The sequence below is a fragment of the Dama dama genome, chromosome 18 (genome assembly GCF_033118175.1).
Source record: "Dama dama isolate Ldn47 chromosome 18, ASM3311817v1, whole genome shotgun sequence".
NCBI lineage: Eukaryota > Metazoa > Chordata > Mammalia > Artiodactyla > Cervidae > Dama > Dama dama.
Genome location: NC_083698.1, coordinates 107,397,210 through 107,469,298, shown reverse-complemented (window position 1 = coordinate 107,469,298; position 72,089 = coordinate 107,397,210). Strand labels below are relative to the sequence as shown.

Genomic DNA, 72,089 nt, shown 5'->3' with positions numbered 1-72,089 from the left:
TACTCTCAGATGTACAGGGTATTTTAAATTGTGAAGTTATTTGTTCTAGTTCTCTGAAGAATACCGTTGGTAGCTTGATAGGGATTGCATTGAATCTATAGATTGCTTTGGGTAGTATACTCATTTTCACAATATTGATTCTTCCCATCCACAAACATGGTATATTTAGCCATCTATTTGTATCCTCTTTGATTTCTGTCATCAGTGTTTTATACTTTTGTATGTATACGTCTTTTGTATTTTTTTTAATTTTTATTTATTTATTTATTTACTTTTTCATTTATTTTTATTAGCTGGAGGCTAATTACTTCACAACATTGCAGTGGGTTTTGTCATACATTGACATGAATCAGCCATGGAGTTACATGTGTTCCCCATCACAATCCCCCCTCCCACCTCCCTCTCCACCCAATTCCTCTGGGTCTTCCCAGTGCACCAGGCCCGAGCACTTGTCTCATGCATCCCACCTGGGCTGGTGATCTGTTTCACTATAGATAATATACATGCTGTTCTCTCGAAACATCCCACCCTCGCCTTCTCCCACAGAGTCCAAAAGTCTGTTCTGTACATCTGTGTCTCTTTTTCTGTTTATCATTACCATCTTTCTAAATTCCATATATATGAGTTAGTATGCTGTAATGTTCTTTATCTTTCTGGCTTACTTCACTCTGTATAAGGGGCTCCAGTTTCATCTATCTCATTAGAACTGATTCAAATGAATTCTTTTTAACAGCTGAGTAATATTCCATGGTGTATATGTACAATTGTTTCCTTATCCATTCGTCTGCTGATGGGCCTCTAGGTTGCTTCCATGTCCTGGCTATTATAAACAGTGCTGTGATGAACATTGGGGTGCACGTGTCTCTTTCAGATCTGGTTTCCTCAGTGTGTATGCCCAGAAGTGGTATTGCTGGGTCATATGGGAGATCTATTTCCAGTTTTTTAAGAAATCTCCACACTGTTCTCCATAGTGGCTGTACTAGTTTGCATTCCCACCAACAGTGGAAGAGGGTTCCCTTTTCTCCACACCCTCTCCAGCATTTATTGCTTGTAGACTTTTGGATAGCAGCCATCCTGACTGGCGTGTAATGGTACCTCATTGTGGCTTTGATTTGCATTTCTCTGATAATGAGTGATGTTGAGCATCTTTTCATATGTTTGTTAGCCATCTGTATGTCTTCTTTGGAGAAATGTCTGTTTAGTTCTTTGGCCCATTTTTTGATTGGGTCATTTATTTTTCTGGAATTGAGCTTCAGGAGTTGCTTGTATATTTTTGAGATTAATCCTTTGTCTGTTTCTTCATTTGGTATTATTTTCTCCCAATCTGAGAGCTGTCTTTTCACCTTGCTAATAGTTTCCTTTGTAGTGCAAAAGCTTTTAAGTTTGATTAGGTCCCATTTGTTTATTTTTGCTTTTATTTCCAATATTCTTGGAGGTGGAAAACCCCCTTTCTTATAAGCACGGCCTACTGGCAGTGAGACACATTGACACAAGGGCAAGAACTTGAATTCCTACCTATAAAAACTGTATTGTGGTTAACAAAGGAGGCTGTATTAACTCCCAAAGCCCTTGTTCTGCTGTATTAAAATATATAGGGGCTTTCCCCCAGCCTTCCCCTGAAATCATCTCTGCCTCTTCCTATTAGTACATTAGATCTTCCCTCTTGAGTGTCCTTCAGTACTCTTTATGCCTGTGGGTGACTTTAAGACTTTTGCATCAGCTCAGAGTTGCTGGTTTGCTCATGTGAGTCCCCTCAGCACTGGACTTTCCCACTCCTGCCTCAGCACTTATGCCTCCTGTTAACACAAATAGAGTGAAAAGAACACGTGTTGAGATCAAAAGATGAAGGTTGTGGGCATCAGGCTGCCACTGTATTTTATGGGCAAGGCTCATAAAGTTTCTGAGCAGCATTTGTTTATGGTTAAAATGAGGATTGTGGCCAATGGTCTGAGGTCTCTTCCTATGGTGAAATTAAAGTTCCCCAATATTTCTTAGCATACCCAGTGAGCATAAGAGTCCAGCTCACCCAAGAGCATGAGCTCTTCCTCACAAACCCATAAATCCTCAGAAAGCTGGTCAGAATGCACTTTTCACTTTGCAGGGCTGGCTCAGAGGACCAGTGCTCCGTGATGGGAGATCATAGATGGTGACTAGTCCAGGGGAGGGACAGTGACAAATCTGAGAGACTTACAATAAAGAGTCCTACCAGCTCAATAGCAATAAAAGCCAGCCTTCTGGGTCCTGGGGTTTTGATTCCTAGACTTATCTGAGAAATGTTGAGTTGGAGACATTCAAGGGTAAATTAAGCCATTTATACCCACCTTTTGGTACAAGCTTCTGTGATAGATCAGATGGTAAAGAATCTGCCTGCGATGCAGGAGATCCCTGGGTTTGATCTCTGGGTCAGGAAGATCCCTGAGAGAAGGGAATGGCACCCCACTCCAGTATTCTTGCCTGGAGAATTCCATGGACAGAGGAGCCTGCTGGACCATAGTCCATGGGGTCGCAAGAGTTGGCTAAGATGAACAGCTAACAGTTTCACTTTTTCAAACAAGGAGGCAAGGGTGTACACGGCCCCTTCCAGGTAGTCCCAAGTTTCTCACCTCTGCACAAAGCACTCTATTCACTTTAATAGCCCCTGAATTCTTACCAATTCCTTAATGTCAGTGGTGGGAGCAGACTCCATCCAGAAGATCCTGGGCAGGCATGGAAGGATCAACAGTCTAGTGATGTGCCACCAGCAAGGTTCCACACTAGGTCTGGACAATGTCTTCTACTTTCTGCAGTTCTCCCCTCTGCAAATTACCATCTTTGCTTGATGCAGATTCTCTATCACTCACCAAAGTTTGTACCTCTTTACCGCTATGGATACTGTCAAAAGTTCAGAAACTACAGAACTAAAACCAATGATTCACTGAAACAGTCATTGTAAAGGATTATTTTGCCCATACCAAAAAGACAATTTGAAAGCTGGGAGCACTCAAAGCAGAACATGGAAGGGGCTCAGGGGTACATTGTTATGAGGCAGTTTAGGTTAGTGAGAAGGCAGTGACTATTTTTCAAAGTGATAATCCTAATAATATTAGGATTTACTTAAATGATGGGGAATTGGTGAGTGATTGCCTCATATCAGTTTTGGGACACACTTTAAGGTTTGCTTGTGAGTTCCAGAGACATAAGCAAGAAATGATCCAGTCCAAGTTAGTCTTTCAAGATAAGATAAATTAAACTTTGTATGACAACACTGGTTTTGTCTGCCAGGGAATTTCTGAGGCTGGTCTATATTTGTCTTTGACAGTATGACGAGGAGTTTTGTTTGTGCATCTCAGCATGTCCCCAGGAAGTCTGTGTGTATAAGTGAGGTTAGGCCATTTCCCAGAACTGTATCACATGCTAGGAAAGAGACTTGTCACTATCTGTGTGCAGCTACATTACCTCCTGTCTCTGCCACAGCTGTTTTCTACCTCAACTCCTCCACCATTTGCCTTCCCCATCACAAAATGTTATGGCCACTTCACAGGAGAGAGTTAAAATATAGGGCCATGTATCTTTTACTCTTTATGTGAGATGGTACTCAGAATGGGAGAGAGTGGGAAAGCCGAGGAGAGGAGAGATATTACCACGGAGAGGACAACTGATCTCACCATGGAGATCTCACTGAACTGTTTTTTTTCCCCCCAAATCAAGAATGACACCTAGGGAGAGTGATCAAGATGGTGGAGTAAGAGGACGTGGTGCTCACCCCCCTCCTGCAACAAACACGTTAAAAATACATCTACATGTGGAACAATTAGCTACCTTATGATCCTGCAACCTCATTTCTGGGCAGGTATGCAGAAAAGATGAAAACTAATTTGAAAAAAATACACATACCACAGTGTTCATAGCAGCACTATTTACAATAGTCAAGGCACTGAAACAATCTAAAAGCACATCAACAGACAATTGGTTTCAATAGAATATAAATATTCTAGTGGGGTATTTGTTGTTACTGTTCAGTTGCTAAGTCATGTCCAACTCTTTGTGACAGCATGAACTGCAACAGAGGCTTCTCTATCTGTCACTATCTCCCTGAGTTTGTTTAAACTCATGTCCATTGAGTCAGTGATGCCATCCAACTATCTCATCTTCTCTTCTGCCCTCTTCCCCCTTCTCTTCCTGCCCTCAATTTTCCCTAGCATCAGGGTCTTTTCCAATGAGTCAGCTCTTCTCATCAGGTGGCCAAAGTATTGGCACTTCAGCTTCAGCATCAGTCCTTCCAATGAATATTAGGGTTGATTTCCTTGAGGATTGACTGGTTTGATCTTCTTACTCTCCAAGGGATTGTCAAGAGTCTTCTCCAGCACCACAGTTTGAAAGTGTCAATTCTTTGGTGCTCAGTCTTATTTATGGTCCAACTTCTCACATCCATACATGACGACTGGAAAAACCATAGCTTTGACTATATGGGCCTTTGTGGGCAAAGTGATGTCTCTGCTTTTTAAAACACTGTCTAGGTTTGACATACCTATTCTTCCAAGGAGCAAATTTCTTTTAATTTTGTGGCTGCAGAAATATTACTCAGTCATAGAAATGAATGTAGTATTGCCATTTGCAGCAACATGGATAAAGCTAGAAATTATGATACTAAGTGAAGTAAGTCATACAGAGAAAGATAAATTATATCACTTAAATGTGAATCTCAAAAATAATACAAATGAATCTATACACAAAGCAGAAACAGACTCACAGACATAGAAAACACTTATGATTTCCACAGAGGAAATGGAGGGAAAGTGCTATATTAGGAGTATGGACGTAACAGATGCAAACCACTCTAGGTAAAATAGATAACAAGGGTTTATTGTATAGCACAGGAAACTATATTCAATATCTTGTAATAACCTATAATGAAAGAGAATCTGAAAAATTATCTATATATTTGAATCACTTTGCTGTACACATGAATCTAAAAATATTATAAATCAACTAGACTTCAAAACTATACTTTAAAAAAGAAGAATAAGTAAAGAAACAAGACAAAGAGAAACAAAAACAAAACAACAAAAGACTGACACCCAAGATCTCAAAGTGACCTAAGAATGTCAGTGATTAGGAGCAACATAGAGCTACTAATTAACTTCAATTCTCATTAATTTATATATTTAAAATTTAAGAGTAGATTTTAAAAGAATAAAAATATAATCTATAATTTACAGCATAAAGGAGAGTTAAATAAGTTAAGTAATTTGTAAAGCAGAAAGCAGAAAAAAAGAAAGAAACCAAAGTCCATATTTATAATTTAATGCTGAAGCACCTCAAGTTTTCCCTTTAAAGTTAGCAACAAGGCAAGGATGTCCTCTACCACTTGCTTTATCCAATATTACATTGGAAGTCTTAGCCAATGCAATAAGACAGGAAAAATTAGTCACAACAATTGGAAAAGAAAAAAGAAATCTGCTACTACTTGCAGGTGGCATAACTATCTGGAGACTCCCTCAGGTTGGTGGTGGCCCAATGGCGAAACAGGATTGTTTTCTTCTGAGTCTTCAAATACCACCAGGGCTTCATTCAGAGCAGGCATGGCAATGAGAATTTTAGACTCTTTTGTGGGCAAGCAGATGGCCACTTAGTTGGAATGAGTCTTCTGCCTTCATTCTGCCTATTAGCCTGAGCCAAAGTTGTCGCTAGAAGGACATGAGCTTAGCCTGTGGGCAAACATGTACACCAGGTGGGCACAGTTTAGTAAATGTATACCATCAACTGTTCATGTTAGGAGTTAGTGATGGAATCTGTCAGCCAAGTTTCTGGGTAATTATTACTTACTGGCAGTTTGGAATATAACTGTTCCCTTGGTATGTGTTTGTTTTTATTTTTCTTCTTGTTTAAACCATTTAAACATGTTAATTATCCTTTTCATTTCTCACTTGAGCCTCATGAAATAACACTGCAAAAATGGGCAAATGCTGAGAATATGGACAAACCTGGGCAAAAATCACTGGAAGAACAGAAAACAGGATCTCTAATAGTAAAGTGGGGCTATAGGGTTCAAGTTTCCACTGTATACTCCAAATTGTCGATACATTCCAAGATCTTGTCCCTGGAATTGGCTTTGTGTTTCTATGTGTTGCTTGGTCAACTCAGAGAGTTGGAAGTACTATGTCCTATTAGATTTGGACTACTGTTAATAAAGTCTGTGTTAGGGAGTAGACAGAAGTTCTTTCAGTGACTGTGACACCCATTTGAGGGGATAATTGGAGATGGTTGCAGCCCATTTGTCCCTCCCCAGTACCCCACCAGAAGAGGAATACAAGGAGGGTACAAGCTGTGCCAACTCCCCTGTCATAGCTGTGGAACCTGCACCAAGGAGAGAGGAGATATTGACACAAATTATTTAAAAGAAAAAGGGCAACACCTTCTCCATAGTTGACATTCCTGTGTTTGAAGTCAAGTCCTGAGCCTTTGGAGTGGGAGAACAAACATTCAAATTATAGGGGTCCCAGAAGAAGAGAAAAAGAAAGGGTATGAGAAGTTTTTGAAGAGATTATAGTTGAAAATTTCCCCAAGATGGAGAAGGAAATCATCAAGTTCAAGAGGTGCAAAGAGTCCCATACAGGATAGACTGAAGAAGAAGCATGCCAAAACACATACTAATCAAACTAACAAATACTAAGCACAAATAAAGAATATTAAAAGTAGCAAAGGAAAAACAGCAAGTAATATACAAGGGAAACTCCATATGTTTAACAGCTTATTTTTCAAGAGAAACTCTGCAGGCCAGAAGAGAATGGCAGGATATGTTTAAAGTATTGAAAGGGGAAAAAATCTACAACCAAGATTACTGTACCCAGCAAGGATCTCAAAATTGATGGAGAAATAAAAAACTTTTCAGACAAACAAAAGTTAAGAGAACTCTACCACCAAACCAGCTTGACAACAAATGTTAAAGGGACATATATAGTCAATAAATACAAGAGAAAAAAAAGATATACAAAATCAATCCCAAACAATTAAGAAAATGGCAATAGGGACATATATATCAGTAATTACTTTAAATGCAAACGGATTAAATGCTCCAACCAAAAGACACAGACTAGATGAATGGATACAAAAACAAGACTCATACATATGCTGTCTACAAGAAACCCACTTCAGACCTAAAGACACATATAGACTGAGAGGATGGAAAAATACATTCCATGCAAATGGGAAACAAAAGAAGTTGGAGTAGCAATCCTCATATCAGAGAAAATAGACCTTAAAATAAAGAATATTATAAGAGATAAGGAAGGACACTGCATAATGATCAAGGGATCAATCCAAGAGAAAGATATAACAATTGTAAATATCTATGCACCGAACATAGGAGGACCTCAATACATAAGGCAAACACTAACAGACATAAAAGGAGAAGTTGACAGTAACACAATAATAGTAGGAGACTTTAACACCCCACTCACACCAATGGACAGATCCTCAAAGCAGAAAATTAACAAGGAAACACAAGTCTTAAATTATACATTAGATAAGTAGGATCTCATTGATATCTTTAGGTCATTCCATCCCAATGCAGAAGAATACACCTTCTTCTCAAGTGCATGTGGAACATTCTCCAGGATGGGCCACATCTTGGGTCACAAATCAAACCTCAGTAAATTTAAGAAAATTGAAATCATATCAAACATCTTTTCCAATCACAATGCTATGATACTAGATATCAGTTACAAGAAAAAAACTGTAAAAAACACAAACACATGGAGATTAAACAGTACATTTCTATATAACAACAGGTTACTGAAGAAATCAAATGGGGAAATGAGAAAATTTCTAGAAACAAATGACAGTGAAAACATGACAACTCAAAACCAATGGGATGCAACAAAAGCAGTTCTAAGAGGGAAGTTTATAGCAGTACAATCCTACCTCAAGAAACAAGAAAAACATCAAATAGACAACCTAACTTTTCACCTAAAACAACTGGAAAAAGAAGAACAAAAACACTCCCGAAGTGAGTAGAAGGAAAGAAATCATAAAGATCCAAGCAGAAATAAATGAAAAAGAAATGAAAGAAACAATCAGTTCAGTTCAGTTCAGTCGCTCAGTCGTATCCGACTCTTTGCGACCCCATGAACCGCAGCAAGCCAGGCCTCCCTGTCCATCACCAACTCGCGGAGTTCACCCAAACCCATGTCCATTGTGTCAGTGATGCCATCCAACCATCTCATCCTCTGTCGTCCCCTTCTCCTCCTGCCCTCAATCTTTCCTAGCATCAGGGTCTTTTCAAATGAGTCAGCTCTCTGCATCAGGTGGCCAAAGTATTGGAGTTTCAGCTTCAACATCAGGCCCTCCAATGAACACCCAGGACTGATCTCCTTTAGAATGGACTGGTTGGATCTCCTTGCAGTCCAAGGGACTCTCAAGAATCTTCTCCAACACCAGAGTTCAAAAGCATCAGTTCTTCAGCGCTCAGCTTTATTTATAGTCCAAATCTCACATCCATACATGAATACTGGAAAAACCATAGCCTTGACTAGACAGACCTTTGTTGGCAAAGTGATATCTCTGCATTTTAATATACTGTCTAGGTTGGTCATAACGTTCCTTCCAAGGAGCAAGCGTCTTTTAATTTCATGGCTGCAATCACCATCGCAGTGATTTTGGAGCCCAGAAAAATAAAGTCAGCCACTGTTTCCACTGTTTCCCCATCTATTTGCCAGGAAGTGATGGGACCAGATGCCATAATCTTAGTTTTCTGAATGTTGAGCTTTAAGCCAACTTTTTCACTCTCCTCTTTCACTTTCATCAAGAGGATCTTTAGTTCTTCTTCACTTTCTGCCATAAGGGTGGTGTTATCTGCATATCTGAGGTTATTGATATTTCTCCTAGCAATCTTGATTCCAGCTTGTGCTTCATCCAGCCCAACGTTCCTCATGATGTACTCTGCAAATAAGTTAAATAAGCAGGGTGACAATATACAGCCTTGATGTACAATAGTAAAGATTAATAAAGCTAAAACCTGGTTCTTTGAGAAGATAAACAAAACTGACATAAAGAGAAAAGAGAAGAATGAAATCCACAAAATTAGAAATGAAAATGGAGGGGTTACAATAGACAATGCAGAAATACAAAGGATCATAAGAGACTATTATGAACAACTATATGGCAATAAAAAGGATAACCTGGAAGAAACGGACAGATTCTTAGAAAATTTCAATCTTCTAAGACTGAACCAGGAAGAAATAGAAATTATGAACAACCCAATTACTAGCACTGAAATTGAAGCTGTGATCAAACATCTCTCAAAAAACAAAAGCCCATGACCAGATGGTTTGACAGGAGAATTCTATCAAACATTTAGAAAAGAGTTATTGCCTATCCTTCTAAAACTGTTTCAAAAAATTGCAGAGGAAGGAACACTTCCCAACTCATTCTATGAGGCTACTAGCACCCTGATACCAAAACCAGACAAAGACAATACAAAAAAAGAAACCTACAGGCCAACATCACTGATGAATATAGATGCAAAAACCTCAACAAAATTTTAGCCATCAGAATTCAGCAACACATCAAAAAGCTCGTACACCATGATCAAGTTGGTTTTATTCCAGGGATGCAAGGATTCTTCAATATATTGAAATTGATCAATGTGATACACCATATTAACACATTGAAAGATAAAAGCCATATGATCATCTCAATAGATGCAGAAAAAGTCTTTGACAAAATACAGCACCCACTTATGATTTAAAACACTTTAAAAAATCAGCATAAAAAGGAACCTACCTCAACATAGTAAAGGCCATATATGATAAGCTTACAGCAAACATTATTCTCAATGGTGAAAAACTGAAAGCATTCCCTCTAAGATCAGGAACAAGACAAGGGTGTCCACTTTCACCACTATTACTCAACATAGTTCTGGAAGTCCTAGCTACAGCAATCAGAGAAGAAAAAGAAATAAAAGGAATCCAGATCAGAAAAGAAGAAGTAAATCTCTCACTGTTTGCAGATGACATGCTACTGTACATAGAAAACCCTAAAGATAGTATCAGAAAATTACTAGAGTGAATCAGTGAATTTAGCAAAGTTGTAGGATACAAAACCAATACACAGAAATCACTTGCATTTCTATATACTAACAATGAAAAATCAGAAAAAGAAATTAAGGAATCAATCCCATTCACCATTGCAACACAAAGAATTAAATATATAGGAATAAACTTACCTAAGGAGACAAAAGAACTGTACACAGAAAATTATGACACTAATGAAAGAAATCAAAGATGACATAAACAGATGGAGAGATATTCCATGTTCCTGGGTAGGAAGAATCAATATTGTGAAAATGACTATACTATCAAATGCCATCTACAGATTCAATGTGATCCCTATTAAATTACCAATGACATTTTTCACAGAACTAGAACAAAAAATTTCACCATTCACATGGAATTACAAAAGACCCTGAATAGCCAAAACAGCCTTGAGAAAAAATGCAGCTGGAGGAATCAAGCCTCCTGACTTCAGATTATACTACAAAGCTACAGTCATCAAGACAGTATGGTACTGGCACAAAAATAGAAATATAGACCAATGGAACAAAATAGAAAGTTCAGAAATAAACCCATACACCTATGGGTACCTTATTATTATTATTATTATTTTACAAAGGAGGCAAGAATATACAACGGGGCAAAGACAGCCTCTTTGATAAACGGTGCTGGGAAAACTGGACAGCTACATGTTAAAGAATGAAATTAGAACACGTCCTAACACCATACACAAAGATAAACTAAAATGGATTAAAGATCTAAATGTAAGATGAGAAACTATAAAATTCTTAAAGGAAAACATAGGCAGTACACTCAATAACAAATCAAAGCAAGATCCTCTATGACCCAGCTCCTAGAGTAACAGAAATAAAAACAGAAGTAAACAAGTGGGGCCTGATTAAACTTAAATGCTTTTTCAAAGCAAAGGAAACTATAAGCAAGGTGAAAACACAACTCTCAGAATGGGAGAAAATAATAGCAAATGAAACAACTGACAAAGGATTAATTTCCACAATGTACAAGTACCTCATACAACTCAATACCAGAAAAACAAACAACCCAATCAAAAAGTGGAAAAGAGACCTAAACAGACATTTCTCCAAAAAATACATGCAGATGGCTAACAAACCCAAGAAAAGATGCTCAACATCACTCATTATTACAGAAATGCAAATCAAAACTACAATGAGATATCATCTCACACCAGTCAGAATGGCCATCATCAAAAAGTCTGCAAACAATAAATGCTGGAGAGGGTGTGAAGAAAAGGGAATACTCTTGCACTGTTGGTGGGAATGTAAATTGATATAGTCACTATGGAAGACAGTATAGAGATTCCTTAAAAACTAGGAATAAGAAATTGTTAACAATGGGGGACCTCTTTGAAGGAGAATAAGGGCTGAGGGGGACAGGAAATTTATTTTTCATTCAATCTTCTTTTGTCTTGTTTGAATTATTTATCATGTGCATGTATTAACCATTAAAAATAAAATCAATTAAGATTTAAAAGACAAAAAATAAAAAAGCACATATGACCCAGCAATCTCACTCCTAGGCATATACCCCGAGGAAATCAAAATTGAAAAAGACACATGTATCCTATTGTTCATTGCTATTTACAATAGCTAGAACATGGAAGCAACCTACATGTTCATCGAGAGATGAATGGATGAGGAGGTTGTGGTACATATACATAATAGAATATTCAGTTCAGTTCAGTAGCTCAGTCATGTCCGACTCTTTGCGACCCCATGAATTGCAGCACGACAGGCCTCCCTGTCCATCACCAACTCCCGGAGTTTACTCAAACTCATGCCCATCGAGTCAGTGATGCCATACACCCATCTCATCCTCTGTCGTCCCCTTCTCCTCCTACCCCCAATCCCTCCAAGCATCAGGGTCTTTCCCAATGAGTCAACTCTTCGCATGAGGTGGCCAAAGTACCGGAGTTTCAGCTTCAGGATCAGTCCTTCCAGTGAACACCCAGGACTGATCTCCTTTAGGATGGACTGTTTGGATCTCCTTGCAGTCCAAGGGACTCGCAAGAGTCTTCTCCAACACCATAGTTCAAAAGCACCAATTTTTCGGAGCTCAGCTTTCTTCACAGTCCAACTCTCACATCCATACATGACCACTGGAAAAACCATAGCCTTGACCAGATGGGCCTTTGTTGGCAAAGTAATGTTTTTTAATATGCTATCGAGGTTGGTCATAACTTTCCTTTCAAGAAGTAAGCGTCTTTTAATTTCATCGCTGCAATCACCATCTGCAGTGATTTTGGAGCCCCCCAAAATAAAGTCTGACACTGTTTCCACTGGTTCCCCATCTATTTCCCATGAGGTGATGGGACCAGATGCCATGATCTTAGTTTTCTGAATGTTAAGCTTTAAGCCAACTTTTTCTCTCCTCTTTCACTTTCATCAAGAGGCTTTTTAGTTCCTCTTCACTTTCTGCCATAAGGGTGGTGTCATCTGCATATCTGAGATTATTGATATTTCTCCCGGCAATCTTGATTCCAGCTTTTTGCTTCTTCCAGTCCAGCATTTCTCATGATGTACTCCATATATAAGTTAAATAAGCAAGGTGACAATATACAGCCTTGACATGCTCATTTTCCTATTTGGAACCAGCCTGTTGTTCCATGTCCAGTTCTAACTGTTGCTTCCTGACCTGCATACAGGTTTCTCAAGAGGCAGGTCAGGTGGTCTGGTATTCCCATCTCTCCCAAAATTTTCCAGTTTATTGTGATCCACACAGTTGAAGGCTTTGGTGTAGTCAATAAAGCAGAAATAGATGTTTTTCTGGAACTCTCTTGCTTTTTTGATGATCCAGCAGATGTTGGCAATTTGATCTCTGGTTCCTCTGCCTTTTCTAAAACCAGCTTGAACATCTGGAAGTTAACGGTCCAGGTATTGCTGAAGCCTGACTTGGAGAATTTTGAGCATCACTTTACTAGCGTGTGAGATGAGTGCAATTGTGGGGTAGTTTGAGCATTCTTTGGGATTGCCTTTCTTAGGGATTGGAAAGAAAATGGACCTTTTCCAGTCCTGTGGCGACTGCTGAGTTTTCCAAATTTGCTGGCATATTGACTGCAGCACTTTCACAGCATCAGCTTTTAGGATTTGAAATAGCTCAACTGGAATTCCATCACATCCACTAGCTTTGTTCATGGTGATGCTTTCTAAGGCCGGCTTGACCTCACATTCCAGGATGTCTGGCTCTAGGTGAGTGATCACACCATCGTGGTTATCTGGGTCATGAAGATCTTTTTCATACAGTTCTTCTGTGTATTCTTGCCACCTCTTCTTAATATCTTCTGCTTCTGTTAGGTCCATACCATTTCTGTCCTTTATCAAACCCATCTTTGCATGAAATGTTCCCTTGATATCTCTAATTTTCTTGAAGAGATCTCTAGTCTTTCCCATTCTGTTGTTTTCCTCTATTTCTTTGCATTGATCACTGAAGAAGGCTTTCTTATCTCTCCTGGCTATTCTTTGGAACTCTGCATTCAAATGGGAATATCTTTCCTTTCCTCCTTTGCTTTTCGCTTCTCTTCTTTTCACAGCTATTTGTAAGGCCTCCTCAGACACCCATTTTGCCCTTTTGCATTTCTTTTCCATGGGGATGGTCTTGATCCCTGTCTCCTGTACAATGTCAGGCAACTCCGTCCATAGTTCATCTCTGTCTATCAGATCTAGCCCCTTAAATCTATTTCTCACTTCCACTGTATAGTCATAAGGGATTTAATTTAGGTCATACCTGAATGGTCTAGTGGTTTTCCCTACTTTCTTCAGTTTAAGTCTGAATTTGGCAATAAGGAGTTCATGATCTGAGCCACAGTCAGCTCCAGGTCTTGTTTTTGCTGACTGTATAGAGCTTCTCCATCTTTGGCTGCAAAGAATATAATCAATCTGATTTCGGTGTTGGCCATCTGGTGATGTCCATGTGTAGAATCTTCTCTTGCGTTGTTGGAAGAGGGTGTTTTTATGACCAATGTGTTCTCTTGGCAAAACTCCTGGTCGTGGGGTAGTTCCTCTCGGCTGCCGCCCCTGACCTCGGGAATGTGGTAGCTCTACTCGGCCGCTGCCCCTGACTTCGGGCATGGGGTAGCTCCTCTCGGCTGCCACCCCTGACCTCGGACATGGGGAAGCTCCTCATAGTGGAATATTACTCAGCCATAAAGAATGCATTTGAGTCAGTTCTAGTGAGGTGGATGAACCTTGAACCTGTTATACAGAGTGAATTAAGTCAGAAAGAGAAAGATAAATATTGTATTCGAACGCATATATACAGAATCTAGAAGGATGGTACTGAAGAATTTATTTACAGGACAGCAGTGGAGAAACAGACATAGAGAATAAACTGATGGACATGGGGAGAGCAGAGGAGAGGGTGAGATGTATGGAGAGAATAATGTGGAAACTTACATTACCATGTGTAAAATATGGTCAGCCAACAGGGATTTGCTGCATGTCTCAGGAAACTCAAACAGGGACTCTGTATCAAGCTAGAGGGGTGCGATGGGGAGGAAGATGGGAGGGAGGTTCAAAAGGAACAGGATATATGTATACTTATGACTGATTCGTGTTGATGTTTGACAAAAAGCAGCAAAATTCTGTAAAGCAATTATACTTCAATTAAAAAATAAATAAAAAATAAAGTCTGGGTTAAAGGGCTTATTCTTTTTTTAAGAATTTTTAAATTTTTTTTTTTTTAAGATTTTAAGTTATTTTTTGGCTGCCCTGGGTCTTTGTTGATTCGTACGGGCTTCTCTAGTTGTGGTGGGCAGGAGCTACTCTTCGTTGTGGTGTGTGGGCTTCTTATTGCCACGGCTTCTCCTGCAGCTGAGCGCAGGCTCCAGGCACACAGGTTTCAGTGGTTGTGGCATGTAGGCTCAGTAGTTGTGGTGAGCAGACTTAGTTGTTCTGTGGCACGTGGAATCTCCCTAGACCAGGGACCAAACTCATGTCCCCTGCATTGGCAGGTGGATGTCTATCCACTGCATCACCAGGGAGGTCCTGATGAAAGCTTTTTTTGCATCACTAGCCCATTTTCAGTGTTAGCTCACAGAAAATTTCTAGATTATTATATAGTGAAAATATCTTATTTGTAATACCTCCAGTCTGTTCTTTAAATTTATTTTTGAAGAGATATCATTTAAGAATTTTCAAAATAATTATTTAGCTGGTTTCAGTGCAGGGTTCTAAGTTGTCAATATCACTTTCATTCCAGGCCTAAGGATATCTTGTTGCAAATATTATTTAGAATAATAGTTGTTTTCTGGAGAATTAAAGAGAACAGAAAAAGAAATGCAAAAAGGCAAAATGGTTGTCTGAGGAGGCCTTACAAACAGCTGAGAAAAGAAGAGAAGCTAAAGGCAAAGAGGAAACGGAAAGATATACTCATCTAAATGCAGAGTTCCAAAGAATAGCAAGGGGAGATAAGAAAGCTTTCTTCAATGATCAATGCAAAGAAATAGAAGAAAACAACAGAATGGGAAAGACTAGAGATCTCTTCAAGAAAATCGGAGATACCAAGGGAACATTTCATGCAAAAATGGACACAATAAAGGACAGAAATGGTATGGACCTAACAGAAGCAGAAGATATTAAGAAGAGGTGGCAAGAATACAGAGAAGAACTATACAAGAAAACTCTTCGTGTATGGTGTTAGAAAGTGTTCTAGTTTCATTCTTTTACAAGTGGTTGACCAGTTTTCCCAGCACCACTTGTTAAAGAGGTTGTCTTTTTTCCATTGTATATCCTTGCCTCCTTTGTCAAAGATAAGGTGTCCATAGGTTCGTGGATTTATCTCTGGGCTTTCTATTCTGTTCCATTGATCTATATTTCTGTCTTTGTGCCAGTACCATACTGTCTTGATGACTGTGGCTTTGTAGTAGAGTCTGAAGTCAGGCAGGTTGATTCCTCCAGCTCCATTCTTCTTTCTCAAGATTACTTTGGCTATTCGAGGTTTTTTGTATTTCCATACAAATTGTGAAATTCTTTGGTCTAGTTCTGTGAAAAATACCGTTGGTAGCTTGATAGGGATTGCATTGAGCCTATAGACTGCTTTGGGTAGAATAGCCATTTTGACAATATTAATTCTTCCAATCCATGAACACGGTATGTTTCTCCATCTATTTGTGTACTCTTTGATTTCTTTCATCAGTGTTTTATAGTTTTCTATGACACAAAAATAAACTCAAAATGGATTAAAGATCTAAATGTAAGACCAGAAACTATAAAACTCCTAGAGGAGAACATAGGCAAAACACTCTCTGACATAAATCAAAGCAAGATCCTCTATGACCCACCTCCCAGAATATTGGAAATAAAAGCAAAACTAAACAAATGGGACCTAATGAAACTTAAAAGCTTTTGCACTACAAAGGAAACTATAAGTAAGGTGAAAAGACAGCCCTCAGATTGGGAGAAAATAATAGCAAATGAAGAAACAGACAAAGGATTAATCTCAAAAATATACAAGCAACTCCTGCAGCTCAATTCCAGAAAAATAAATGACCCAATCAAAAAATGGGCCAAAGAACTAAACAGACATTTCTCCAAAGAAGACATACAGATGGCTAACAAACACATGAAAAGATGCTCAACATCACTCATTATTAGAGAAATGCAAATCAAAACCACAATGAGGTAGCATTACACGCCAGTCAGGATGGCTGCTATCCAAAAGTCTACAAGCAATAAATGCTGGAGAGGGTGTGGAGAAAAGGGAACCCTCTTACACTGTTGGTGGGAATGCAAACTAGTACAGCCGCTATGGAAAGCAGTGTGGAGATTTCTTAAAAAACTGGAAATAGAACTGCCATATGACCCAGCAATCCCACTTCTGGGCATACACACTGAGGAAACCAGATCTGAAAGAGACACGTGCACCCCAATGTTCATCGCAGCACTGTTTATAATAGTCAGGACATGGAAGCAACCTAGATGCCCATCAGCAGATGAATGGATAAGGAAGCTGTGGTACATATACACCATGGAATATTACTCAGCCATTAAAAAGAATTCATTTGAGCCAGTCCTAATGAGATGGATGAAGCTGGAGCCCATTATACAGAGTGAAGTAAGCCAGAAAGATAAAGAACATTACAGCATACTGACACATGTATATGGAATTTAGAAAGGTGATAACGATAACCCTATATGCAGAACAGAAAAAGAGACACAGAAATACAGAACAGACTTTTGAACTTTGTGGGAGAATGTGAGGGTGGGATATTTCAAAAGAACAGCATGTATACTATCTATGGTGAAACAGATCACCAGCCCAGGTGGGATGCATGAGACAAGTGCTCCGGCCTGGTGCACTGGGAAGACCCAGAGGAATCGGGTGGAGAGGGAGGTGGGAGGGGGCATCGGGATTGGGAATACATGTAAATCCATGGCTGATTCTAATCAATGTATGACAAAACCCACTGGAAAAAAAAATAAATAAAAAAAAAACAAAAAAAAACAAAAAAACTCTTCATGACCAAAATAACCATGATGATGTGATCACTCACCTAGAGCCAGACATCCTGGAGTGCGAAGTTAAGTGGGCTTTAGGAAGCATCACTATGAACAAAGCTAGTGGAGGTGATGGAATTCCACCTGAGCCATTTCAAATCCTAAAAGCTGATGCTGTGAAAGTGCTGCACTCAACATGCCAGCAAATTTGGAAAACTCAGCAGTGGCCATAAGACTGGAAAAGGGCAGTTTTCATTCTAAACCCAAAGAAAGTTAATGCCAAAGAATGCTCAAACTACTGCATAATTGCACTCATCTCACACACTAGCAAAGTAATGCTCAAAATTCTGCAAGTGAAGCTTTAACAGTCCGTGAACTGAGACCATCTAGATGTTCAAGCTGGATTTCAAAAAGGCAAAGGAACCAGAGATCAAATTTGCCAACATTCATTGGATCATAGAAAAAGCAAGAGAGCTCCAGGAAAATACCGACTTCTGCTTTCCTGACTATGCCAAAGCTTTTGACTGTGTGGATCACAATAAACTGTGGAAAATTCTTCAAGAGATGGGGATACCAGACCACCTTACCTACCTCCTGAGAAATCTGTATGCAGGTCAAGAAGAAACAGTTAGAACTGGACATGGAACAACAGACTGGTTCCAAATAGGAAAAGGAGTATGTCAAGGCTGTATGTTGTCATGCTGCTTATTTAACTTATATGCAGTGTACATCACGTGAAATGCTGGGCTGTATGAAGCACAAGTTAGAATCAAGATTGCCAGGAGAAATATCAATAACTTCAGATATGCAGATGACACAACCCTTATGGCAGAAAGTGAAGAGGAATTAAAGAGCCTCTGATGAAAGTGAAAGAGGAGAGTGAATAAGCTGGCTTAAAACTCAATATCCAAAAAATGAAGATCAATGCATCTGGTCCCATCACTTCATGGCAAATAGATGGGGAAACAATGGAGACAGTGACAGACTTTCTCTTCTTGGGTTCCAAAATCACTGCCATCATGACTGCAGCCATGAAATTAAAATATGCTTGCTCCTTGGAAGAAAAGCTATGACCAACCTAGCAGCATATTAAAAAGCAGAGACATTACTTTGCCAACAAAGTCCATCTAGTCATAGCTATTGTTTTTCTGGTAATCATGTATGGATGTGAGAATTGGACCATGAAGAAAACTGAGCACCAAAGAACTGATGCTTTTGAACTGTGGTGTTGGAGAAAACTCTTGAGAGTCCCTTGGACTGTAAGGAGATCAAACGAGTCCACCCTAGAGGAAATCAGTCCTAAATATACATTGGAAGGACTGATGTTGAAGATGAAACTCCAATACTTTGGCCACCTGATGTGAAGAACTGACTCCTGATGCTGGGAAAGATTGAGGGCAGGAGGAGAAGGGGATGACAGAGGATGAGATGGTTGGATGGCATCACTGACTCGATGGACATGAGTTTGATCAAGCTCCGGGAGTTGGTGATGGACAGGGAAGCCTGGAGTGCTGCAGTCCATGGGATAGCAAACAATCGGACATGACTGAGCAACTGAACTGCCTGGTTGAAGGAGAACATATGATAAATAGAAGCCTGGATTAGATGTCAACTCCATAACTAACTGTGTTACCTTAATATATCATTTGAATTGATTATAACAGGAATTGTAATGTCTAATTGGACCATATCACAGGGATTGTAGAAGAAAACTTAAAATAATGAAAATAAGACCATTTTCAAAAACATAAACTGCTTCTTGGAGAAGGATAAGTAGGAAAGTGACAAAGATGATGATAGTCATCACCAGCATGATCATCTTCTGTAACATGGTGCTTTGTGGATCCCAAAGTCCAGAGAAAGTAATCCAAGTTTGACAAAATTTTAGGAAACAGAATACCATTGACCATAGAACAGGACACTGTAAAATGCATTGTATGGCTCTATGATGAGAACGCCCATATCTTGGCCTGTGACCAGAAAGCGCCATAGGAGAACTTTCTAGAACATCTGGCTTATCTTTACATCCTCCTGTGTGAGATTTTATTCCCAAGGGCAAGGCCTCATCTCCCAATCTTCACCCCTGGAGACCCAGCGCTCACAAGCTCCCTTTTGGTGTCTTGGTTCCCAAAGAGAGAGAGAGTGGAAACCATTGTTGGTGTCTTCTTGGCACACCTCAGGTAGCCCTTCTAGATGATCTGGCTCTGGAAGACAGAGGGAGCCTGGTGAGGAGGTCCTGAGGCTTTGGCCAGAAAAACCTGGATGCTGAGGACTAGAAAGGACCTCAATGCATCATTCAAACCTCAGCTCAAGAAGCCCTGGGAACCTGAAGCAGTGAGAGGAGGGGAGGCCCGGGGGATGTTTGTCAGGGAAGGGGTCCTGATTAAGACTGTAAGGAGGGATGGGGTGTGGGTGCAGTGGGGGCAGCACAAAAAACAGGATCATGCTCAAGACCAGAATTTCTCACATTTTTTTGCCCATGGCTACTCTTTGTCAGCAAGTTTATATCTCAGAAGGGACACAGAGGGCATGGTGTCCTCACAAGAGTCCTCATGAGCAAGGGGCTCTCTGCAGGAGTTGGTGGAAAGTCCTGCCTCTGCTCATGGACTGGACAAGCTCTGTCCATCCCACCCTTCTATTCTCTTTCCATTTTGTTCCATTTTATCACATTCCTTCACACCAATATTCACTGCGCACCTTCTATGTGTTCAGCTCTGGGCAGTGGTGTTTATAAGAGGAGATCTCAGCCTAACTGGGGGGAGAGTCCCATCCACAGGACATAAATAGAGGGTAAAATAAAGCAGCAATTCGTGTGGGACCCAGAATGCATGAAGCAGAAGTCAGGGTCTCAGTGAGGAGAGCAGCAGGAAGCCGGCCTGTGTGACGGGGGCTGGCGAGGTGAAAAGGCAGCTGATAGTTCTTCAGGGAGGAGGGCCCTGCTGGGGGTTCTGAGAATCTCAGACTTGAATCCCTCCCCACCCTCCCTTTCTGCTTCTCTGTACATCACCCTGCCCTGGCCCTGCAGGGAGGGCAGAAGGAAGACCATCCAGTTAAAACAGGTGTGAAGTTCAAGTCAGTGCCCTGTGTGGATAAAGCAGGGCTGCCACCCCATTCTGTGCCTGCCCCCCTTCACCCCCCATGTATGTCCTTAAACCACCTTTACATCTCCTGCTCACTGATGCACTTCTCACTGAAATTTCAAAGATATAAGTGAAAATGGAGTGGAGGGAATTTGTGTTTTATTAGAACTCTGAGCAGTTTGTAATTCCCTTAATGAAAGAAACTACATGGAGAACTAAATAACAATGAAGTACAACTTTTGGAGTAAGCTACAGACAGTGTGTTAAAAAGCAAAGATACCTCTTTGCTGACAAGGATCTGTATAGATAAGGCTATGGTCTTTCCAGTAGTCACGTACAGCTGAGAGAGTTCCATAAAGAAGGCAGAAGCCAAATAATTGATACTTTTGAATTGTGGTATTGGAGAAGACTCTTGAGAGTCCTTTGGAAAGCAAGAAAATCAAACCAGTCAATCCTAAAGGACATCAATTCTGAACACTCATTGGAAGGACTGATGTTGAAGCTGAAGCTCAATACTTTGGCCACCTGGTGTGAAGAGCCAACTCATTGGAAAAGACCCTGATGCTAGGAAAGACTGAGGCAGGAGGAGAAGGGGGCAACAGAGGATTGAGATGGTTGGATGGCATCCCCGAGGCCATGGAAGTGAACTTGGGCAAACTATGAGTGATGGTGAGGGACAGGGAAGCCTGAGGTGCTGCTGTCCATGGGATCTCGAAAAGTTGGACATGAGTTGGCGACTGAACAACAACAACAGCAGTATTTAGATGAAAATTCATAATCTTCAATATGTATATTCAAATATAAGAAAGCAATAAAAAAGAAGAGCAGAGTAAAACCAATGAACTCAGAAGAAAGGATATAATAAAGAAAGGAACAGAAATTAATGAAATATAAGACAGGACAAATAAGCATATCAATATTTGAAAACGAAAGTTAATTTTTTGGAATGACTGACAAAGTTCTGCTAATACTGATTGAAATAAAAAGGACAGTGAACACAATAAAAATACTAAGTATTATAAAAAAGGATTTCAGCTATGTATTCAAGGAGATTAAAACATTTTTTTAGAGAATTCTGTGCCATAAATTTTTATGGCAATATTTGAAAATATAAATGAACAGATGATAATAAAAAAAGATAAATAAACAAGCTATAGAATTTCAGGTAGCAAAGAAAGCAATGGCATTATTAATTGCATGGGAAGAAATATTTTCTTGATATTTCTCAAATTGTATCCTTTAAATATTTGATTCTTTTAAATTTTTCTAGAAATCTAGACAAACCAATGGTAAACAAGACCAATGTGTTAAGAAACATACTAGAGATAATGCATGCATTTGCAATAATTACTTTTTTAAAACAAAGCTTTCTTTTGTTTTTGTCAAATTATTACCATCCCTCAAACGTGTCCCCTTTGAGCTATAGTCTAACCCTCTTTCCACTTCCGACAACACATTTGAAACTTTTCCTGAAACATCGACTTAAGAGTTAGGGATCCTAAAAGAGAACTATTCTTTTTATTTTATGGCTACCTCTTACAGCTTTACCATTTACCTTAATCACCAGATTGGGCATTTTTGAAAATTAAAATTCATTCTTAGGTCAAGCTGTGATCCCTGGAAAACAGTCAGGAGTTCTACTGCAGACACACCACAGGCTTGGCAGGACAGGACTCCTACACAGGTGTATTTTACTGGTGAGACCTGAGAGCCCCCAGTGCCTGTGGCTGGACATTTGGTTGGAGGTGACAGCTGGTCAGATAGGACTGGGCAGAGAGGGATCCAGAAGACAAATGTCCTCATCTAATTCTCTGACTCCCATGGATCCTCTGTTGGCCTCCTCACTGGTGGTGTCTGAGAGAGAGTCAGAGAACATTGCACCCCAGGATGTGGTCCCTGGCAGGGCCAAAGGACCAAAAAGGGAAGAAAGTGGATCTGCAGGGGGAAATGGAACATTCTGGCACAGAGCAATCTGAATTTATAGGCAGAAGAACTTTAAGCCAGCACCTAGAAAAGGAAAGCGGGGACAAATAAGACAACCGTTTTTGAAATGACCCTTTGGAATTATTGTTTATTTGAGGTTATTAAAAATGTTATTATTTGTCTTTTTGTTCATTTGTTGGGTAAAAAATATACTAAAATAGATTTAAGGGTCTATAGTAAAAAGTAAGTTTCCTCCCACCCCCGATTTCCAGAATCTGAAATTCCTTTCCCCAGTGGCAAGCAGAGGGGCCAATATTTAAAGAAATATTTTGTATATATGTATAAACATACATTACACCTTGTACTAGTTATTTACTGCTGTGTAACAAATTACCCAAAACTTAGTGGCTAAAAACAACAAACATTTATCATCTCATCTCTCACCAACCAGAGAACAACATTGCTGGAGGGGAATGGAAGCTTTGCTGATATTTACACAATATTCACAAGGGGCCTGTGTAATGTGTTTCACAGGTAGTGCCAATGCTCAATGCAAGATGCATTTCAGCCTTGTAATTCCTTTCATTTGAGTCTTTGAACCATGTCCAATGAACCAGAGCTCAAACTAAGCAATTTTGTAGTTGGTATTTGTTGGAGGGGAGGCAGTCATGGAGAGCAATAGGGAGTGAGCTGGAGAGATGCTTTGCTAACTATAGTAAATTGTGAGAAAACAGTTACTTCTTGAACAAAGGAAATATTCTTGAAAGAAGCTTCATAATTTCACCAAATACATGGCTAAATATATTGTCTTGAGCCTCCTTCCTAATGTTTCTTAGTTTTTCTTCATATTCTATCTTTAGTAATTTAATTTTCCCCTCTTTTTCCTGCATAATCTTCTTGCATGCTTGAACACACTCCTTTTCCACTTTTTGGATTTCTATTTCTAATTGATCAGCATATCTTTTATTCAACACTTCCTCCAGCTTTCTCAGGCTTTCCAATGCGCCCTTGTATTTGGGGTCAGAAAAGTAAGTCCCTTGGTTGTTCTGCACCATCTTGTCTATCAGCTCCACCAGCTCCTGCACCTGAGCTTCCCTCTCAGCCTTTGTCTTTCCGCTGTTACTGATGGCACAGCAGCGGTGTCCACACTCCTGGAGGAGGCTTCGTAGGTTTACATCTGCATGCTTCAAAAAGTCGCTCAGGCTCTGGTCCCCCAGGTGATCTCTGAAAGTGAATAAGATGATCATATACTTCATGGCTGCTTTCCCAAACAGATCCTTGACCAACGCCACGGTTTTCTGGTCTTCCAGTGTGTAGCAGCCCAGCCTCAGGACCAAGACGATGGCGTGAGGCCCGGGACAGGAGGCGAGAATACACCGGCTGATTTCCCTGCGGGTGGTGTTCAGGCTCTCCTTGGTATGAAAGAGCCCTGGGGTGTCAACAACGAGAAGGTCTCTCCCCTTCCATTCCCGGCATGCTTTCTGACAAGTTTTGGTAACAGCGTGGGCAGCAATCCTAGAGTCGAATACTTTTTCCCCGAGGATGGCGTTTGCAGTAGCACTTTTCCCACTTCCGGTCTTCCCGACCAGCACGATCCTCAGACTGATGTCCTGGGCGGCAGCCATGTCCACATCAGAGGCTATGGAGTGTAGGCGAGTCAGCTATAGCTTACAAAGAAAAGAAAAAAAAAGTGTTTAGATTAAGTTGAAACCATTCCCAACCCTGATTTCTTACTCTACTTAATATATAAATCATTCCAAGTCTTCTAAGTCAGGTGAAGTATTTTTATGGAGGATATTCGTTCTTTGATATCTTCTATTTATTATTCTAATTCTCATTAAATGCCTCTCCTGTGTTGCTGTGATGCAAGTAGCATTTGCATTTTTAAATTTGTTTTTTACCATAATTTTTTTCCCATTTAACAAAGTAATATATACATTTTGTTTTGAAAAAGTCTAGGTTTAAAAATTGAATTTGAGGAATCCTGGGGGCAGTAGTTAGCATCCTGTCCTATGAAAGAGTACTCATTAAAAAGCAGTAGTAATTCTGGACTCAAACAGAAAGAAAGCATGGATGGAGGAGACAGCACAACAGTCCCACATGGAGACTCTCAGTATGGAAGGAAAGCAACCGCATGGTGAGACATGTGAAGACTGTCCTGAAATTTGCATATGCCACATAGAACTAACCTCGTCTTATTTCTCAAATTGCACAAAGGAAGATAAACATGGTGTTCTAATTGTGAAAGTACTCTAATATTTAGAAGCAATAATGGGTGCCTTATGATTTATCATAACATAAAATGTTTGAAGTGGGTTTGATGGTCATCAGGCTACATAGTTGAGACAATAATCCTGCAGTGACTGAGAAAACAGATCTGCTAATGTTAACATTTTAAATTACATGCATCTATTGTGGGTAAATAGTGCTTACCAATATTGACCCTCACCAGATGGTCAATACTGAAATCAGATTGATTATATTCTTTACAGCTGAAGATGGAGAAGCTCTATACAGATAGGAAAAATAAGACCTGAAGCTCTCTGTGGCTCAGGTCATGAGCTCCTTATTGCAAAATTCAGGCGTAAATTGAAGAAAGTAGGGAAAACCACTAGACCATTCAGGTTTGACATAAATTAAATCCCTTATAATCATACAGTGGAGGTGATGAATAGATTCAAGGGATTAGATTCAGTACACAGAGTGCCTGAAGAACTATGGACAGAGGTTCGTAACATTGTACATGAGGTGATAACTGAAACCATACCCAGGAAAAAGAAATGTAAGCAGGTAAAGTGGTTGTCTGAGGAGGCCTTACAAATAGATAAGAAAAGTAGAGCACCAAAAGGCAAAGGACAAAGGGAAATATAGACCCAACTGAATGCTGAGTTCCAGAGAATAATAAGGAGAGAGAAGAAAGCCTTCTTAAGTGAACAATGCAAAGAAATAGAGGAAAACAATAGAATGGGAAAGACTACCGCTCTCTTCAAGATAACTGGGCTTCCCTGGTGGCTCAGACAGTAAAGAATCTGCCTGCAATTCAGGAGACCAGGATTTGATCCCTGGGTCAGGAAGATTCCCCGGAAAAGGAAATGGCTACCCACTCCAGTATTTTTGCCTGGAGAATTCTATGAGCAGAGGAGCCTGGTGGGCTACAGTGGATTACAGTCCTGGGGTTGCAAAGAGTTGGACATGGCTGAATGACTTTTATCCACAAGGGGATATTTCATGCAAAGAAGGGCAAGATAAAGGGCAGAAATGGCAAGGATCTAACAGAACAGAAGAGATTAAGAAAAGGTGACAAGAATACACAGAAGAACTATACAAAAAAGGTCTTAATGACCCAGATAATCACATGGGGTCAGTCACCTAAAGCCAAACATCCTGGAGTGTGAACTCAAGTGGGCCTTAGGAAGAATTACTATAAACAAAGCTAGTGGAGGTGATGGGATTTCAACAGAGCTATTTAAAATTCTAAAAGATGATGCTGTTAAAGATCTGCACTCAATATGCTTGCAAATTTTGGAAACTCAGCAGTGGCCACAGGAGTGGGAAAAGTTTTCATCCAAACCCCAAAGAAAGGCAATGCCAAAGAATGTTCAAATGTCTGTATGATTGTGCTCATTTCACATGCCAGCAAGGTAATGCTCAAAATCCTTCAAGTTAGGCTTCAACAGCACATGAAGCAAGAGCTTCCAGATGTACAAGCTGGATTTAGAAAAGGCAGAGAAAGCAGGGATCAAATTGCCAACAATGCTGGATCATAGAAAAAGCAAGAGAATTCCAGAAAAAACATCTACTGCTGCTTCATTGACTAGAGTAAAGCCTTTGAATATGGATCACAACAAACTGGAAAACTCTTAAAGAGATAGGAATACAAGGCCCCCTTACATGTCTCTGGTTCTAACTGGTCAAGAGGCAACAATTAGAATCAGACATGGAACAATGGACTGGTTCAAAACTGGGAAAGGAGTGTCTCAAGGCTGTATATTGCCACTCTATTTATTTAACTTCTGTGTAGAGTACATCATGTGAAATGCTGGGCTGAATGAATCACAAGCTGGAATTAAGATTGCTGAGAGAAACATCAACAACCTCAGATATGCAGATGATGCCACTTTAATGGCAGAAAGTGAAGATGAACAAGAGTCTCTTGATGAGAGTGAAAGAGGAGAGTGGAAAAACTGGTTTAAAACTCAGTATTCTAAAAGCAAAGATCATGGCATCCAAGTCCCATCACTCCATGGCAAATAGATGGGGAAAAAGTGGAAACAGTACCAGATTTTACTTTGGTGTGCTCCAAAATCACTGTGGATATTGACTGAAGCCACAAAATTAAAAGACACTTGCTCCTTGAAAGAAAAGCTATGACACACCTAGACAGCATATTAAAAAGCAGAGATATCACCTTGCCGACAAAAGTCTATATAGTCAAAGCTATGGTTTTTCCAGTAGTCATGTATGGATGTGAGAGTTGGACCATAAATAAGGCTGAGCACTGAAGAATTGATGCTTTTGAACTGTGGTGATGGAGAAGACCCATGAGAGTCCCTTGGCCAGCAAGGAGATCTAACCAGTCAATCCTAAAGGAAATCAACTCTGAATATTCACTGGAAGGACTAATACTGAAGCTGAAGCTCCAGTACTTTGGCCACTGATGCTGAAGCTGAAGCTCCAGTACTTTGGACATCCTGATGTGAAGAGCCAACTCATTGGAAAAGACCATGATGCTGGGAAAGATTGAGGGCAAGAAGGTGGTGACAGAGGATGAGATGGTTGGAGGCATCACCAGCTCAGTGGACATGAGTTTGAGCAAACCCTGGGAGATAGTGAAGGACAAGGAAGCCTGGCAGGCTTCAGTTCATAGGGTCACAAAGAGTTGGACACAGCTTAACAACTGAAAAACACAACAGAGACATAACACTGAAGTAGAACAGGATTCATGGAAGGAAGAACAGAGAAAGTAGTGGAAAAGCTCCTCGCAAGATAGCATCAGCTCTCACATGGTTTCACAGGAGAATTCCATGAAACCCTCAGCAATCATGGGGACTTGATTCCTGAGAATCCCAATTTTACTTAAATTATTCCAGAATATAGGAAAATAAGGTAAACGTTAAAATTCTAAGAAGTAAATGTAACTTTGAGCCACAAAGTTGACCAAGATTTTATCAAACAGAAAGCTATAGATGAATCTCATGTATGAATATCAATACAAAATCCTAATAAAGTGTTAATGAAAACAGAATCTGATCTTAAAAAATTATTTAAAATATTTATCTATTTGGCCACACCAGCACATGGATCTTCAATCTTCATTGTGATATATTGCCGGGAGCCATTATGGGAGGTCCCGCCCATGACGAGGTCATGAAAAAAATACCGGGCAGGCAAGGCCGTCCGGGACCCCATCCATGACGAGGTCACGAGGAAAAAACCTGACAGGCAAGACCGCCTAGGATAAGGGACCCTCCAGGTTGGCCTCGGCCTCTACCCCACCCTATATCCTCCCCACTTTCTGCCGTTGTTCTTGTTTACCCTGCTGTGGATTCTTGTGTTGCCTGCCGAGAGCTCTCCTGCTCCTCTTTCACTGAATAAAGACCAACTTAAAATGCTAATTAATAAATCTCCTGGATGCTGGTACCCTATGAAGGGGCCAGGGATGAAGGAAATGCTTCAGTTCAAACCCTTTTGCTGGCATTCTGGCTTGTTTGACAAATGTGTGCTCTCATTGCAAAAAATGCTCATGATTGTTCTAGACATCCTAAGCACAGTATGCTAACAAAAGAAACTATTAAGCATAGGCCCCTTTGCGGGGTGAGAAAAGCTCCACAAATAAAATAGCCACAAATGTGCCTAATAGAAAATACTTTAGATAGAGATTAGCTGGTGACTTCTTGCAGGAAGTTAACTTTTAGACTAAGAGCCTGTTTTGTGCCATATCTGCTGTTTCTGCAGTCCTTCGCATTTCTGTTCTGTAAAAATGTAATCCTATCTAGTTCCCATAGAGATGATGCTTATTAGAAAGAAAATAGATTAATTACAAGAAAAACAGGGTTGGCTACTGAAGTTGCTTAAGTCACACCAGGTGCAAACCATAAAATGTTAGCAGGCCTGAAGGCCAAATGATAAGAAAGACTCTTGTGAACAGTAGTATGTGGGTGACATCCTGTTTCTGTTGAAGGTCAAGTTGCTGTAATGTTTTGAGATGCCCTGTGTGTAAGCAATATGCACTTCCCCCAAAGATGTTGTTAAGGGTATAAAGGGGCCATGCAAAAATAAACTTCAGACTTAGCCCCTGAGTTTGTCTCATTCTCTCTCTCATTCGCTGACGCCGTTCATCCTGAGGGTTCCCCTGGATCCTGCTGGGGCTGGACCCTGGCAATATATTTTTTAAATGCAGCATGTAGGATCTTTAGTTATTGCAGTTGAACTCTTAATTGTGATATGTGAGATATATTTCCCTCACCAAAATGAATCTGGGGCCCGTATATTGGGAGTGTGAACCACCAGGGGCATTCTCAGAATCTGACAACATTTTAAAAAGGGTTACATCATAACCAAGTGGGATTTACTCTGGAACACTAGAGTGAGGGGGGAGGTTCAATAAGAGGAAAATTGCTATATTAGTATAGCCTTTCAAAGTAAAAACATTTCATAAAATATGAATTGACACATACTTTCTTATCTATTTCTCTACTCATCCTGAAAGCCAGCAACTTACTTAACGGAGAAATACTTTCTCACTAAAACTATAATCATTCCACCTCACTTTCCAATGGTTTCTGTGATATCCATCAATGCAAATAGAAGAGAAAGTGATTATAGGAATGAGAATTAGGGGAAAAAAAAGGAGAAGCCAGATAGTAAATAACATCATTGAGCCTCTTAGAGTATTGGTGCACAAATAGGCCAGTGTGTGTGTGTGTGGGGGGGGGGGGTGCAGAACAACAGAAAATCTCTACAAATGCTCATTTGCATAGGGAAATTCAGTATATAATAAAGGCAACATTCCATATCAGAAGAGAGTAGATGGACATTGTAATGAGAAGTATTGAAATAACTGAATAACCATTTGAAAAAGCATAAAATTGGATTCATTCCTCATACCAATGCAAGAAGTATCCCAAATTCATCAAGTATTTGTTAAAAACTATATTCTATTGAAGAAAGCAAACAAATTCTTTCAAAACATGAGAGTGAGGAAAACATTTCTAAGTTCAGTTCAGTTCAGTTGCTCAGTCGTGTCTGACTCTTTGCGACCCCATAAATCACAGCACATCAGGCCTCCCTGTCCATCACCAACTGCCGGAGTTTACTCAAACTCATGCCTATCGAGTCGGTGATGCCATCCAGCCATCTCATCCTCTGTTGTCCCCTTCTCCTCCTACCCCCAATCCCTCCAAGCATCAGGGTCTTTTCCAATGAGTCAACTCTTCGCATGAGGTGGCCAAAGTATTGGAGTTCCAGCTTCAGCATCAGTCCTTCCAATGAGCACTCAGGACTGATCTTCAGGATGGACTGGTTGGATCTCCTTGCAGTCCAAGGGACTCTCAAGAGTTTTCTCCAACACCACAGTTCAAAAGCATCAATTTTTCGGCACTCAGCTTTCTTCACAGTCCAACTCTCACATCCATACATGACCACTGGAAAAACCATAGCCTTGACCAGACAGACCTTTGTTGGCAAAGTAATGTCTCTGCTTTTTAACAGGCTCTCTAGGTTGGTCATAACTTTCCTTCCAAGCAGTAAGCGTCTTTTAATTTCATGGCTGCAGTCACCATCTGCAGTGATTTTAGAGCCCCCCCCCCCCCACCAGAAAAAAAGCCTGACACTGTTTCCACTGGTTCCCCATCTATTTCCCATGAGGTGATGGGACCAGATGTCATGATCTTAGTTTTCTGAATGTTGAGCTTTAAGCCAACTTTTTCACTCTCCTCTTTCACCTTCATCAAGAGGCTTTTTAGTTCACCTTCAATTTCTGCCATAAGGGTGGTGTCATCTGCATATTTGAGGTTATTGATATTTCTCCTGGCAATCTTCATTCCAGCTTGTGCTTCTTCCAGTCCAGTGTTTCTCATGATGTACTCTGCATATAAGTTAAATAAGCAGGGTGACAACATATAGCCTTGATGTACTCCTTTTCCTATTTGGAACCAGCCTGTTGTTCCATGTCCAGTTCTAACTGTTGCTTCCTGACCTGCATACAGGTTTCTCAAGAGGCAGGTCAGGTGGTCTGGTATTCCCATCTCCTTCAGAATTTTCCACAGTTTATTGTGATCCACACAGTCGAAGGCTTTGGTGTAGTCAATAAAGCAGAAATAGATGTTTTTCTGGAACTCTCTTGCTTTTTCGATGATCCAGCAGATGTTGGCAATTTGATCTCTGGTTCCTCTGCCTTTTCTAAAACCAGCTTGAACATCTGGAAGTTCACGATTCATGTATTGCTGAAGCCTGGCTTGGAGAATTTTGAGCATTACTTTACTAGCGTGTGAGATGAGTGCAATTGTGGGGTAGTCTGAGCATTCTTTGGGATTGCCTTTCTTAGGGATTGGAATGAAAACGGACCTCTTCCAGTCCTGTGGCGACTGCTGAGTTTTCCAAATTTGCTGGCATATTGAAACTGAGCCCCAAATACAGATGCAATATGGAATCCAATTGATAAATTTGACTTTCAGTTTCTGGTTATATGTCAGAAGCTTGGAAGTCACTACTCCATCCTAAGAATAAGTGAAAGTTGAATGGACTGAAAAATCAACTTTTCTCGAATACTTCAGAGGTTGCTTTGAGGAGACAGGGTAAGGTGCTGCCCTCAAGACTGGGGAACAGACAGGCACATACAAGGAGTCATGGCTCAGGAGAGGAGAGACTCACCGTGGGCACCAATGCTGGGGCAGCAAAACTGGGATTGACCAGTTCCTCGATGGTCAGTGTGGAGTTAAAATTCCAGGAGGATCCTGTCACAGAGCGACCCCACACTTTTGTGAGTTTTACTTCTGGGAGCCCCACTAGGTTCTGATAGTAAATATCCAAAAAATCCCCTGGTGCTTCCTGCAGGGAGCGGAAAAGAAATCATTTTGAAACAGGGCAAAGCATCTTGTTCTTCTCAACAAGGCCTGCCCTCAGAGGAAAGCAGAGCCTGACCTGCTGGGGTTTAATCAGAGCCCAACTCACTTAGAGAAAGAAAAATATACCACTACAGTCAGTTCTAAGCCATTCACGTAGGAAAAGGGAAATACCCACCTCCAGTCCACTTGAATGCTCGAACCCGGATTGGGGGAGAAAAATGCTTGTGAGGCTCACAGTCCAGAGGCAAAGGTTCACTAGAACTGAGATGTGCTAGTAGGATGATAGACTATATCCCCTCCCCCACCCCAGCACCACAGTACTAAAGGCTTCTTTACAGCAGCAGTTCTGTTTACCCAGGACATCATGTCCAGCTGATGAGAAAAATGACCAGACATACTAAAGAGCAAAAAACATAATTTGAAAAGACAGAGCAAGCATCAGAACTAGACATGGCAGTGTCAACCAAACAAAAACTCACAACCTATAAGTTGAGAATGATGTTGTATTTGAGGAATTACTGAGGACTCTAGCTTGGGAGACACTCTCTCAGATGGATCTGAGGAACTATTCCAAAGAGGGAGTGGAGGAGACAGGATATATAGGAATCTTCATTGAAAACAAAACAAAGGAAAACAAAATGTATGGTCAAACATCAAAAGATTACTTCTAATCACAAAAAGCCAGACACTCAAATTAATGATAATAGTGCTTTTCTACATATGGGAGGATGCTAGAGTCTGGGCTCATTGAAACCATTCTTTTGATATGCATCTTAGCTATTTAGGGCCAGTACCCTGTTTTTCTCCAATCTAAATTCCCCTCAGGGCACACTGTCTGGGGCTGCAATGCTGATGACTTGATAGTGGGCAACAATCATTACTTATTGAAATGGCAGGCAAGATTTATTTGTCCACCCAGGGATCTTGGAATGATTAGACCAGGAATTCAAAACAACTAAGATGAATATTCTAGGGCTCTAATGTAAGAGCAGAAGGGCCATGTAAGCAGAGACATGAAATCCTAAGAACCAAAAATAAGTGTTTGCGATCAAAAATAGTGTAACAGAAAAGAAGAATGCCTTGGATGAGCTAATTAGAGCAGCCCAGATTATAGTCTTCAGGATCAGTTTCTGCTCAAATAAACCAAGATCTCTTGGAGAAATAACTGATTTAAAATCTGAGGCTGGAAATGCATAAAAAGACCTTGGATCATTTTGTTGGACTTTTTTTTTGTCTCTGCTTCCTGATGCAAACAAACTAAACTGTAAATAAATTATGAGATAATCCATGAAATCTAATGAAAGGATATTTGATAAAATTAAAAATTTATACTACCTTTTATATTGTGGTTATATTTTTTAGAAAATAATCTTTCTATTTCTATGCATCCTAAAATATTTGCAGCCACCTTCTAGTGAAGTTTTGTGGGAATCTAGATGATAAGTCAGTAGGCAAAGTTCTAATCTTTCCTTGTCAACCTGTTTGAGCCTTGCAGAGTCACCAGTTCTCTCGTATTTGGTTCTTTTTTCAGTGAATAAAGAGAATTAGAGTAGGTTTAATGGAATGCTGTCCAAATTGCTTTCCAGTTCTGAAGGTCTGCCTTGGGGTCACTAACCTGTATTGAAGGAAAACAACAGGTTTCCAGGTAACATTATCACAACATACATTGGCTAAAAAGTACACTATGAAGACAGGCTCAGCCCCACCTAACAAAGAATAAGTGTACAATACATTACGTATCCTATGTTCTAGCCTCTGGCAACCACCTCTCCACTCACTGATTCTATGACTTTGACTATTTTGTATATAAATGGAATCATAGAGTGTTTGTCTTTCTGTGACTGGCTTATTTCAGTGAGCATACTGTTCTCACATTTCATTTGTATTGTCTCATATGGCATGATTTTCCCTTTTTTAAGGTTGAATAATATTCCACTGTATGCATTTTTTTTTTTAAATCCACTCATCTGTTAATGGATATTCAGGCTGTTTCCACCTCTTGAATATTGGGAATAGTGCTCTAATAAATATGGAAATGCTAGTGATTCTTCAAGATTCTGTTTTCAATTTTTTGAATCAATGCCCAGAAGTGAAATTGAAATTGCAGGATCATTTAGTACTTCTATTTTTAATTTTTTGAGACACCTCCAGACTGTTTTATGGTTAGAGCTCATCTTAAGTGTTCTTACCATAATAAAAGTTAAAAAAATTAAAACTATGAGTAATGTGGTAGTTATAGCTATAAGTATAGGACCATAGGACTGAGAGGGGGAACACATCACAATATTATATAATTAGAAAACAGAAAGTTATCCAAAAAAAAAAAAGCCCAATGCATCAGCTGGGCAAACACCACTCAAAAAATGAAAAAGGAAGAAGTTAAACAAAAATGTTTGTGCACTATTTCTCTACACATAAATGAATATGATACATAAAAATGGAATCAAATCACAGGAGAACGTAACCCAATGTAAAGAATATTCCCTCATGTGCTTTAGACTATGAAAGACTATAATTAGAATACAAACTCAAAAACAAAATTCCTAAGAGGAGATGTTAGAATGAAGAATGAGAAGAAAATGCAGACTCAAAGAAACAAAGTGAAGATGAAAAGTGTAATCATTTTAGGACCCATAAATGAGTTAGAAGCAAAGAGGTCAGAAAAGATATAACTCAAAAGTAAATGTCTTATTAATAGGAAAGCCTTAGTAAGAAACACAACAAATGAAAGTCTGAAAGACCAGAAGATTCAACAGTTAGAGAACAACTAAAATGTGAGTAGGAACAACAGCAAATCCTACTTAAAAAGGATTGCTGTTGCTGAAGTTAACAAATCAATCAATAAAACCCAGGAAGCATAATCCAGTAGTTTCCTTGAAATGGGAAAAATAACCCCCTCAAAAATCTAACTCTTTAGGAAAAAGAAGACATTTCATTCCCTGGAAACTTGATGTAGGATATTTAACACTGAATTCTCATTTGATATGACATACCACATTCCAAGCACAAAAAAGGAATTCTCAAGTTACTCAAGGAAAAAAGTAAATAATAGGGGGGTTGGGTTGGCTTCACAATTTTCTATAAGCAACACAGAAACAGTAGTAACAGTGGTTTCATAGCAGAATGTTAAGATTCCTGGAAAATGTAAAACTAATACATAATACATAATAATAATACATAACAAATAGTAGGAGGTTGGAGAAAGGAGATTAAAAAATGTCTGCAGTTTTTTCACTGTCTAATGTCTAAAAGGAAACCACTAGGTATTTTGCATAAGTTTTTAGTCCTGAAAGATCTTTCTGGAATAAATAAATCATCAGTTTATCAAGGACCAAGGTCAGGCTCTGAATATGAATGCATGCATGTTACAAACTAAGGATGACCTCTAGCTTGTCCTGTTGCTTTTGAGTTGCATTTGCTCCCAGAATACACATGCAAAATTGGACATATTTTCAAGAAAAAGAAAATGACATCACAGTATAAATTCATTTATTAGGATTGCACTTATTACTCTTCTACAAGGGTTGGCAAATTTGAAAAGGACCAGCAGTAAATACAATATTTTACACTTTGTATCACAGCCAGTCCAATCTGGTTGGAACACAAAAGTGGCCCCAGACCACAGTGAGCTAGTAAGTGGATTAGGTAGCTCTGTTACACTGTAACTTTATTTACAAAGGGGTGGCAGGCTGTATAGGGCCTATGGAGGGTGGTTTGTGCACTCTTGCTCCAGAGTCAGAAATTTGTGTATATCATGCAGGAAAAAAAAAAATGTTTTAAGTGTTAAATGTTCTAAAAACACTAACCTTTTGTGATAAATGTTATTTTGTGATAACATGCATTTTGTGATAAATGTTCATCACTAAAATATGGGCACATTTTTGAAAACTCAGTGAAATAGAGAGCAGTCTGCAAAGAGAATAAATAAAAATTATATATAGTTCTACTCCCAAATTAGAGGCTATTTCTTATGAACATCTCTCCTTCCTTTTGTGTGTCTTGTATTCCAATGGTAACATATTAATGATTTTATATCATGATATTTATACCTAATATTATATCATAAAGACTTTTGAAAACAACTAAAACTTTTGTAAGCAAAAAAACAAAAAAAATAAACCCTGTCTGGTTAAATATGAGATGTGTGGACATCACATGAATAAATCCCTCAGCTTCCCCTCCTACAACCTTTCCGCTCCCACGCGGGCCCCCATCTATTCCTCTGCCCTCTGCCCCCTCCCGCAGCCCTCTCACAAGCTCCGTTGCCCTCGTCTTGGCCAGTCTCACCTTCTCTTGCAGAACTGGTGAGATCTCAGCTTCTCTCCAGGAAAGCTACGCGAACTGGTATTTGCTTTCATTTGACGAAAAGTGTGTTCGTTCCCTCTGCAGTCTCTGACCACAGGAAGCTGAGGTTGGGTGGAGTGATGAAGATTATGTTTTGTAGTCAAATATAAAGAGAAAGCATTTCCCAGTAATGTGATTGGCGCTTCGGTGTTGCCTCGCAGGGACCTTTACTTCCATGTACCTGCTGAACTATTAAGATTCCAAAATCTGAATCATTGCTTTAGATTATAGTGTTGGCTTCAGAAAACCCATTGAAGTGGCCCCGATTTTCAAAAAGACAACTAAACTTGCTTCATAATGTTTTGTTTCAGGTGTACAAGAAATCAATATATATAGGGCCTCCCTGGTGGCTCAGACAGTAAAGAGTCTGCCTGCAATGCGGGAGACACAGGTTTGATCCCTGGATCGGGAAGAGTCCTTGGAGCAAGGCATGGCAACCCACTCCAGTATTTTTCCCTGGAAAACCCCATGAACAGAGGAGCATGGTGGGCTACAGTCCATGGGGTTGCAAAGAGTCAGACATGACTGAGTGACTAACACTTTCACTTTATATATATATGGTTATATATAGGTTAAGATTATATATAATAACCATTATAGGTTAAGCTATTGTATATAGTTCCCTGTGCAATACAGTAGGTCCTTGTTTATCTATTTTATATACAGTAGTATCTATCTGCTAATCTCAAACTCCTAATTTATCCCTCCCCACCATCCCCTCTGGTAACTCTGTTTTCTATGTCTGTGAGTCTATTCTGTTTTGCAAATAAGTTAATCTGTATTTTAGAGTCCACATGTAAGTGATAATATAAAATGTTTTTCTTTCTCTGACTTCACTTACTATGATAACCTCTAGCTCCATCCACGTTCCTGCAAATGACATTATGTCATTCTTTTCTATGGCCAGCAGTCCATTATATATATATATATATATATATATATATAATGAACATTTAGGTTTCTTCTATGTCTTTGCTATTGTGACTAGTGCTGCAATAAACACTGGATGCATGAATGTTCTCAAATTTGGGTTTTTGTCTTTTCCAGATATCCAGGAGTGGGATTACAGGATTACATGGCAACCCCACTTCTAGTTTTTTAAAGAACCTCCATACTGTTTTCCATTGTGGCTGTACCAATTTACATTCCCACCAACAGTGTAGAAAGGGTCCCTTTGTTCCACACCCTCTCTTGTATTTGCATTTTTGGAGATGGTGAAATGATCTAAATTTTGCTCAGTATAGTATCTGGTATGATCTGCCACTGAGACCCACCTCCCCGCCCTCAGAGCTCCAGCGCCAGGTGATGTGGCTGCGGCCTCTTTGTGACTCATCACAGCCCAGTGTCTCCTTCCGCCCCGTCCTACATCCTTCAGGGTCACACAGATTTCCATCCCAAGAGCTCTCCTAAAGAAAGTTCACGCCTGCAGCATTTTTATCTCAGAATCTGCTCCTGGTGAACTCAGCCAGTGACACCCGTCCAAGCACACGGTGTGATCTTCCTCCCCCAGTTGAGCAGGAAGCGGGGAAGAATTGGGGAGGTGGGGCCCCCTTAGCATCCTGCAGATCCTGTTGTGAACTCTGTGGTGCAACATAGGGCTCCGGGCATTTTCTGGTGACTGCATCCTTTGAGATTATTTTAGTCTGGAAGCTGGCTGATCTTACAAGTGTACTTTCATATTTCAGAACCAACGTCCCTATCTATAATACAAAACGAAAGTTACAGAGGCCTTAAAAAAAATCAGCATTGAATTAAATGCATCACTACACCTAGGAAGGTGTATGGGGAGTTTCATGATTTTTTTTTTTCCAGGCATGTTGTATTTTTTGGTCCATGCACGTGTGTGTGTGTGTGTGTGTGCATTAATCACTTTCTTTTTTTTTTGTTTTCAGTTTTGATTGTGTGTGTGTGTGTGTGTGTGTGTGAAGTATGGTGTTAATAGAGGAAAGGGCTCATATAAGTTTACAGCTCACTGAATTTTCAGTTGTCATAAACTGAATACAGCCAAGTAACAAGTACACAGTTCAAGACACGGAATGTTGTTGGCACATTAGAGGCCCCAGTTATATCTTTTAGGGATGACCTCTTGCTGAACTTAGGATAACATAGATTAGCTTTAGCTGTTGTTGTACCTTTTCTCAATGAAATTATGCAGTAGGTATTCTGTTGTATCTGCCTCTTTTTTTTTTCCTTACCATTATGTTTTGAGATGCATCCATATCGTTATATGTAGCAATAAATCATGCAGTTTCATTGCTATGTACTATTCCATTGTATGAATAAAACCCACTATATATAATTTATAATGTGTGTGTTCTCAGTTGTATCCAACTCTTTGCGATCCTGTGGACTGTAGCCTGCAAGGCTCCTCTGTCCATGGGATTCTCCAAGGAAGAGTACTGGAGTGGGTTGCCATTTCCTTCTCCAGGGGATCTTGCCAACCCAGGTATTGAGCCTGCATTTCTTGTGTCTCCTCCACTGGCAGGGGGATTTTTTACTACTGAACCACTGGGCAAGCCCAATAATTTATAACATAAAGTTATAATTTAGATAACCCCATTAATTTGGATCGGCTGCTTTATTCTCCTGACTTTGTTGTTGTTCAGTCACCCAGTCATGTACAACACTTTACAACCCCATAAACTGTAGCACGCTAGGCCTCCCTGTCCCTCACCATCTCCCAAGTTTACCCAAGTTCATGTCCATTGCATCAGTGACCCCATCCAGCCATCTCATCCTCTGATACTCTCTTCTCCTCCTGCCCTCAATCTTTCCCAGTATCAGGGAATTTTTTAATGAGTCTGATGTTTGCATCAGATGACCAAAATACTGGAGCTTCATCTTCAGCTTCAGCATCAGTCCTTTCAATGAGTATTCAGGGTTGATTGATTTGTTTGATCTACTTGCTGTCTAAGGGACTTTCAGGAGTCTTCTCCAGCACCACAGTTCGAAGGCATCAATGCTTTGGCACTCTGCCTTCTTTATGGTCCAGCTTTCATACTGGTACGTGACCACTGGGAAGAGCATAGCCCAGACTATATGGACTTTTGTCGGCAGAGTAATGTCTCTGCTTTTCAACACACTCTCTGGGTTTGTCATAGCTTTCCTGCCAAGAAGCAATGGTCTTCTGATTTCACGGCTGCAGTCACCATCAGCAGTGACTTTAGAGCCCAAGAAGAGGAAATCTGTTACTACTTCCACCTTTTCCCCTTCTATTTGCCATGAAGTAATGCAGCTGGTTGCCATGATATTAGTTAAATTTTTTTTTTTTAATTTTTTAGCTTTCAGCCGGCTTTATTGGGAGTATAAATGACAAATTACATATGTTTAAGGTACATGCAACTTGATGATTTGATACATAGTTTGTGAAATAGTCACCACAATCAAGCCAATTAACATGTCTATCACCTCACATAGTTACCATTTTTCTTTCTTTCTGTTTTTGTGGTGAGAGGATTGACACTAATGTCCATTGGTTTGCTATCCTGGGTATCCTGCTATAAATATTGTGGATATTACCTTTTGTTGGCGAGCACACATTTCTGTTGCTTTGCACCTTGGGGTAGAATGGGGAAGGTTGACCATGTGTAATATTCAGGTTTCTGAGATACTACAGAGCATTTTCCAAAGTGGTTCTACTAATACACATTTTCACTAAGCATGGGAGAGTTCTGTTTGCTTCACATCCTCGGAAGTTTCTCAGAGTTTTCTTCATTAGATTTTTATGCAGTTTTAAAGTTTATTCTCAGACTTTTTATTTTCTTTATTTTTATTGTCGTTATTGCTTTAAATATCACAAGTTATACCTAATTGACAGTTGTTTGTATGGTAGACAATTTTTATGATTTTTATTTAATTTTGCATCCATCAGTTTACTAAATTCTCTTATTGTTCATAATAGTTTATCAGCTTACTCTGTTAATTTTTCCCAGATTTATAAACAAAGCATTTACAAATAATGATAATTTCACATCCACCTTTACATTTTATACATGCAGTTTCTTTGTCTAGAAGAAATATTGCCTACAGTATATATTTCCTCTAGAAAAAAAAATTTAAAATAGTGTTAATAGTGAACATTTGAATCCTCCATACATCCTTAAACCTCCAAAATATTTATTGAAATATTTTTAATAACAGAGTACACTCCTTGAAAAATCTTTTGGTTTCAGCTCTTTACAGCAGTTCCAGAGAATAAAGATGGGAATGTGGCATTCAAGTAACTGAAAAAGTTCTTTGAGGTCCAAGCATCAAATAAAAGAAAGATCCTCTGAGAAAACGAAGAGGAAAAAGTTGGAAGTGACTAATACTTGGCCAGTATCACCTAAAGGGGGAGAAGAGAAGGAAAAGCAAAAAAAAAAAAAAGAAAGAAAAATTGTGATGCCCACAGCCTAGGAACACAGACCCACTGAGAGAATAAGATTCAACCCCCAAGTAATGCTTCCCTCCTCACTCCTTCCCACATCACAGGACACAGGATGAAAACAGTGAATAAAGAGGAGTGAACAGCAAGATACAAGTTCTATTTAAGAAGGGGTTTTAGGGAAACCCACAGACAACTGGGGAGAAAAACAAGGGCACCAGAGGAGAATGAAGCTCCAGCAGACATTAAACACAGCCCAGCTCCCAGCCAGGTCAACGTAAAATCTCACACCACAGGCCTATTCACCTTAATTCCTCACATCTGAGATTATCATGTCCGACTTTCAACAACGTTGCAGGATGTGCTAAAGGCAGGAGAAAGCACAGAAAGCAAAGCTTAGACCCAGGCTCTGATGTGACACAGATCTTGGAATGTTCAGGCACAGAATGTGTGTGGATATACACAAATATAGAGAGACACTAATTGTAATGAATTGGCAGGTGTGGCTCATGGGATTATGGAGGTGACGAGTCTCAAGATCTAGGGTCAGTAAACTGGCGACCCTGGAGCCAATGGAGCGGCTGAAGGAGGAGCTGGGGGAGGGAGAGAGTCAGGGAGTATGTGTCATGATGGAGAAAACAGAGGATGTCTGCAGGAAGGGGAATTCTCAGAAAGGGAGGAAATCAGTAAAAAATCTGTCTGCTGGCAGAACGTTTTCTGAAAGATCTGCTGCTTTGGTTTAAGCCTCTGAGTTCCACTTGTCCTAATGCAGGATAAAAGTAATAACAACACTCGTGTTCCTGTTTCCCCTGTCGATGTTACCAGTGAAGTCACTCAGTCGTGTCCCACACCTGCGACCCCATGGACTGCAGCCTGCGGGCTCCTCTGTGCTGGGGTTTTCCAGGTGAGGACACTGGAGGGGGTCGCCACCAGGCCTGCAGACAAGCGCAGCTGCAGAGCTTTCTGCCTCAGGGGCCTGGCTGGGGGGCTCCGCCACTTCCTCTTCCCTCTTCTCAGGGCTGACGGCTGCGCTCTCAAGGGCAGTTCTTGAGCTGAGATCCGGGTCACGTATACTGAAAACACACCCGCCATGTCCCCTGTGTGCGTACGTCTGGGGCAGTGTCACTGACGTCCTCCATTCAGCCTACGGTGTGTTATACTCAGAGGAGACACAGAGCGTTCAGGCGAGCGCACGGCCCTAGGAGACGCCAGACACGGGCGTTCCTCCTGCCCCGCGGATGGCGGGGTGGTGAGTCCAAGGCCTGGGGAGCGTGCCTGTGTGTGGGCGTCTGTGTGTGTGTGTGTGTCTGTGTGCGCGTGTGTGCTGGGCTTGAGAGCGTGTCGTGGGGGTGCTGTGCACAGTGTGTGTGTGTGTGTGTATGTGTATGAATATGTGTGTGTTATGTTGGTGTGTATGTGTGTTTGCATGTGTGTTTGCATGTATACGTGTGTGTGTTGTGTTGGTGTGTATCTGTGTGTTGTGTGTGTCTATTTGTGCATAGATGAATATATGTGTATTTTCCGTGTGTGTTATGTTTGTATATGTTGTATGTATATTTATATGCGTGTTTGTGTGTGTGTGTGAGTGGTGTGTTGTGTGTGTGTATCTTTGTATGTCTGTGTTGTGAATATACGTGTGTGAGTGGTGTCTGTGTCTTATGTTTGTGTTTGTGTGCTGTGCATGTATGTTCATATGTTTGTGAGTGTGTGTTCATGTGTGTTGTATGTGTGTGCTATGTTTGTACTTTTGTATGTGTATGTGTGTAGGTAGTGAATGTGTTGTGGTTTGTGTGTATATTTTGTTTGTATGTTTGTGAGTGTGTGTGAGTAGTCTTTGTGTTGTGTTTGTATATTTTGTTTGTATGTTTGTATGTGTGTGAGTAGTCTTTGTGTTGTGTTTGTATATTTTGTTTGTATGTTTGTATGTGTGTGAGTAGTCTTTGTGTTGTGTTTGTATATTTTGTTTGTATGTTTGTGAGTGTGTGTGAGTGTGTGTGTGAGTGTGTCTGTGTGTGTGTGTGTGGCCCTGTTTCAGGAGCAATGGGAGGAGCCAGGGGAGTCAGGAGGACCTTGCAGCCTTTGGGCTCTGCCTGGAGCTCCCTGCTTACCCTCGGGCAGGACGCTCTGAGTCTCACTTTTCTCCTGGGAAACCTCACAAGGTGACAGATCTGCTCCATGTTGAGACAAACACTGTGGCACGTGGCACACGTGTGGTGATGCTCTGTTGGGCAGGGTTTGGGGTGGGGCGGCCGGGGGCTGGGCAGTCAGCTCTCTGGGCCTGAGAGTGGGTGACAGGAGTTCCTGGTGGGCGACAATGCCCTCCTTGGCAAAGAGGACTGGGAATTGCTCTAGAAAATGTAGTAAAATGTCCTGGAATCTTCCAGGGGGACAAGATCTCAGGAATATGTAGTTTGGACTCAGCATCCACATCTCTGGGGACACGGAGGCCCCAGCAGCGTGACCACCAGAGTCGGTGGCCTGGAGCTGAGCACCGTGGACCCGGGGCTCCCAGCAGGCCTAGACCCCACGTGGAGAGGGAGCCTGTGCGTGTCTGCTGCCCTCCTCACCCCCCAGCGCTCAGCCTCTGTGGCCCCCACTGCCAGGCTCCCCCCACAGATCGTTCCGGCCCCATGAGCCCCTCACCAGGCCCTCCAGCAACGTCCTGCTCACATCTACCTGGCACCCTGGCCACTGCTCCCAGGACAGTGTCTGTCAGGAAGCATCTCTGGTCATTTATGCCCATCACAGAATCCCCCCTCCCAAATGGAGAATAGTGCAGGGGAAGGAAGGGGGAAACAGGGTCCCTAAAGGAGGTAGCGGGTGTCTCAGACGCCCCCTCACTGCGTCCCATGCCAACAAACCGATGCAAACAGCTTCCATGGGTTAGAGAAAGGCAAAAGTCAGGAGCCCCTGAAAGCTCAGGGGAAACATCGGTAGATACATTATGGTTTCTTTCTAGATGGAGGAAGAAGAATTCGAAATCCTTCTCCTGGAGGAACCTGAAGAAGGCGCATCCCAGGATCCTTTTCCAGGTGGGTCTGGAGGTAAAACAAAACAACATGGACTTGAGAGAGGCGGGGCCGGGGCCTGAGGGGCAGGAGGTGTGCTGGGAGGGGCAGCGGGAGTCCCTCTGTCAGAGACTCGCCCACTGGGGTGGCCATCACAGGGCGTTTGGGTTGGGCCTTCCTTCACCCCAGCCAAACTGAAGGGAAGGGCCCCTGATGGTGCTGTGGGTCAAAGCGGGTGACAGACCACAGCCACTGCCCCTTCACTGAGTGTCAGGAAGGATGTGTTCGTGGGTGCGACAGACGATTCGCCCCAGGCCCCTGGTGGGTGTTGCCCTGGCTCTGCTGTGAGACTCTCAGGACCACGGGGGCTGCAAAGCACTAGTGAACACATAGCATGCAATCAAGGGCCTGCAGGTCTGGACTCTGTCTTCCCAAGGGGCTCCCTCCCCCCAAAATCTGTTTCATCAGGGTCAGGGGCTTCACTTTCATGGGCTCAACTTTCCATCTAACCTGGGGAGACAGAACTTAGGAATTTAGGAATGCTGGAAATCCATCACTTTCCTGGATAAAGGAATTGATTAGCAATTTTTTATGCAGTTCCATGCACCTATGTTTTTATTTGAAAAACTTTAGTGGCCTGAGCCATTGGGAGAAACCCATAATATTAAGCTGCATAGGAAAGCGACAATCCCAGTGTTCACACCTGATTTACCCTTTTTGCAGCAATCAGGGTTAAGTATTACTTTAAAATTCCTCTTCCATGCTCAATGTATTTGGCTTTTAAGTCCAAAGGCGTGGCATGAGTGTCTCCAGGCTTGCCCAGATGGGAAACCACTATCTTCCTCCAGCTTAGCATTTGAGTACAGATAGACACAGCCCTTCCCTGCTTCTGGGGAACTCCCAGTCATTTCCAGGTCACCTGCAGAAGCTGGAGGGAGGCAGTATCTTCCAGTCAGAGTTGGTGGGTGGGTCAGTCCACCAAGGCAGAAAGGCAGGAGAAACACAGCCCTGCTGGGGAGAGATGGAAGAAGATGGTGTCAGTCCTGGCCTCAAGAGGCTGAGGGCTCTGCACTGAGACACAGCAATGTCTTCCCTGGGAACAGGCTGGAAATCAGCTAGGGTTTGGTGCTTCTCTGTGTGCTGTGGGCCCTGGGACCTGCAAGGCCAGGAGAAGGGAATTCCCTTCGTGCCCTCCAGCCGTGGTCATTTCTAAAATCTCGACGTGGGGTCCTCAGTATTAGATGGACATGAAACATCTACTCAGAGCTGATGGTTCTGATATTCTCCTGGGTGAGGGTGTCCAGCCCAAACTTCAACAGTGGAGCTTAGGACTGGGACCCCAGTGTGAGCTGTGCTGTGGAGCTGGGGGTCTGGCTGAAAGGACCCCACCCTCACAACACTCCTTGTTGGGCAAAGTGAAGGTAATGTGGCGTGTTCGATCATGGCAGGGAGTGGATGGACACAGAGGCCGTGTGCTTCCAGCTTCACCCTCTTCCTGGGAAGGGTCTCCAACCACAGGGGCTCGAGGAAGCTCAGGCTTCCAGTTCATGAGGGGATGATCCCACCTGGTGGGAATAGGTGGCCCGAGAAGAAGTTTCAAAACAGAAGCATAAAATGTGGTGTTCTGCCATATGATCCCACAATTCCACTACTGGGGAATATACCCCATAGAGTTGAAACAGATGGTGAATATATGTGCACTGAGGTGGATAGCAGCATTATTCACAATAGCAAAAAATGGAAACAACCTCCCGTATCCATATATATATGAATATGGATTCATATATACACCTACACCTACAGTGGAATATTACTCAGCCTTAAAAAGGAAGGCAGTTATGACACTTGCTCCAACATGAATGAACCTTGAACACATTATGCAAAGCCAGACACAGCAGGGCAAAAATTGCCTGATTCCAGTAACGTGAGGTCCTTAGAACAGTCAAACACATGGAGACAGAAAGAGCAGTGGATGTCAGGTGTTGGGGGAGGAAGGATGGGGAGTTAGTGTTTAATGGGGACAGGGTGTCATTCGGGAAGATGGAAAGTTCTTGAGATGCCCAAGTGATGACTGCCCAGGAATGTGAATGTACTGAAGGCTACACCTAAACATGGTTCAAATGGTACATTTACGTTATGTATTTTCTACCTTAATTTTTTCCCCAAAAGTTAAAAAAGGAGAAAAGGAAGGAAAGCATATGAACCTAGGGCATATCTCCGATGCAGACGCTGGTCTTCCTTTGTCCTGCCCCGACCCGGACCATCTGCCCCCAGGGGAGGCTAAAGCGAAGGACGGGCTCTAAACGCGCCCCCCCCCCACCCCACCCCCGCCACCTTCTCTTGATGCTTCCAGGGCAGCGCGGGGATGAAGGGACCCCGCAGACGCTGAGGCTCATCCTGGTGGGAAAATCCGGGAGCGGGAAAAGCGCCACGGGAAACAGCATCCTCGGGAGGAGAATGTTCGAGTCCAAGCTCAGCGCTCGCCCGGTGACCCAGGCCTTCCAGCAGGGGCGCCGCGCGTGGGCGGGGAGGGAGCTACAGGTCATCGACACCCCGGACATCCTGTCCCGCTGGGAGGCGCCGCAGGGGACCGCTCAGGGCGTTGGCGAGGCCGGCCCCCGCTCCCCGCCGGGGCCGCACGCGGTGCTCCTGGTGACACAGCTCGGCCGGTTCACCGAGGAGGACCAGCAGGTGGCCAGGCGCCTCGAGGAGGTGTTCGGGGCGGGCATCCTGGCCCGCACCGTCCTGGTGTTCACGCGGAACGAAGACCTGGACGGCGGCTCGCTGAGGACATTCCTGCAGGAGACAGACAACCGAGCGCTGGCCAAGCTGGACGCGGTCTGCGCGCGGCGACACTGCGGCTTCAACAACAAGGGGGACGGAGCCGAGCTGGAGGCCCAGCTGAGGGAGCTCATGCGGCACGTCGAGGGGGTCCTGTGGGAGCACGAGGGCCGCGCCTACAGCCTCCCGGCCGCCCCTCACCCCCGCGCCGCGCCCCGGGAGAGCTGGGGCCTCTGGCGGCCGGGCGCCGAGGAGGGGCGCGGGGACCAGGCCTGGCTGCGGGGCCTGCGCCGCATCCTGAAGGAGCCCGAGCAAGCTGGAGGCCAGCTCCCGCCGAGCGCGCCCATCTGAGGCACAGGCCTCCGCGGCTTCCTGCCTCCGGCTCCCAGGCCCCTCACTTGCCGGCTCCATCCCAGGGGTCCCTGCCCGCTCCTGACTCCAGGGCAGCATCTGGTCAGGCGGGAGGAGGTGGGTGGGCTCCTGAGTTCTCAGCTCCTTCATCACACCTTCCAGAACACAGGGGCCCTCCTGCTCTGCGCCCCCCGCCCATCCTCACGTGTCTCTGGCGTTCCCTCTCTGCAACAGAACTCTGAGAGAAGCCAAGCGTCCTGAGGCGGGCCTGTGCTCCTTTCTGCCTTGGAACCCCGGCAGCATCCCGGCCACTGGAGGCTCGGCTTATAACTCGATGCAGATCAGCGTGGAATGTGGACCGGGCAACTCTGCGTCTCTTGGGCTGTGTCCTTGCCCGTTAAGAGGGCAGGCACGATGGCTTTTAGGGCCCAGCGCCATGTGGGGCAGGACAGGCTCTGGGCTGGGGAGGAGAAGGCAACTAGAAACGGGGGAGGGCCACAAGGAGCTGCTCTTGATTCGCTCTTGAGAGAGGCCACCACCTGCAGCAAGGGAGCCCCATGGGATGGAGCAGGGCAGGGCAGGTGTGTCCAGGGGCCAGGTCTGCTCAGGAAACGGGCAGACACATCGGAGTATGCTTAAGATAGCCTTTGTGTCAGACTGCTTACTAAGTAGGTGATCCATCTCCTGCTGAACTGAAACATAGCAGTTATCATATGTTAAATTTTCATATTCCCTATGATTTCTGTGAGAATTTTTGCCTCTTCTTGTCTTCCATCTTCTCAACTCCTATATGAATAAAGTATTGATTTGATTTTTGTGGCTTTGATTGTAATATGAACTCTCCCCCCTCACTCACGATTTCCTCCCCAGTCACCATTTTTGTATTTCTTTTGTTATATTCAGGCATTTATTCTTCAGTGTAAAAATTAAAATTACTTGTTGAGTTTTCTAAAAAGAACATTGTTGTTATTCCAGTTGGAATTGTCTTATGTCTATGTCTGACTTTGGGAGAATTGGAAGCAAGATAAGTCAGACAGAGAAGGACAAGTACTGTGTAATATGTGGAATCTAAAAAGTCAAACCTGTTTAAAAAAGGAAGAGAATGGCGGTTACCAAGAAGTGGAGGCACAGGGGATAAGATTGATGGTGTTTTAGGCACAAACTTGTCACAAGCACTAAAAAGCCATAGAGGTCTAAAGTACAGTAGATTGAATGTAGAAATAATATTGTAGTATAAGTGTGTGATATGCTAAAGATTGTTAAAATGACAACCAACTATGATATACCAGTCTACCAAAGTAACACTCAGCACACCTTAAATTTACACAATGTGAAAAGAACAAATTTAAAGTCACATTAAAATCTGAAACATAAAAAAAAAAAAAAAAAGCAACAAAAAACTGGGAGAATCTGTAATTCCTCAAGCATAAGTGAAATAAGGTCATTTTGTTTCTAAGTGAATAGACCCATTGCTTCATAGCCACTGAATTAACAGTTAAAATTATCTGCATTTCCTTCAAGATAAGAAGATACATATCTTTAACTTAGGTACTTTTGTTTTAACCCTGTTGGCTTAATTGATCTCATCCTAGAGAATACAAGTATTGCCAAATGACAGGCACTGTCACTGACAAGCATCAAGTCTCTAAATGGCAAATAGCAAGTCACTCAAAACATGTCATTCATTAAAAATTCTAAAGGAATTGCTTAAAATTATATGGAATTTGGAGTTTTCTCTCCTTTGTTACTAAAAGTCAAGGAAAATCCCTCCCAGGACATTTCAGAAGGAGGGGGAGTTGTTGCTTCACACCATCGCTCCCTGAGCATCAGAGAACAGGCAGGCATTGTCGGTTTATTCTGGAAATCCCATGGTCTGTGTACCAGAAAGAAAGAGGTCCTGTGGATGACGTCATGGGTAGGGGAAGGAGAGGGTGTTGTCTTGGCCAAAGTTGTGAATATTGGTATTAGAGAAGACTCTTGAGAGTTCCTTGGGCTGCAAGGAGATCAAAAAAGTCAATCCTAAAGGAAATCATTTCTGAATAGTCATGAGAGGGACATACTGGGACTGAAGTTCCAAAACTTTGGCCACCTGATGCAAAGAGCTAACTCATTGAGAAAGACCCTGATGCTGGGGAAGGTTGAAATCAGTAGGAGAAGGGGAAGAGAGAGGACAAGATGGTCAGATGGCATCACCAGCTCGATGGATATGAGTTTGAGCAAGCTCTGGAAGATGGTTTTGGATAGGGAAGCCCGGCGTGCTGCAGTCCATAGGGTCTCAAAGAGTCAGACACCACTTAGCAACTGAACAACAACAACATTCTAAAACATTAAAGTATTTATGAAAAGCAAATTTATGAGTAGAGCATCTATGGAGTGGGAGACTTTAAAAAATTCTTTTTATATTTTGTATTGGAGTATAGCCGATTAAGGAGTGGGACACTTTTAACATATCTTTCTCGTTGGCTCCATAAATTGCAAGTGTTGCTTTTCTTTTGGAAGAGCTCTGCCCATCATGAAAAATGCCTTTCTGTTATTAAAACAAAGCAGTTTCTCATGAGCTAGATTTCTGTTTTTGAGGTGATTGACATCATGATTACATGTCATAGTGTCCTGAGTGTTGACATCCTTTTAGAACTTAAGTCTAGAAATTCAGCATTGTTAGCTGCTGTTTGTATTTGTCTTTTGTTCATTGTTTGTAGCCAATATTTGCTCTTTCTCTTCAGTCTTATGAATAGTAAAATTAAAAAAATTAGCAAACCAAATGTAATAATACATTAAAAGGGTCGTATACCATGATCAAGTGGGATTTATCCTAGGGATATGAGGATTTTTTGATTTCTGCAAACCAATCAGTGTGATATACCATGTTAACAAATTGAAGAATAAAAAACATCCAATTATCTCAATAGGTGTAGAAAAAGTTTTTGATAAAATTCAGCATCCGTTTATAATAAAAAATCTCCAGAAAGGGGACGTAAAGGGAACATACCTCACCACAATAAGGCCATATATGACAAACCCATGGGCTTCCCTTGTGGCTCAGTGGGAAAGAGACTGCCTGCCGATGCAAGAGATGTAGGTTCGATCTCTGAATGGGAAAGATCCCTTGGAGAAGGGAATGGTTACCCACTCTAGTATTCTTGCCCAGGAAGTCCCACGGACAGAAGAGCCTGGCAGCTACAGTCCAGAGGGTCCCAAAAGAGTTGGACATGACTTAGTGACTAAATAATAACGATGACAAACCCATAGAAAACATATTACACAACAGTGAAAAGTTGAAAGTCTAGGGTCAGGAGCAAGTTGATAATGCCCACTCTTGCCACTTTGACTGAACATAGTTTTGGAAGTCCTAGCCACAGTAATCAGAAAAGAAAAAGAAATAAAAGCAATCCACATCAGAAAGGGAGAAGAAACTGTCACTGTTTGCAAATGACTTGATACTATATATAGAAAATCCTAAAGAAAACTACTAGAGCTCATCAGGGAGATCAGTGAAGTGCAGGATACAAAATTAATACAGAGAAATCTCTTGCATTCCTATACACTAACAAAGAACTATCAAAAAGAGAAATTAATGAAAAAATCCCATTTACCTTTTCATAAAAAAGAAAGAAATACCTATGGGTAAACCTACCTCAAAGGAGATAAAAGACCTGGACTCTGAAAACTATACCACATTGATGAAAGAAATTGAAGACAATACAAACAGATGGAAAGATATATCATGTTCTTGAATTGGAAGAATTAATACTGATAAGATGACCATACTACCCAAGGTGATTTACAGATTCAGTGCAATCCCTATCAAATGACCAATGGCATTTTTTAAAGAACTAGAAGAAATAATTTAAAAAAATTTGTATGGAAACACAAAAGATCCTGAGAAGTCAAAACAATTTTGAGAAAGAAGAGCAGAGTGGGAGGAATTATGCTCTGTGTAATCAAAACAATGTCAACAGTAATCAAGACAGTGTGTTATTGGAGCAGAATCAGACACATAGATTAAGGAAATGAATAGAGGCCCCAGAAATAGACCCATGCACTTATGGTCAAAGAAAGCAAGAACATACAGTGGAGAGAGACAGTCTCTTAAATAAATAGTTCTGGGAAAATTGGACCGCTACAGGTAAAAGAATGAAATTAGGGCATTTACTAACACCATATACAAAAACCCCTCAAATTGGGTTAAAAACCCTCAAGTTGGGTTAAAAACCCTCAAGTTTGGTTAAAGACCTAAATATAAGGCTGGATACCATAAAACTCCCAGAGGAAAATATAAGCAGAACACTCTGACAGAGTGCTATATATTTATATATATTTGCTTCTGTCTCCTGAAGCAAATGAAAGAAAGGCAAAAATTAAAATATGGGAACTAATTAAACTTAAAATCTTTTGCTCATCAAAGGAAACCATCAACAAAATAAAAACACAATCCTCAGATTGGGGAAAAATACTTGCAAATGATATGAGTGAATAGGGGTTAATGCTCAAAATACATAAACAACTCATGCAAGTCAATATAAAAAAAAGCTGTTTGATTTAGAAATGAGGAGAAAACCTGGACACACAATTTTCCAAATCAGACAAACAGATAGATAACAGGCACAGGAAAAGATGTTCAACATCATTAATCATCAAGGAAAAGAAAATTCCCACAATGAGATATCATTGAATACCTCACATCTGTCAGAATGGATATCATGAAAAAAAAACAAAACAAACATTTGTGACAATGTGGAGGAAAGGAAACCCTCCTACATGGTTCATGGGAATGGAAATTGGTGCAGTCACTGTGGAAAACAGTATGGAGGCTTCTCACTAAAAATAGAAGTACCATATAACTCCACTCCTGGGTATATATCTGAAAAAATACTAATTCAAAAAGATACATGCACCCAGGTTTCATAGTAGCATTATATGTGGTTGCCAAGACACGAAAGCTGTCTAAGTGTCCATCAATAGACAAACAGATTAAGAAGATGTATGTGTGTATATATATATACACACATACATATATATACACACACACATACATATATACATATATATATCTATACCATATATATATATATACCACACACATACACACTGGAATACTACTTAGCATCAAAAAGAATAAAAATTTGCCATTTGCAAGAACATGGATATACTTGGAGGGTATCATGTTAAGTGAAATAAGTCAGAGAGAAAAAGAAAAATACTGTGTCATATAACTTTCAGTGGACTCTAAAAGATACAACAAAACTAGTGAACATAACAAAAAAGAAACAGACTCACAGACATAGAGAACAAACTAGTGGTTACCAGTGGAGACAGGGAAGGGGAAGGGGCAATATAAGGGTAGGAGATGTGAAAGGTGCAAACTGTGTGTTAGTTGTTCAGTCGGTCTGACGCTTTGCGACTCCATGGACTGTAATCTGCCAGGCTCCTCTGTCCAGGGGATTCTCCAGACTAGAATACTAGAGAGGGTTGCCATTCTCTTCTCCAGGGGATCTTCCCAACCCAGGGATTGAAGCTGGGTCTCTCACATTGCAGGTGGATTCTTTACTGTCTGAGCCACCAGGGAAGCCTATAAAATAAGCTGCAAGGATATATTGTACACATACAGGGAATGTAGCCAATATTTTATAAAAACTAGAAATGGAGCTTATTTAATTTTATGTAGAGTACATCATGGGAAATGCCAGGCTGGATGAATCACAACCTGGAATCAAGATTGCCAGGAGAAATATCAATAATCTCAGATATGCAGATAACACCACCCTAATGCCAGAAACTCCAATACTTTGGCCACCTCATGTGAAGAGTTGACTCATTGGAAAAGACCCTGATGTTGGGAAAGATTGAGGGCAGGAAGAGAAGGAGATGACAGAGGATGAGATGGTTGGATGTCATCACTGACTCAATGGACCTGGGTTTGGGTGGACTCCAGGAGTTGGTGATGGACAGGGAGGCCTGGCGTGCTGTGGTTCATGGGGTCACAAAGAGTCAGACATGACTGAGTGACTGAAGTGAACTGAATGCCAGAACGTGAAAAGAAATTAAAAAACTTCTTGATGAATGTGTAAGAGGAGAGTGAAAAAGCTGGCTTAAAACTCAGCTTCAAAAAACTAGGATCATGACATCGAATCCCATTGCTTCATGGTAAATAGATGGGGAAACAATGGAAACAATAACAGACTTTCTTTTCTTGGGCTCCAAAATCACTGCAGATGGTGATGGCAGCCATGAGATTAAAAGACACTTGCTCGTTGGAAGAAAGCTATGACAAACATAGGCAGCATATTAAAAAACAGAAACATTTCTGGCTGATGATGCAAAAAGATTCTCATCGGCCAGAAGTGCAACATGAATGTGCAAAAGCTAAAATGGCTTAACATCATGCTACACTTTTCTACTAAAAATGTATTGCTGTGAGTGGTCTGTATTTAAACCCAACAAGACATCTAGGGAGTCCATACACATATCAGTGAGCAGGTGTAGTTTGCTTATTTATAGCATGTTTCTTTTTGAAAAATTAGTGGTGGACACATTTGGATCACATTTATACAGTTATAAAAAATAAAGATTTGATTTTGGTCATAAAAAAAAAAAACCAGAAATATCACTTTGCTGACAAATGTTCACATAGTCAAAGCTACGGTTTTTCCATCCATCATGTATGGTTGAGAGTAGGACCATAAAGAAGGCTGAATGCCGAACAATTGATGCTTTAGAACCACGGTGCTGGAGAAGACTCTTGAGAGTTCCTTGGACAGCAAGGAGATCAAACCAGTCCATCCTAAAGGAAATCAACCCTGAATATTCACTGAAAGGACTGATGCTGAAGCTGAATCTCTAATACTTTGGCCACCTGATGCTAACAGCTGACTCATTGGAAAAGACCCTGATGCTGGGAAAGACTGAGGACAGGAGGAAAAGGGGGTGACAGGGGATAAGATGGTAGGATGGCATCACTGACTCAGTGGACATGAGTTTTAGCAAACTCTGGGAGATAGTGAAGGACAGGGAAGGCTGGTGAGCTGCAGTCCATGGGTCGCAAAGAGTCAGATACAACTGAGCAACTGAACAACAATAAAAGGAGTATAAACTTTAAAAACTGGGAATCACTATATTGTACACCTTTAACTTATACAATAGTTTTCATAAACTATACACAATGAGATATGAACTCAGACCTGTTAGGGTGACTGAAGGAAAGCTACATGGCTCAGAAAATCCTGGAGTTAAAACTCCCTTCCAGGTCCTCCCCACTATTCTATACATAACAAAGAACTTTCTCCCCGGAAGAAAGGAATGACCATTAAAATTGATTACGTTCAGCTCCCAGCCGATCCCAGTCTCCGGCCCATCTCAGGAATTCTTTGCCCCAGTTGTTGAAAGTTAACTAATCAAAAATAATCTTGAGGAAAAACAGACCCCCTCAAAACAATTGTAGCTCCGCATACATATGTTTTCCATATATACCTACTCTCTTCTTGACTTAGCACAGCAGTCCCTGGTCTGACTGCTGCCCCTTCTCGCCTCATTAAAGGTGATCTGTTCTTGTAGAGAATCGGTCTCGTTCTTTCTATGAACCTCGTCTTCTCTAGTTCCTTTACCTTACAATGACCACATCAAAAAGCCAAGAAATAACAAGTGTTGTGAAGATGTGGAGAAAAGGGAACCTCATGCACTATTGATAGGAATACAAAAAAGTGCAGCCACTGCAAAATACACTATGGAGGCTCCTCAAAAATCTAAAGTGGAATTCCATATGATCCATCAGTCTCAGGCCTGGGTATTAATCTAAGGAAGATGAAAACACTAACTAGTAAAGATGTTTGTGCCTCTATGTTCATTGCAGCATCATTTACAATAGCCAAGATATGGAGACAACTTCCGTGTCACTGATGGATGAATGGATAAAGAAATTTTGGTATACACATGCAACCCTGTGGACTGTAGCCGACCAGGCTTTTCCATCCATGGGATTCTCCAGGCAAGAATACTGGAGTGGGTTGCCAGTCCCTTCTCCAGGGGATCTTCCCGACCCAGGGAACGAACCCAGGTCTCCCGCATTGCAGGCAGACGCTTTAACCTCTGAGCCACCAGGGAAGCCCACACACATGCACACATACACACACACAAATAGTATTCAGCCATAAGAGAGAAGGAAATCTTGCCCTGTTGACAACATGGATAGACAGGAGGGCATTACAGTAAGTGAAATACGTCTAACAGAAAAACAAATACTGTGAAAACCAATTTATATGTGGAATCTAAACAAAACAAAAGCCAAATTCATAGATACAGAGAACATATTGGTGGTTGCCAGAGGTTGGGGTTGAGGGTGGAAGTGGGAGAAATGGATGAATGGGAACAAAAGGCAAAAATAATAAAATAAAATAAAATGCATACTCATTGCAACATGTATACACATATATAAGCTAATGGGAAATACCAAGACTTAGAAATATTTTTGATTGACTATTGAATCTCCTGGAAAATGCATGAATTTTCATTTCATGCAAATTGAAATTCAATAAAGTTGAAAAACTGCAGTCATTTAGGTACAATTGGATGTAAGCAGCATAGTCAAATGTAAGAGATTGTAAAATTGGTCTAAGTTGTCACAGGACCTTGTCTCCAGGCCTTTTTACAATGTTAATTTGGATCTCTTCTAATGAAGAGTTAGGACCTATTTTTGCACTTCTCAAAGTGCACTTTGCTCAAAGCCTCAAAGGCTTTGCAGTTTTACTTTCAATAATTTCTGCTCTTTTAAGCATTTGCTGTTTTTGCATTTTTCATTTCCTGTTTTCTTCAACCCACAGACTACCTCCTCATGTATGTACAGATATTTATCTGTACCTATTTGCTAGAAATTCTATGATAAAGAGACCAGAGGATGATTTTCACACACATTCCAGCACAGTCCCCAAGAAGTTTGTGGTTGGCCCGTTTCTCAGAATCTTCTCACAATAACAAGAGTGGCTGTTATAACTTTACGTGTACACAGGCACAGCCATTTCCTGCCTTGTCTCCTTCACCTTTGGCCTTACCAAGGTCCACTTCCCCTCCTCTACATGGGATGATGCTCACAGTGGACTCAAATTTGCTGAGGAGGCCTGACTGAGGATGGTCGCAGCTCTGTCATGAGCTGAGCGAAAGATCCAGTGCAATCAGTGGATGCAGGTTCTTATGCCCTCCTGACAATGGAGTTTTAAAAGCCTGAACATAATAGAAACTTTAAGAAGGCAGTTTCCTTTATCTTTGACTATTTTGAAGTCATAAAAATTTGAAATTAGTATTAGAAAGTCTCTATCTCCAAGTTGCAGATGACCACAAATAATTCTGTGTATAAATATGTAAAAGTAATCTGTTCTCTCTTGTTACATTTTATTTCTATGTAACAGGAGATCAGAGATTTCAGCATCAATTTAGCAAACTAGTCATATGCCAACCATTCTGGAAAATGGATTGAGATCAATTATAGACCACAGACATTTTTCTTTCTGAAATCCCTAATAAAACTGAGATGTCACAGTGAATTTAGGAGCATACATCAGATACAAGAGGATGCAACAATTTCTGGGAGGAGCACTGGGGCAAAACATCCACAGACAGCTTGGCCCCAGAGAGGCTACGGCTGAGGCATCCGCAGAGGAGACAGAAGCACCGTGGAGAGGTGGGCTTCAGACACTTCAGCTGCGATGGGATGGGGCTCCGGATCCGTTGGGGATGTGACCATGAGACAGCGGGCCCAACTGTCTCCTCATGTTGCCCTGTTCAGAGGCTCACACTTCAAGGTCTCTCTTCCCGAGTGCGTAACTGAAGGATTCTGCCCTAAAGATTAGAGCATCTCCAGAGAAAACCCTCCACATTCGGGCATTTTGTGTTCCCTCTCCATAACAGCCTGTCCTGCGGTCACCTCAGGTGAGACCTGCACTCAGAACCCTCAGTTACAAGTGAAACTTCCAGCTTTTCTAATGATTTATTCCAAAATACGAAAAGGTGAACAGGGGGAACTGCCATTTGAGGACAAACTGCAATATGATGGAGAGATGAAAGAGACAGAGATAAACAGAAAAAATAGCCTTAAGGGGGCCATTAACTCAGCAAACAAAAACATGAAAAAACCTAACCAAGGGAAAATAAATTTCTCTTTTAGATATTATCTAGATTAATCATCCTCCCACTGAAATCAACTAAAAATGCTGAAAACACATTAGATAACTTTTCTTAAGAGCATATGTGAGTAGGCAAGTAGTAAGCATTCTCAGAACAGAACTAAGTGGGTGACAAGCGGAGTGCAGCAGGCTGTCCCCCTGAGGATACTTTACCAGCTCTGGAGAATTTAAACTTTGCTTCTGGAAGCCACATTGACATGAAAATCAGACTTAAGGCGAAAGGGGATTCAAGGTGGGAGGCAGCTGGTAACTAATAGAGGAACTTGTATCTCTAAGTCCAAAGGGACACTCCCTCAATGAAGGGTGACATAGGGGTCAGTGAAATGGATGAGAGATTTGTAAAAGGAAAGATCAGAATGAAGTTTAAGGAGCAAAAGATGCTTATAGACAAAGAGAGAGAATAGGCTAGAGGAAGACTTTAAAGTAATAATGGTTGGAATTTTTTTTTTTTTCCTGAGCTGACGAAATCAGCAATCAACACATTCAAGAAATCGAACACCAAAGAAGTTCATTAGGAAAGAATTCACACCTTAATGTGTAGTAGTGAAACTGTGGGGAAAGTAATGGACCAGAATGAACAGACAGATGACCTTTGAAGGAAAGAAGGCAGGAACTGGGCTGATTTCTTAGTAATGACAAAGGAAGCCATAAAAGGGTGGGAGCAGGGTTTCAGTGTGCTGAAAAAAAAAAAAATAACTGTCAACTTAAAATTCTACACTCTTGGAAAATAGCTATCAAAAATAAGGCAAAAGAAACACATTTTAGACAATACAGACTGAGTGTCTTACCACCAGGAAAACTTAACTAAAATTTGTAAGAGTGTACTTGAGCAAGAGAAAAGTAATCCCAGATGGTAAATCAAAGGTGAAAAAGAGAAGAAAGAAAGAAAGAAGAGATACTATTAATAATCTCTAGGGCTTTCCTGGTGGCTCAGTTGGTAAAGAATCCGCCTGCAATGCATGAGTCCCAGATTCAATCACTGGGTCGGGTAGATCCCCTTGAGAAGCAAATGACAATCCATTTCAAAATTCTTGCCTGGGAAACCTTATGGACAGAGGATCCTGGTGGGCTACAGTTCATCGAATCATAAGAGTTGGACTCGACTTAGAGACTAAATCAGCAGGGCTTAAAAAGGAAAAAATAAGAAAACAAAAATACATAGCAACAATAATGTAGAGATGGGGTGACAGGTGGGAATAAAAACTAAAATATTCTAAAGTATTTGTTGTATAACAGAAAGATGAAAACATAGAATTACTTTTAAACTTTGACAAGTTAAGAATATGTGTTATGTAAGGAATATAGCCCATATTTTATTATAACTGTAAAAGATATCTAACCTTTAAAAATTGAAGGAACATTAAAAATTTCCATACAAGTAAAGGAAAAAATTCAAAAGTGAAAAAAATAACCAGATAATCCAAATTAAGACACAAAGAAGAAAGAAAAGACAAATTATGAAACAGGTTGGACACGTAGAGAGCAGAAATTAAAATTATGAATGCATCCAAATAGACTATGGATTTTAAGTATGATAAATACATCACAGACTTCAGTTATAAAAATAAATATTTTTTGAAGTGGATTGCAAAAGAAATCTGACTCTAAAACATCAAACTAGAGATAGATTGAAAGCAGAAATAAAGGCAAATACAGCAATACAATTCTAAACAAACACAAACAAAATATCAAAGGAAATAGACTTTTCCTTCAGTGTCTATTGAGAGTTATTATGTACCAACTGTTCTGGGCAACTGGATATATTAGCACATGATAGCAGGTAAAGATCCCTGCCTCTCCAGACATACCAGTATTCCTTGAAGGAACAAACAACAAACAAAAAAGGAATAATTTATAAAATAAAGAATCATTATAGAAGATATTCCCTTATGTAAGAATAAGAACTCAGGGAGCATGGTAAAGAGGACCCAGGGTGAGAAGGCAGGTGAAACTTCAACAATGTGGAAAGTGAATAACCTACCAAGTCCTATTCTGCAACATGGCAACGTGTTGATGCCAAATACCAGAGAATGCAGTCCAGTTTAGGACAGGATTTAGATAGGATGCTGTTTGACAAGAATAAAGAACTTTGAGAATGATTGCCCTGGATATTCCAACAAACATATGTTTATAAATATAGATGAGATTGATTTTCAAAAATGTACGTTGGTTTGCAGCTTCCTTGGGATCTATCCAAGTTTCGTTTGAAAGCTGACGGTGAGGCAGACCATCCAGGCTGCAAGCTGGCAGGTTTAATACCTAAGGAACTGACTCAAGATGTTTGTCTTGGGCAGCCCCAAGAAAAGCAGTTCTTCACACCTGTCTGCCAGAATCTGAAACGCTTATAGAGAGGCCTTGAGTGGGTTTGATCACTTACAGCACCCAGACTGTCAGTTTCTACTTGAGGCTGCATCCTTGGAGGGGCTTCTGGGAGTGGGGAGGTGAGCAGAAGGCACATTTCTAGGACAGGGAAGTGGCTGGGGAGCCCTCAATTGCATGGGTGCAGTTTGCTGGTCCACCTCTCAACCCCGTGACCAGCTCTCATGATCTCACAGGCTCCCCTCTCCCTGGGCTTTCACCAGCATGGCGGTGGCTGCTCTGTGGCTCCCTGGCTGCAATGCAGGCAGATGCCACAGCAACAATAGAGTCACATGCGAGAGAACACGGGTGAAGTCAGTGATTCCCAAGGGAATGACAACTTTTTCTGCCAAAAATCATATGACCTGAAACTTGGATTTAAGGAGTCCCCCACATAGGGGGTGGGATCACTCAGGGTGTTCACTTTTGTCCTCATGTGACATAATAAAGAGGACACATTAACAGTTTCATGAATAGAAACACACTACATTCTGTTTGGATAATGATTCCAGTGCTTCCTAGGGAGGAAGTGACCATGTCCAAGGCCACATTTTCAGCTCAATTCAGTTCAGTCACTCAGTCATCTCCGATTCTTTGTGACCCCACGAACTGCAGCACGTCAGGCTTCCCTGTCCTTCACTATCTCCTGGAGCTTGCTCAAACTAATGTCTTTTGAGTCGGTGATGCCATCCAACCATCTCATCCTCTGTTGTCCCCTTCTCATCCTGCCTTCAATCTTTCCCAGCATCATGGTCTTTTATAGTCAGTCAGTTTTTCTCATCAGGCGGCAATATTTGAGCCTCAGCATCAGCATCAATTTTTCCAATAAGTATTCAGGATTGATTGCCTTTAGGATTGACTGGTTTGATCTCCTTGCAATACAAGGGACTCTCAAGAGTCTTTTCCAACACCACAGTTCAAAAACATACAATCTTTGGTGCTCACCCTTCCTTATGGTCCAACTCTCACATCCATACATGACTACTGGAAAAAGCATAGCTTTGACTAAACAGACCTTTGTCGGCAAAGTGGTGTCTCTCTCTCTGATTTTTAATCTGCTGTGTAGGTTGGTCAAAGCTCTTCTTCCAAGGAGCAAGCATCCTTTAATTTCATGGCTGCAGTCACCATCTGCATTGAGTTTGGAGTCCAAGAAAAAACTCTCACTGTTTCCATAGTTTCCTCATCTATTTGCCATGAAGTGATGGGACTGGATGCTATTACCTTCGTTTTTTGAATGTTGAGGCTTAACCCAGCTTTCTCACTCTCCTCTTTCACTTTCATCAAGAGATTGTGTAGTTCCTCTTTGCTTTCTGGCATTAGGGTAATGTCTTCTGCATACCTGAGTTACTGATATTTCTCCCTGCAATCTTGACTCCAGCTTGCCCTTCATCAAGCCTGGTATTTTGCATGATGTAATCTGCACAGAAGTTAAATAAGCACGGTGACAACATCCAGCCTGACATACTCCTTTCCCAATTTGGAATCCGTCTTTTGTTCTATTTCCGGTTCTACCTGTTACTTCTTGATCTGCATACAGATTTCTCAGGAGGCAGGTAAGGTGGTCCGGTATTCCCATCTCTTGAAGAATTTGCCACAGTTTGTTGTGATCCACACAGTCAAAGGCTTATCATAGTCAATGAAGCAGATGTTTCTCAGGAATTTTCTTGTTTCTTCTATGATACAACGGATGTTGGCAATTTGATTTCTGGTTCCTCTGGCTTTTCTAAATACTACTTGAACATCTGGAAGTTCTCAGTGATGTACTGTTGAAGCCTAGCTTGGAGAATTTTCAGCATTATTTTGCTAGCATGTGAGGTGAGTGCAATTGTGCAGTAGTTTGAACATTGTTTGGCATTGCCCTTCTTTAGGATTGGAAGGAAAAGTGACCTTTTCCAGTCCTGTGGTCACTGCTGAGTTTTGCAAATTTGTTGGCATATTGAGTGCAGCTCTTTCAGGCATCATTTTTTAAAATTTGAAATACCTCAGCTGGAATTTGATCACCTCCACTAGCTTTCTTCTTAGTGATGCTTCCTAAGGCCTACGTGAACTTGCACTCCAGGATATTGGTTCTAGGTGAGCCATCACGGTTATCTGGGTCAAGAAGATCTTTTCTGTATTGTTCTGTATATTCTTGCAACCTCTTCTTAATATATTCTGCTTCTGTTAGGCCCATACAATTTTGGTTTTTATTGAGCCCATCTCTATGAAATGTTCCCTTGGTACCTCTAGTTTTCTTGAAGAGATTTGTAGACTTTCTCATTCTATTGGCTTCCTCTCTTTCTTTGCATTGACCACTTAGAAAGGCTTTCTTATTTCTCCTTGCTATTCTTTGGAACTCTGCATTCAGGTGGATATATATTTCCTTTTCTCCTTTGCCTTTAGTTTCTCTTCTTTTCCCAGCTATTTGTAAGGCCTCCATTTTGTAAGAACTATTTTGCCTTTTGCATTTCTTTTTCTTGGGGATGGTCTTGATCATAGCCTCCTGTACAATGTCATGAACCTCTGTCCATAGTTCTTCAGGCACTCTCTCTGTCAGATCTAATCCTTTGACTCTATTTCTCACTTTCACTGTATATTCAAAAGGGATTTGATTTAGGTCATACATGAATGGTCTAGTGGTTTTCCCTACTTTCTTCAATTTAAGTCTGAATTTGGCAATAACGAGTTCATGATCTGAGCCACAGTCATCTCCCAGTCTTGTTTTTGCTGATTGTATACAGCTTCTCCATCTTTGGCTGCAAAAAACATAATCGATCTGATTTTGGTGTTGACCATCTGGTAATGTCCATTTATAGAGTCATCTCTTGTGTTGTGGGAAGATGGTGTTTGCTATGACCAGTGCATTCTCTTGGCAAAACTCTGCTAGGCTTTGCCCTGCTTCATTTTCTACTCCAAGGCCAAACTAGCCTGTTACTTCAGGTATCTCTTGATTCCCTACTTTTTCATTCCAGTCCCTTATGATTAAAAGGACATATTTTTCTTGCTGTTAGTTCTAGAAGGTCTTGTAGGTCTTCACAGAACTGTTCAACTTCAGCTTCTTCAGTTTTAGTGGTTGGGGCATAGACTTGGACTACTGTGATACTGAATGGTTTGCCTTGGAAATGAATCGAGATCATTCTGTCATTTTTGAGACTGCACCCAAGTACTGCATTTCGGACTCTTTTGTCGACTCTGAGGGTTACTCTATTTCTTCTAAGGCATTCTTGCCCACACTAGTAGATGCAAAGGCTATCTAAATTAAATCCACCCATTCTGGTCCACTTTAGTTCACCGATTCCTAACATGTCAATGTTCACTCTTTCCATCTCCGTTTGACCACTTCCAATTTACCTTGATTCATGGACCTAATATTATAAGTTCCTATGCAATATTGTACTTCAGAGCATCGGACATTACTTCCAACACCAGTTACAACACACAGCTGTGTGTTGTTTTTGCTTTGGCTCAGCTTCTTCATTCTTTCCTGAGGTATTTCTCTACTCTTTTCCAGTAGCATATTGGGTTTCTACCAACCTGGGGAGTTCATTGTTCAGTGTCATATCATTTTGCCTTTTCATACTGTTCATAGGATTCTCAAGGCAATACTGAAATGGTTTGCTATTCATTTCTCTAGTGAACTAGCTGAACCACAAGGGAAGCCCAAGAATACAGGAGTGGGTATTCTCCAGCGATTCTTCCTGACCCAGGAATAGAACAGGGGTCTCCTGCACTGCAGGTGGATTCTTTACCAACTGAGCTATCAAGAAAGCCCCTCCAGTGAACCACATTTTGTCAGAATTCTGCACCATGACCCATTCATCTTGGGTGGCCCTACATGACATGGCTCATACTTTCATTGCATTAGACAAGGCTTGGATCCATGAGATCAGTTTGATTAGTTTTCTGTGAATGTGGTTTTCATTCTGTCTGCACTAACAGACATGGTAATTTTGAGGCCAGCTTTTCTCATTAGAGACATGTCAACATTCAGTAAGGACAGGCTTTGTTGGCCACCATTCAAGACGTGCTGGGTGAAGTCATCAGGGGCTTTGATGTGTGCTATCTTCCACAAATATGTAAGTTTGAGTCTAATTCAACAGATTATGATTGTGACAAACGTTTGGTTGTTCATGGGTTCTGTACACGGCATTTTACAAATGACTGCTGCATCTCAGACATGCCTCCTTGAGCTTGAGGACTCATTACTCAACATCTCTGGAACCATTGTGGTGGAGTTATCTTTGAACTTAAATGCCACAGTGGAAAGAAAGCAAGTCTGTCATTTGTAGCTTTTTTTTATTTTCAACCAAAGCATGTATTCAAGCTTGGTCGTTGACTTTATTCACCAGATTGAGACTCTGTCAACAACTAAAGTCATTCTCATGAGGTCAAGTTATGGTCTCTAAGAATAGTCAAAGCATTTGCCAGAGTTATCCCCTATACTCGTGAGAGTCCTATTCAGCTGCTTTCTCTTCAGTCACAAGGACATGAAGACTCCACTGCACAGATGCCTAACTGTCAAGGCTGGTCTTTCACTGATCTTGAGTACATAAGGATCAGGGCACTGAGGGACACTTCTACCACTTCACATATGCAGGCTCTACTCCACCTCTACGACTCTTCTGACTGCGGGATTTATACATAAGTACCAGTCTGTGAGAGGGATGTGGCCACCTCAAACTTCTTCCTGTAATCTGAAGGAGCACAGTGCTCCCCTGGACTTCTGCTATACCTCTCAGAGCACCCAACGCTGCTATTTCAGGACTAGAAGGGGAAGATCTTCGGGTTTTTCTGTAGTGTGCTCTCCTCCACAGCAAATGAGGTGATCTATATCTAAGCCTTGCATTAAGTAAGAAAGATGTCACAAAGAAGGAAGACATTTATTCTTGTCTCCTACAGACCCATCATGCTGGCTCCATTAGTGGCGCATGAAGGAAATCTTGGATATCTGCTACCCTAAGTAGAAACTCTCTCCAACCACTGCTCATCTCATTTGTGTAATTAAAACAGCCAACCCAATCATCAAGCCGAATTTCAGAGAAGGGTAAAGCCTCTCCATCCCATGGCTTGTGCCGGCTTCTGCTGAAGGCCGAGCGGTATGTAGGACTGCTTCCATCTGCACCCCTGCCCTCAACTCCTCCTCCTCCAGCCACTGGCCTTGCTTCTGACTCCTCTTTGGTTGGAGGAGAGAGAAAAAAACCCTGAAGACAAGTCCGGCACAATCTGGTCTTTGGCGAAAGGATACACACTTAGTGGCTTTTCTCCTATTAGTGACTCTGCCGAGAGCCTTACCTGGAAATCTACCATTACATGTCCAGCTGGTGACTGCTATCAACCCTCCGGCTCGTTATTTCAACTCCAGTTCCTGGCAGAGTTGGGATCCCTGGTAGACTTCCAGTCAAGTCCCTGTTAAGCTGGCTTTGGTTGGCGCCCTCCTGTGTGGCCTATAGCTGATTTGTGAGAAGCACACGCTTGGGTCCACAGTTAGTGAAAGCTGTGGTTGCTTCAAATCAGCCTCCTCAATCATTATCCTCTGGCACATGGCAACATCTTTTATGTTTCCCCCAAGAGCATCTGGCTCTAAAGTTTCACTCCAGAGGACACTGGTCATGTCCCCCCAAGAATCTCTTACCATGCAGCACTCATGTCCTCAGGCAGCACCAAGACCCAGGGGGCCACCTGATTGGTGTGAGGTGAGAGAGAACTCTCGTCCTGTTGGGTAGAGCACAAGGGATTCCCCGTGGAGCCTCCCTTATGAAATGCCATGGTTATAGCAAGATTACCCTCGTGACTAGGGGAGCCACTACTCTAGGTATAACCCCCACCCCCCCAAATTTGCCAATCCTGAAGGTTGTTGTCCTTCCAATCAAAGTGTCCTCTTTTACAAAGCCCTTTCCTCATAGCTCAGTTGGTAAATAATCCACCTGCAATGCAGGAGACCCTGGTTTGATTCCTGGGTCAGGAAGATTTTCTGAAGAAGGGATAGGCTACCCATTCCAGTATTCTTGGGCTTCCCTTATAATTCAGCTGGTAAAGAATCTGCCTGCAAATATGGGAGACTTGGGTTCGATGCCGGGGTTGGGAAGATCCCCTGGAGAAGGGAAAGGCTATCCACTCCAGTATTCTGACCTGGAGAATTCCATGGACTACATCCATGAGGTCGCAAAGAATTGGACATGACTGAGCCACTTTCAGTTTCACTTTCCTCTTGAACTCTTCAAATACCTACTGAATTATTTGAAGTACTACACCTCACAGAACTGGTTACCACCTGCTTCCTTTCAAGTTCTACACAAATCTTTTAGTACATAAGGCTGGAATGTGGGAATGTTGTCAGTACTGAGTCAGTCAAAATGAATATTTATGTTAATATCCTGTCACATTCACCCTAGGCCTCTCACATAATCTTCAGTTCAAAATTTCAATGTCGGACCCTCCCTTTGACTCTGATACTCAGCTTGTCACAAACCTAACTGAATGCTCCTGAGTCTACCCTGATGATCTCGCCTGCAGACCCTAACTCTCCTCTTTCTGAAAAGAAGGGGGCTTATAATCCTGTCATCCACATGCACACATCCTATACATCCTTCAGAGTAGACCTCAAGCCTTGAATTCCTCCTCAAGTCTTCTCCTATGACTCCTACTTTCCCCAGCTATGGATCATGGCTGTGGCATATTTCAACCATAGGAATAGTACACACGCTGAGTGCTGGAACTTCCTGAGACCTCAGGACTCAGAACCACCTTCAGAGAAAACTGGGATATAATGAAAGTGAAGATAATCTAATGGTCAAGAATTCATGCATCAAGGAAAAGATGATGTCTATATCATTCACTTGAATTACTCATTTTTCTTCTGAGTATGTTTTACCTTCAAAAATAGAACATAGGTTTGGGAGAAAAATCAACTCCTTTAAGTTGCATCTTCATTAGGTCCTAACACAAGCCTAGAAACACACAAGCTAACTGACTTCATAATGCTTCTGCAAATCCCTGAGAGAAAATATCATCCAGATGGTTCACAAAGGAAATATGTCTGTTTGCTCTCTGGAGATAATGTTGCACTGATGAATCACTCACAAGGAACTAACTATAAATATAACTGTGTTATAGCATATAGCAGTGGGGCCTGCAGTGTTATTTCACATATATTATGAATGTTTCTCACAACCGACTTTTCTTCCACGTTGTCTTACTCCATTCATAGTATTTGTTATGAACCTTAGAATGAACAAGTATTTGAAATGTTATTTTCTTGACATTTAATCTCCAATCCCTGTGTCCCTAAGTTTCACAGATGCAGTAAATATTCTGTCACTTTCAGAGATAAAACAAAGGACAGCTGTAAAAATTCCAGATATTTGTGTTTGAGTTATCTGCCGTATTTATTTGAATATAAACTCATCTCTCTATCACTGAAGTTTTGTAATGATTTTAGCAAGATAGAACCTTTAATGTGCTCACTACCAATGTCACAGTCTATGTTGGTAAAGTTTTCCCAGAGATTTCAACAGTCACGTGAGAATTTCCTGCTGTCAGGAGATTGGGAAAAAAAAAAAAAAAAACGATAAAAATCAGGGAATGCTTTCAAATAGAAAAAGAAGTAGGTTTTATAAGATGTATCTGTCAGGATTCTAGCAGAACAAAGATGGTCTACTATAATGAAATACTTGAAGCAGAGTCTAGTGAAAGGGCTTCCTATAAGCAATGGATACAGGTTTGGAAATGACAAGGGAGAGGTCCAGTAACACTGAGGAAATTGTATCAGTATCCTAAGTGGTGAACAAAAGGTGGAATCCAGAAGGAGAGTTGGGTGGAGAGATCTCAAGGAGAGGTGCTATGACCTTCACCTTAGGGTAGCAACTACTCAGAGATGACCCTGCAGGGAGAGAGGCAAGAGAACAGATATACTGATCTTGCTTTTCTACCTTCAAGAGATGTCCTGCTTGGATTTCCTTTGGCAGAAACCAAGCGGAGGACAGACAGCAAGAGATCCCACTGATGTAGTCCATGCAGATCAGCCTCCCAGGTTACAAGTTAGATTGAAGGGGAGAGGGGGGTGAAGTGTGGATGTGCAGAGGCAAACAAAAACTATTTGATAGAGAAGAGGTTTTTGTGTTACAGTTAGGAGCATTTGAAGTTAGGACAGTATGTTAAAAGAGGGAGAGAGCCCAGGGGTGGGGTTGGGCCCGTGTCTTGTTTCCTAGCTGGGAGGACTTGTTCCTCTGCCCTGGTGGATGGAACTGGACTTTGTCTCTCTGAAGGGTAGTGCTGTGTCTAGGAGTGTGTTTTGGGGTGTCAATGGGCTTGATATGGCTTTGGGCAGTCCTTCTGCTAATGGTCAGGATTGTGTTTCTGTTTTGCAAATGGTTCGGCGTGAAGTTTCCAGGACTGGAGGTTTCGGGACTTTGGGTGGGACTTTGTCTTAGTGCTGATATGGAGGCCTTTGGGAGAGCTCCTGTCGATTAATGTTCCATTAGCACATGTGCTGTTTGATGCAGAGATCTCAAGTCCCTAGGTTGTGCTCTGTGACAACCAACAGGGGTGGAAGTGGGGTTCAAGAGGGAGGGGACATATGTATACCTATCACTGATTCATGTTGATATATGGCAGGAACCAACATAATACTGGAAAGCAATTTCTTCCAATTAAAAAAATTAAGATGTCTAAAAAGATCAGACTGGTGCCTTTGAAAGAGCTTTAAGTTTAAAAGCAAGCAGATATGAATTAAAATTCAGCTCTGTTGATCACTAGGCAAGAATTCAGATGGCTCTAGTCACATTACTTATATTCCTGAGACTCACTGTCATCTTTTCTATAGAATTGTTATCAGAATTAATTTAAATAAAAGGACATATAAAATATTTTTGTATAGAAGAACAGTCATGTTGATCTGTACTATACTTAAATGGCATTGATAGCAAAGAGATACATTTAATAGAAAAAAGAGGAGAGGAAAAAAACAAGAGAATTTGCCAACTTCCACATCTCCATGAACCATAGAATAATGGTGCCAGAGAAGCCCATGCTTCATAAACAAAGTTCTCCTAGGTGTGGACTGAAATAACGCACCACTTATTATATCAGTGGGGCCTACACTTAACATAGGCAAGGTTTCTTATTTGAATTTTCCCAGATTGAATCTTTGAACTCTACAAAATGAATCATTACCTGGTTATGTCAATTTCATAAACTCTTAAATTTGTTGGCATTGTGTGGAAGGACAGGTAGGAGCCAGGAGTGCTGGAGAATGAGCTGGGAAGATATTTAATTCTAGTTAATTCTCACCGCATGGGTATCCAGATGATGCTAGTGGTAAAGAAGCTGCCTACCAATGTATGAGATGTAAGTGATGTGGGTTTGACCCCTGGGTCACGAAGATCCCCTGGAGGGTGGCATGGCAACCCACTCCAATATTCTTGCCTGGAGAATCCCATGGTCAGAGGAGGCTGGTGGGCTACAGTCTTCAGGGTCGCAAAGAGTCGGACAGGACTGAAACAACTTAGCCTGCTTTTATGCAGCCCTCACTGCATAACAAATCATCCCAAAACATAGTGGTTTAAATGAACAGCAACCATTTATTTTTCTCAGGAATCTGCAATTTAGGCAGGACCCCCTGGGGATGGCTCCTCTTTGCTCTTTGCAGTTTCATCAGTTGGCAGCTGGAGAATCCACTCTGTCTTGCCTCACTTGCAAGGCTGGCAAGCTGATTCTGGATGGCAGATGAAATCTCAGCCAGGGGAGTGGATCAGTGACTTTAGGTTCTCTTCATGCGGGCTACTTGGGCTTCTACTCAGGCTTCCTCACAACAGGGTGGGCAAATTCCAAGGGTAAGCAATGTGGAAGAGCAAGGAGGCATTTTCCCTATCTAGTCTTAGTAGTCATATGGTGTTGCTTCAACCATCCACTATTTCTCAAAGCAGTCACAAAGTCCCTCCAATTTCCAGGTTATGGACATAGATGCATAGCTCAAGGAAGAGAGATCATAAGAGGAATCAGATTATAAGAAGTCAGAAGGTAGGGTTTTAACCATCTTTGGAAAATAAACACTACCACATTAACAAGTTATAGTAACCTGAGGAGTAAAAATAAACTTTATACTACCAGAACATGTGCCATATTCTTGAAAGCATATTTTTAATCATGTTGAATGCATTCTGAAATATATTCTTCTCAGCTTCTTCCCTTATATTTTTCATTCGTTCTTCATGCTTCTGCAGTAGCAACTTTATTTGTTTATCCTTTTCTTCTTGTGGTTCATTGGCATATTCCTTTTCTATTAGTTTCATTTGGTTTTGTAATTCATCCTCATAGACTTTCTTCAAGTATTCCTCCTGCTGTCTCAGCTTTTGGTCTATGTCCTTGTAAATGGGGTCAGAAAAGTAAGCCCCTTGGTTGTCCTGCACCATCTTGTCTATCAGCTCCAGCAGCTCCTTCACCTGAGCTTCCTTCTCAGCCTGCTCTGTCTTTCCGCTGTTATTGATGGCATAGCGGCGGTCTCCACACTCCTGGAGGAGGCTTCGTAGGTTTACATCTGCATGCTTCAAAAAGTCGCTCAGGCTCTGGTCCCCCAGTTCATCTCTGCGAGTGAATAAGATGATCATATACTTCATGGCTGCTTTCCCAAACAGAGTCTTGACCAACGCCACGGTTTGCTGCTCTTCCTGTGTGTAGCGGCCCAGCCTCAGGACCAAGACGATGGCGTGAGGCCCAGGGCAGGAGGCGAGGACACATTGGCTGATTTCCTTGCAGGTTTTGTCCAGGGACTCCTTGGTGTCAAAGAGCCCTGGAGTGTCAACAACGAGAAGCTCTCTCCCCTTCCATTCCCGGCATGCTTTCTGACAAGTTTTGGTAACAGCGTGGGCAGCAATCCTAGAGTCGAATACTTCTTCCCCGATGATGGTGTTTCCACTCGCACTTTTCCCACTTCCGGTCTTCCCGACCAGCACGATCCTCAGGGTGTTGTTTGGCGTGGCAGCCATGTTTATGTCAAGAGACTCTGGTGCGCAGGCACCCACTCCACCTTGAGAAAAGGTAGAAGAAGGGGAAAGGGTCAATTTAGGTAAGTAGGAACCATTTCCAACTCTCTCTCTCTCTTTTTTTTTTTTTCCTTCTTTTCCTCCCTGAAAGGTTCTAATATTCTCTTATGCATATTGACCCCGGCAGAGACAGAAAATTTAAACAGTTCAATTGTTATTGAAGAAATAACCAAGTAGTTAGAGTATCTCCACAAAAATATCAGGTCCTGATGGTTTCATAGGGAACTCATGAAACCTTTAAAGACCTGATAATCTCAGTGCTTCAAACTATTCCTGATCACATAGCAATGACGGAAAATGTTCAGTTTTTTCTATGAAGCAAGTGTAATGTTGATTCCAAAGCTAACAAAGATTTCACAATAAATAAATCTGTAGACATGTCTCATGTGTAAATATTGATACAAAAGTTCTAAATAAATTATTAGATGCAAAGAGCAGTATCACATGAGTAAGTATGATTGTCAGATATACTAGGGTGATTCAACATGAGAGTTTTGACTGTTACAATACATCCCATCAGGAGATTAAGAAGAAAAGTAACTAGGTGCAGAAGAGTCATTTGGCCAAATTCAGTCCTGATTCATGTTTAAAGCAGTTCATCAAATTTAAATTAATTGATTCTTCTTTATAAATGTATGTATATTTAAAATAAAAAATTTTTGTTATCACTTATTTTAAATGCAGCTAAAATTGTTGTTCAGCCACTAAGTTGTGTAGAGCTTTTTTGTGACCTCATTTATTGCAGCCTGCCTGGCTCCTCTGTCCATGGCATTACCGAGGAAAGAATACTAGATTGGTTTGCCATTTTCTTCTCCAGAGCATCTTACAGACCCAGGGATCAAACCCGAGTTTCCTTCATTGGCAGGTGGATTCTTTGCCATTGAGCCACCTGGTAAACTCAGCAACTAAAGCAATTGATTATAAAATTTATTTGAATGAAGAAAAAAAAATTTGCCTGGGCAATCAAGCCACCAAAAAAAAAAAAAAAAAAAAAAAATGAGGTAAGACTAGTGTTGCCAGATAGTAGAATATAACAGTTTCTATAATTAAAGCAGTATGATATTGGTGCATGGATAGACAGAACACTGAAACAAAAACAGAAAGTTCAAATATAGGCTAAGTTGATCACACAATATTCATTTATATTCAAATCATTTACATTATGCTACATATATATTCAGTAAGGTGGCATCTCACATCAATGCAAAGAAAGATGGACTAATAAGGAACATTGAGATAACCATATAGAAAAAATAAAACCGTGTCCATTTCTTCTTGATGTTCAACTTCCAAATAGGTTAGAAATTTAAATGTAGAAAAAGTAACCCATATAAATAATAGAAGAAACATGAGTAAATCTTTGTAACCTAGGTATAGGTAAAATATTTATAAGATTTGGAATAGAGTAAGTTTGTGTGAAAATCACTTAGTCATGTACAACTCTTTGCGATCCCATGGACTATACCATCCATAGAATTCTCCAGGCCAGAATACTGGAGTGGGTAGCCTTTCCCTTCTCCAGGTTATCTTCCCAACCCAGGGATTGAACCCAGGTCTCCTGCATTGGAGGTGGATTCTTTACCAGCTGAGCCACAGGGAAGCCCAGAGTAAGTAAAGAGACTCCTAAATTTGATTACATAAAAATCAAACAGATATTGTGCGGATATACAAATTAAAACACAAATGTCAAACCAGAGGAAAAAAATTTCCTACTTATATAAAAGAAGGGCCATTTCCCTTTTATACAAGTAATATCTGTACAAATCATCAATAAACACATGAAAAGATGCTCAGCATCACTAACTACTCAAGAAATGCAATCAAAAATACCTTGATGTACACCCCACAGCAGTCAGAATTGCCACCATCAAAAAGTCTACAAATAATGCTGAAGAGAGTGTGAAGGAAATGGAACCCTCCTCCACTGTTGGTGGAAACATAAATTAGTACAGCCTCTATGAAGAACAGTATGGAAGATCCTCAAGAAACTAGACATAGAGTTGCCATATGATCCAGCAATCCAACTCCTGGGCATATTATCCAGATAAAACTCTAATTTGGAAAGATACATGCAGCCCTATGTTCATAGTAGCACTATTCACAATATCCCAGATGGGGAAACAACCTAA

The 72,089-nt window shown here is 41.3% G+C and overlaps 2 protein-coding genes and 1 pseudogene across 6 annotated transcripts in view; 1 reads left to right on the top strand and 2 right to left on the bottom strand.

Annotated features, from left to right (window-relative positions):
* Nucleotides 1-22,631: 22,631 nt before the first annotated feature.
* Nucleotides 22,632-35,983, bottom strand: LOC133072627 (GTPase IMAP family member 7-like). Of its 4 annotated transcripts, none has more exons than XM_061166087.1 (3): nucleotides 35,856-35,983; nucleotides 31,375-31,551; nucleotides 22,632-24,170 (listed from the first exon to the last, which is right to left on the bottom strand). In XM_061166087.1, the coding sequence occupies exon 3, from the start codon at nucleotides 24,126-24,128 to the stop codon at nucleotides 23,238-23,240; it is 891 nt and encodes a 296-aa protein (XP_061022070.1). In that variant the 5' UTR covers nucleotides 24,129-24,170; nucleotides 31,375-31,551; nucleotides 35,856-35,983; the 3' UTR covers nucleotides 22,632-23,237. The 4 variants fall into 4 exon arrangements, with proteins under 4 accessions (XP_061022070.1, XP_061022072.1, XP_061022071.1 ...); XM_061166089.1 differs by having other exon boundaries at nucleotides 22,632-24,164; XM_061166088.1 differs by lacking the exon at nucleotides 31,375-31,551 and having other exon boundaries at nucleotides 35,856-35,977.
* Nucleotides 35,984-41,109: 5,126 nt separating this feature from the next.
* On the top strand, nucleotides 41,110-47,226 carry LOC133072626 (GTPase IMAP family member 6-like; annotated as a pseudogene).
* Nucleotides 47,227-68,479: 21,253 nt separating this feature from the next.
* The window catches only part of LOC133072625 (GTPase IMAP family member 7-like), a 16,462-nt gene continuing 12,852 nt past the window's right edge, over nucleotides 68,480-72,089 (bottom strand). For both annotated transcript variants that reach the window (XM_061166084.1, XM_061166086.1), the window contains exon 2: nucleotides 68,480-69,944. In XM_061166084.1, the coding sequence (XP_061022067.1) occupies nucleotides 69,022-69,903 (882 nt within the window). In that variant the 5' untranslated portion in view covers nucleotides 69,904-69,944 and the 3' untranslated portion in view covers nucleotides 68,480-69,021. The remainder of the gene's footprint in view (nucleotides 69,945-72,089) is intronic.

Excerpts from the sequence above, each read along its gene's own strand:
- LOC133072627 (XM_061166087.1), bottom strand. The coding sequence starts at position 24,128 with ATGGCTGCCGCCCAGGACATCAGTCTGAGGATCGTGCTGGTCGGGAAG.